The sequence below is a fragment of the Panthera pardus genome, unplaced genomic scaffold (assembly GCF_024362965.1).
Source record: "Panthera pardus isolate Hobbes unplaced genomic scaffold, ASM2436296v1 HiC_scaffold_27, whole genome shotgun sequence".
Classification (NCBI taxonomy): domain Eukaryota; kingdom Metazoa; phylum Chordata; class Mammalia; order Carnivora; family Felidae; genus Panthera; species Panthera pardus.
The window spans coordinates 29,501,787-29,557,114 of record NW_026526843.1 but is presented as its reverse complement, the minus strand read 5'-3'; the positions used below and the strand labels follow the sequence as shown (position 1 = coordinate 29,557,114).

The window sequence follows — 55,328 nt, the reverse complement described above, 5'->3', positions numbered from 1 at the left end:
ACTGAGCTACCCAGGAGCCCCACTGTTTTTGGTCTTTACATGAATTGTCTGATATGATCCCCATAAAAAACCTTACTCCATAGGCATTTTGTCGATGAGAAAACTAAGAAATGTTACGTCAATTGCTCCTGGGTCTATGCTGATAACCATTATGGCAGAAGCTCATCCTGGATTCATAAAGGGCATCTTTGAAAACAATCAAGCACACAAGGGAGGTCACCACCTCAGAATTTGGGTATAAAGAAGTAAGAAGGCACCCGGGTGGCTCAGTCGGTTAGGCGTCTGACTTCAGCTCAGGTCATGATTTCACAGTTCGTGGGTTCGAGCCCCACATCGGGCTCTGTGCTGACAGTGCGGCCCCTGCTTGGGATCCTCTCTCCCCCATTTCTCTGCCCCTCCCCCGCTCGCTCTCTCTCTCAAAATAAATACATAAAAGAAGACATAAGGAACTCAGTCAGTGTAGTCAGGCAGCACTGGGTTGAACCCTCTCTGTGCCTCAGTCTGTTCCCCTGTAATGAAAATATTAACACTTGCCTTATGGGTTGTTGAGAGAAATAAAAGACTTCACACATCCAGAGCCCCTTTGCACAGCAGCTGGCACATAAAAAGGACCCCTGTAGTTACCAGCCGTGAGGCTTATCGTCGCTGTTCCTCCTGGCACAGCCCCGTAAGAAGTACTGGGCACAGATTCTACTGTGTGGGCCTGCTCTGGAGGTCATGCTGTTGCGTGACCGACTGTCCCCCTCCTTCACTAACAGAAACAGCCAGAAATTGTTTCTCATTGGTGGAAACTAGTGTTGCCCTGGCAGCATTTGTAAACATTCTGCCCGGGAACCCAGGGGAAAAGCAGCTGGGAATCTCTTTCTGAGGCTTCCTTGGCCAGTACTGTTCCAAACAAGGATATGGTCACTCAGGTACCTGCTGTTGTTAAGGGTGGGAGGGCCTTGCAATGGGGCGTCCCCAGTCATCACCCAGACCCCAGACTTGACCACACCCTGGCCCTTTTCACCCACACTTGCGCATCTGGCCTCTCGTTAGGAAGGGAAGGGGGGAGAAAGAACGAGGACAGGCCAGTGGGAGGGATGCTTAAGAATGATTTGTGCCCAGGGGCTCCTGGGTGGCTCAGTCGGTTAAGTGTCCAACTTTCGGTCGTGGCTCAGATCATGACCTCGCGGTTTGGGAGTTCGAGCCCCACATCGGGCTCTGTGCTGACAGTGCACACCCTGCTCGGGATTCTGTCTCCCTGTCTCTCTCTCTCTCTCAAAAATAAATACATAAGCATTAACAGATTAAATTTACCGGTTTACCAAAAAACTCCGTTGTTGTCTTTAACTGCGGAGTTTATAGCAAATTGCTGTGGCCGCATTGGCACAGCCCTTAGGCTGGGGAGAGCCAGCTCTCCAGGGTTAAGGGCCTTCAGATCCCCTCGTCTGCCAGCCTCCAGTCTCTCCTCACTCTGGGACGGACAGCCTGGGGAGGCTCCGTTCCCCCAGCACACGGCCTTGTCCACCCGCTGGATGCAGCAACAGGGCACCGAGGCAGATGCAAACGGAGCTCCAAATGCTAATGTGAAGACTCAAATGCACACGAGTCAGCATTATTACTGAATGTTTAAAAGGCCGCTCAATCCATTCCTGGGCTGATGGCCACAGCAACCGGGCTGCCCCACGCAGCACCCGCCACACCCCGGAACCAACGATGACACTGAGAAAGGGAACAAAGAGTGACCCTTCTTGAAAGAGGCCCACAGAAAGCAACTGAGCCCATTTTGGACTTCAGATGGAAATGTGAGAACAGGGCCCCACAACCCTTTGTGAATCCTGGAGGGAGGAGAGCCCGGTGGCTAAGCGCTCTCGCTCTCACTCTCACTCTCTAGGACTGTGGAGCCAGATAGTCTGGGTGTGAACTTGGCCTTCTTCTTTTCTTGTGGTAACGAGAGTCTGTCTCTTTATGACTCAGGGTCCCAGCAGGGAACTTGGCGTACTAAAAGTAGGGCAGGTAGAGAAGGGTTAAGTAGAGGGAGTGTTTACAAAGGCGTGGGCAGAACTAGGGAGACAAGGGCAAGTGCAGCTCCCCGGGGCTAGAACGGCGGACCCACTGGGCTGGGGGGGGGGGGTGGTGGTGAGGATAAACTCCTTTCCGGGACTGAGAAGTGAGACAGCTACCCTGGGAATATATAACTTGCCCGCACTCTCCTCTCTCATCCTGGTCTCCACATTGTGCAGAATCTCCTGGAAGCCAGAGGACATGGGAGAGCCCACAGATGCAGTCCAGTGAGGTCAGCCTTCCAAGGCAGAGAGCAGGGTGCACGGGGAGGAGTGGATCTGAAAGGGGCAAATGAAAGGTGGCCAGTGCACAATGTCATGGGGCCGGGGGTGAGTTAAACGAAACGTACATTAAACACCCAAAATTGGGAGTTGCTATTTATAGAAAAATAAAGGGAGAGAGAGATCTACTTTTTTTAAATTAAAACAAATTTTTTAAAAATGTTTATATTTGAGAGAGAGAGAGAGTGAGCGAGTGAGAAGGAGAGGGGCAGAGAAAAAGGGACACAGAATCCGAAGCGGGCTCCAGGCTCTGAGCCCGTCAGCACAAAGCCTGACGCGGGGCTCGAACTCATGAACCGTGAAATCATGACCTGAGCCGAAGTCAGACACTTAACCGACTGAGCCACCCAGGGGCCCCTGGAGAGATCCACGTTTACGCAGCACCCCACCATGTAAGGACTGCCTGCAGGGATGTTTAACTGTGCTAGAACTGATTTCTCATAACTGGAGAGACTTAAGTGGTAGCCAGGGAAGACAGAAGAAAAGATGTGAAAAAGATGGAAAATGTGCAGAAGTTCCTAGCGCTGTGGGGAAGCCTTGTTCGCAGGCCTAATAACTATAACTTTCACAATCTCCACGGATGTTAAAGACATATGGAAAATTTTAGCGATCATCTATGGCAAACATTGTACAAAAACAGGAGCAAACATAATTTCTTGATGTGATAAATCTCCAGCCATAAACCAGCAACATACTTTGTGATGTAGCAGCAGAAAGCACGCCTTCTGAAGTCAGACGCAAAAGAAGGATGCACATTGTCTCTGCTTTCACTTAACATTTGTCTGGTAGTATTAACCAAAGCGAATACTTAGGAGAGGTATACGTGTCAGGAAAAAAAGATGGTAAAAAATGATAGTTCCTGATGGATGGTATAATTCATACACCTGGAAAATCCAAGAGAAAAAACTGAAAATCCACCCCTCCTAGGCTATATTGCCTCTAATGACTTTAATTCACTTCATTTTTTTAATGTTTATTTATTTTGACGGTGGGGGGCGGGCAGAGAGAGGGAGAGAGAGAACCTCAAGCAGGCTCCACACCCAGCTCAGAGTCTGACATGGGGCTCGATCTCACGATCAGGAGATCAGAAGCCGAGCAGAACTCAAGAGCCAGACGCTTAACCAACTGAGCCACCCAAGAGCCCCTAATTCACTTTAAAGAGCCACATGCCCTGAGTCACCTAAGTAGGGATTGAGACTCAACTAGAAATCAATATTGTTAGAACTCCAAAGAAGTTAGGACTCATTCTACTACATATATATATATATATATATATATATATATATATATATATAATTTTTTAAAGTTTATTTGTTTTGAGAGAGACAGAATGTGAGCGGGGGGCAGGGAGAGGGCAGAGACAGAGAGGGAGAGAGAGAATCCCAAGCAGGCTCCGCAGGGTCAGTGCAAAGCCCAACATGGGGCTCGAACTCAAGAAACCGTGAGATCATAACCTGAGCCGACATCAAGAGTCAGACGCTTAGTCGACTGAGCCACCCAGGAGCCCCTTTACTACGTCCTGATGAAGGTGTTCATGATTATGGGAATCTGAAAATCCTTGGTTTTCAGGAAAAAGAGATCTCTGAAGCCAGGCACAAAGGATAAACCACAATGCCTTATTCAGGGTCCTATCCTGAGCCTTAAGTCCCTGTTGCCCCCTAGAGGCAACAACCTTTTCCTATGTCTTGTTATTCTTCACGTGATGGTCCGTATTTAAAGGAGTGGGTTCATGCGCACATGCGTAAAAGGTATCTACTTGAGTTCCTTTTTTGCAGGCAAAAGAAAATGGTTGGGACTAAAAGAGTCACAATCCAGGAGAAAACGGATGTGACTGAAAGTTCCAGGCGCCAGAAGACGGACACAGAAGACAGCAGCAATGTGAATGAACTAGCTCTGGAGATAGTTAAGCGTGCCATTGCTGCTGCTATTAAGTTTGTGGAAGGTAGTAATCCTGTTTGGCTATTTGGAGGAATGTCTCATTCTACAATGGCACACTACCAGGCAACTGACAGACTCTCCCCTTTATTTCGCAGAAACTAAAAACCCCATCAAGAACATCCAGTGGCTCACCCATGGTGAATTCACAGCAGAGAAAGGCCATAGACAAATTGAGAAGTTTGTTTTGGTAAGTTAGTTGACCACTCCAGGTTGGCATACGAGGGCAAAGAACAAGGAAAAGGAGTGTTTGATGAAAAGTTTGAAATCCAGGACCCCTAGATGATCTCAAAGGTCGCTAAATACATAAGCACTGTCCCCATCTGGGTTCCAAAACCAACATGGGATAGTCTTTGAAGGTGAAAGGCACAATCGTATTGCCCTGTTTTTATCGTCCTAACCTTACATTTCCGACCAGGAAAGTCTGATACTCCCAGTTAAGCAATTTTCCCATGCTGGTGCTCTAAATGGGGGCCTAGTGACCTAAGGAGGGAGCTGCTCTTCCAAAACAGGAGTTCTCCGTCACCAACCTTAGAAATCGCCTCGTTAGCAAAGGGGCTGCCGATGGAACTTTTAGATTTAGTTTGGGAACATACTGCCCGCACGCTATGATGTACCTGCCTGTGAATTCCTTTTTCTTTTCCGCCTGTGCCTGGCTCTGAACCAGAGCCAGTTCGTGTGGCTTATCCTGGCAGCTTTGGAGAGAAGGCCCTGGGCTGCTTTGCCTAACTGGCAGGGTGGAATAAAAAATGGCTTGAAATCCCTACTCACTGTATTTTCTCAGAAGAGAGACAAGTCGAAATAGATGGAGGCAAGCTCCCCAGCCCTCGGAGGAGACTCCCCACTGTCTCTGTTCCTCTGGCCGGCTCCATCTAAGCCTACAGCCCCCAAGGGCAGTTTCCTAGGCCCCAGGAAGGCCTGGTCAGGTGGAAACGAGGTGGCTCCACACCCTCTTATGTCCCAGCAGGCACAACTCACCCTTCCAATGACAAGGGGTATTTAGAGCACAGTGATGATGTGTGGTGCAAAGTACTACTTACTCTTGGACCTTCTTGCTCTGGAGAACGTCTCCATTTGGAGTTGGGCAAAAGCCTCCACCTACTGCACCCGGGGTTTGTGAATCGGGCTGGAATGGGACACAGAACAGGCAGAAACACTTCCCCCCAAAATGCCACCGGTCACTCTGAGTAAAAGGCAAACACAGTCCTGACAATGGCCTAGAGAGCTTGATGGGATCTGAGTCCCCTTCTCCCTCCCAACTTATTGCTCAGACTCATCACCTATGACCTACTGTCCTTTCACCTTTCTCACTCCAGCCACACCCGTCTCCTTCCCGTTCAACTGCCACGCATGCTCCCACCCCAGGGCCTTTGCACTTGCAGTGCTCTCTGCCCGGAACCCTCTCCCCTGCGACTATTCTCATGGTTCATGCCTTACCTCTCTTCGCTCACTCTGAGAACGACCTGAGGACTAGTAGAAGAGCTCTTCCGCAGCTAAATATATAAAGAAAAAGCCATATGAAGAAGGGTAGCAGGGACAGAGGCAAAGTCGGGAACTAAACCCACAAATGGGAGGGACAGCACAGGCGTGCAGGTCCTCCCTGGCCTGGGGGGGGCTGGGGGGGGTTCAAGCCCCACATCGGGCACCACTATCCACCCTGGAGATCTGCACCAGGAAGATGAGGCCCCATAGCATCCGGCCCTGAAAATCAGCAGGGTTTAATCCCAGGAGCTTTGAAAATCAATGGGGCTGCTTAACTGTGGGAGAGCCAGAGTGTTGTAGGAAACCAAGACTCTGTTCTTAAAGGGCCCATACACAATCACCCTAAGACCAAGCACAGAGGCGGTGATTTGAGTGGTGCCTGGGCTATAGGTGAACCTTTATCGACTAATTCTAGGGTTATGTGCCAGAGGGGCGGGATCTGTAGGAACTTCCTCCGGGAATGAAAAGTATGGGCGGGTACGAGTTCTGCCACTCTCTATCTACCTTGCTAGCACTGCTGACCCCACCCTGGCATTGCCCTGCAGACAGACCCTGGCAGCCGCCCCTCTAAAGCGGCTCCTGCCCCACCACAAGTGGCAGGCAGCCTCACGCGGGACCAGCAGCCCCCCAAAGCAATTACCACCCTGCCATACCGGGTGGGGAGCACTGGCCAAGATCGGTGTCCCCTCCAAAGCAACTCGTGCCCCGGGGAGGGGGCGCCTAGCCCCATCCACTAGCACACTCACAATAGTCACTACCAGGCCTGGCAGCCAGCAGGGCCGAGGGCCAGCCCCGCTCACCAGCGCCTCCACAGCAGTCACAGCTGAGTCACAACAGGACCGTGCACACAGCCCACACGTGGGACACCCCCCTGGAGTGTCTGTCGTGGGACACCCCCCTGGAGTGTCTGTCGTTCTGGTGACGAGGGGCGATTACACTACTGGGCCCCACAGGGCCCTTCTACATAAGGCCACTACTTTCAAGAGCAGGAGACGGAGCTGACGTACCTGATACATAGAGACGAACACACGGAATCAGACAAAATGAGGAGACGGAGGAATATGTTCTAAACAAAAGAACAAGACGAAAGCACAGAAAAAGACCTCAAAGAAAACAGAGATAAGCAATTTACCTGATAAAGAGTTCACAGTAATGGTCATAAAGGTGCTCATAAGAGTTGGGAGAAGAATGAATGAACTCTGTGAGAACTTCAACGCAGAGATAGAAAATAGTTTTTAGAATTGAAGCTTAATGGGGCGCCTGGGTGGCTCAGTCAGTTAAGTGTCCCGCTCTTGATTTCGGCTCAGGTCATGATCTCACGGTTTGTGGGATCAAGCCCCGTGTCCGGCTCTGTGCGGACAGCACGGAGCCTGCTTGGAATTTTCTCTCTCTCTCTCTGCCCCTCCCCTGCTCATGCTCTCTCTCTCAATATAAACAAACTTAAAAAAAATCAGAGCTGAAGAATACAATAACTGAAATAAAAAATACACAAGATGGGATCAACAGCAGATTAGGAGACGCAGAAAAACAAATCAGTGATCTGGAAGCCAGGGTAGTGGAAATCATCCAAGCTGAACAGCAAAACCAAAAAGGAATTCTTAAGAAATGAGGGTAGGATAAGGTACCACTGGAACAACGTCAGGCATCCTAACATTTGCATTATAGGGGTCTCAGAAAAAAAAGGAGAGAAAGGGGCAGAAAACCTATTTGAAGACATAATTGCTAAAAGCTTCCCTAGCCTGGGGAAAGAAACAGACATCCAGGTCCAGGGGGCACAGAGACGGAGACCTCCAGATAAGAGGAACCGAAGGAGGTCTACATCAAGACACATAATAATTAAAATGGCAAAAATTAAAGATAAAGACAGAATCTTAAAAGCAGCAAGAGAATACAAATAGTTACGTATAAGAGAACCCCCAGAAGGCGATCGATCGGCTGCTTTTTCAGCAGTTTGCAGGCCAGAAGGGAGCGGCACAATACATTCAAAGTGCTGAAAGGAAAAACCTACAACCAAGAATACTCTACCCAGCAAGGTCATCATTCAGAATTGAAGGAGAGATAAAGAGCTCCTAGATAAAAGTTAAAAGAGTTCATCACCACTAAACCAGCCTCACAAAAAATGTTAGAGGGACTGGTTTAAGTAGAAAAGAAAAGGCTAGAACTAGAAGTGAGAAAATTAAGAAAGAAAAAATTTCACTGGTAAAAGCAAACATACAGTAAAGGTAGGAGACCAATCACTTATAAAGCTAGTATGAAGGTTAAAAGACAAAAGTAGTAAGATCAAGTATAGCTACAATAATTAGTTAAGGTGGTACACAAAAAGATGTAAAATATGATGTCTACATAAAATAGGAGGGAGTAAAAATGTAAGCGCTTTTAGAGTGTGTTCAAAATTAAGTGACCGTCAACTTAAAATATGCCGATATATATATATATGTATATATATGCATATATATATATATATGTTATATATACATACATATATACGTGTATATATGTGTATACATATATACGTGTATATATATATGTATATATATGTATATCATGTGTTGCATATAAACCTAATGGTAACCACAATCCAAGAACCTATGCTAGACACATGAAAGATCCAGGAATCCAAACTGAACGCTAAAGAAAGTCATCAAATCACAAGGGAAGAGAGCAAGAGAAGGAACAGGGAAGAACAACAAGAACAACCTGAAAACAATTAACAAAATAATAAGTAAGTACATGCCCAGCAGTACTTTCACTGTAAACAGACTAAATGTTTCAATCATAAGACACAGGGTGATCGAATGGATAAAAAACCAAAACCCACCTATATGCTGCCTATAAGAGACACACTTTCAGACCTCAAGACACATACAGGCTGAAAGGGAAGGAATGGGAAAAGAGATTCCAAACACATGGGGGAGGGGGAGGAAAACTGGGGTAGCAATACTTACGCCAGATAAAGTAGTCTTTAAAACACAGCCTATAACAAGAGACAAAGAAGGACATTACATAATGATAAAGGGATCGATCCAACAAGAAGATATAACACTTGTAAATATCTATGCACCCAACACAGAAACACCTAAACGTGTAAAGAAAATACTGACAAATATAAAGGGAGAAATTGACAGTAAGACACCACAGAAAATATGGAAACAGTGACTTTGAATGACGCATTAGACCAGATGGACTTAACAGAACATTCCATCCCAAAACAGAACACACATTCTTTTCAAATGGACATGGAACATTCTCCAGGACAGATCACATGTTAGGCCAGAAAACAAGTCTCAATAAACTTAAGAAGACTGAAATCATATCAAGCATCTTTTCTTACCACAATGGTATGAAAATAGAACCCAGTTACGAGAAGAAAACTAGAAAAAAACCACAAACACCTGGAGGCTAAACGTGATACTAAACAACCAGTGGGTGAACAAAGAACTCAAAAAGAGGAAATAAAAATATACCTTGAGACAGATAGAAATGGAAACACAACAGTAAAAAATTTATGCAATGCAGCAGAAGCAGTTCTAAGAGGGAGGTTTACAGTGATACAGGCCCAACTCAAGAGACAAGAAAATCTCAAATAAACAATTTAATCTTACACCTAAAGGAATGAGAAAAAGAACAAAGCCCAAAATTAGTAGAAGAAAGGAAATAATAAATATCGGAGAGAAAAATGAAACCGAAACTTAAAAGAAGACATTAGCAAAGGTCAATGAAACTAAGAGCTGGTTCTTTGAAAAGATAAAATTGGAAAACTTTTAGCAAGACTCATCAAGAAAAAACGAGAGAGGACTGGAATGAAGAATATGATCAATGAAAGTTACAAATGACACCACAGAAATACAAATGATTATAAGACACTACTGTGAAAAATTATTTCTTGCAAACATTTTAAACAACCTAGAAAAAATGGATAAATTCCTAGAAACAATCTTCCAAGACTGGAATCAAGAAGAAATGGGGGCGCCTGGGTGGCTCAGTCAGTTAAGCATCCAACCTCGGCTCAGGTCATGATCTCACGGTTCATGGATTTGAGCCCTGTGTCAGGCTCCGTGCTGACAGTGTGGGGCCTGCTTGGGATTCTCTCTCTCTCCCTCCCTCCCTCTCTGCCCTCCCTGACTCTTGCTTTCTCTCTCTCAAGATAAATTAATAAGTAAACTTAATTTTTTTTAAAGAAGAAGAAATGGAAAATCTGAAAAACAAATTGCTAATAATGAAATCGAATCAGTACTCAAAAAATTCCCAACAAACAAAAGTCTGGGACTAGATGGCTTCACATGTGAATTTCACCAAACATTTCAAAGAGTTGATACCTATCCTCCTCAAACTATTCCAAAACATTAAAGAAGGAAGGCTTCCAAATCACTAAGACCAGCATTACCCTTATACCAAAACCAGACAGACACTACACAAAAGAAAATTCCAGGTCAATATCCCTGATGAACATAGATGAAAACATCCTCAACGATATATTAATAAACTGAATTCAACAATACCTTAAAAGGATCATATACCATGATCAAGTAGGATTTATTCCAAGGATGCAGGGATAATTTAATATCCACAAATTAATCAATGTTATACACCGTGTTAAAAAAATAAAGGATAAAAATCATATGACCACCTCAGTAAATGCAGAAAAAGCATTTGACACAATTCAACATCCAAATATGATAAAAAAGCTCAACAAAGTGGGCACAGAGGAAACATACCAGCACATAAGAGAGGCCAGATATGACAAACCCAGAGCTAACATCATGCTCAAGAATGAAAGGCTGAAAGCTTTCCCTCTAAGATCAGGAACAAGACTAGAATGTCTACTCTTGCCACTTAAAAGAAATTTTTTTAACGTTTATTTGTTTTTTGAGAGAGAGTGTGAGTGAGGGAAGTGCAAAGCGAGAGGGACACACAGAATCTGAAGCAGGCTCCAGGCTCTGAGCTGTCAGCACGGAGCCCGACACAGGCCTTGAACTCATGAGCTGTGAGATCATGACCTGAGCCGATGTCAGCCGCTTAACCGACTGAGCCACCCAGGTGCCCCATCACTTTTTTTTTTAAATGCTCATTTTAAAATTTATTTTTGAGAGAAAAAGTGAGAGAGCAGGGGAGAGGCAGAGAGGGGGAGGGGGTGGAGAAAGAGAATCCCAAGCAGGCTCTGCGCTCACAGCACAGATGTGGGGCTCAAACTCATGAACCATGATATCATTACCTGAGCTGAAATCAAGAGTTGGATGCTTAATTGACTGGGCCACCCAGGCACCCCTTAAATGTTTACTTTTGAGAGAGAGAGAGAGCAACCAGGTAGGGGCAGAGAGAGAGAGAAGGGGACAGAGGATCCAAAGTGGGCTCTGTGCTGACAGCAGCAAGCCCAATGCGGGGCTCGAACTCGTGAACCACGAGATCGTGACCTAAGCAGAAGTCGGACACTTGACTGACTGAGCCACCCAGGTGCCCCTACTCTCGCCACTTTTATTCAACATATAGTGCAAGGCCTAGCTGCAGCAATGTTACAAGAAAAAGAAATAAAAGGCATCAAAATTAGTAAAGAAGAAGTAAAACTGTCATGATTTACAGGTGACATGACACTATATATAGAAAACCCTAAAAACTCCACCAAAAAACTATTAGAATTAATAAATGAATTCAGTGAAATTGCAGGATACAAAATATATAGCAATCTGTCTATACACTAAAACAAACTATCAGAAAGAGAAACTGAAAAAGCAATCCCACATATAATTGCATCAAAAGGAATAAAATAAATTTAACCAGGGGGTTGAAAGACATATACTCTGAAAACTAGAAGACAATGATGAAAGAAACTGAAGATGACAACTACATGGAAAAACATACCATGCTCATGGATTGGACGAATTAATATTGTTAAAATGTCCACCCTACTGGGGTGCCGGGGGTGGCTTAGTCGGTTACGCATCAGACTTCAGCTCAGGTCATGATCTCGTGGTTCATGGGTTCGAGCCTCGCATCGGGCTCTGCGCCGGTGGTGCAGAGCCTGCTTGGGGTTCTCTCTCTCTCTCCCCCTCTCTCTCTGCCTCTCCCACACTTACACACACACTCTCTCTAAATAAGTAAGTAAACTTAAAAAAAAAGTCCAAACTACCCAAAGCAATCTACAGAATTCAATACAATCCCAATAAAAATACCAATGGCATTTTTAATATTTTAGAACAAATAATCCTAACATTTATATGGAACAACATAAAACCCCGATTCGTTACAGTAATCTTGGGAAAGAAGACCAAAGCAGGAAGTATCATGCTCCCAGATTTCAAACTATACTACGAAGCTACAGTAGTCAAAACAGTATGGTACTGGCACAAAAACAGACACATAGATCAGGGGAACAGAACAGAGTCCAGAAATAAACCTACACTTAGATGGTCAATGAATCTACGCCAAAGGAGGCAAGAATGTCCGTCCAATGGGGAAAAGACAGTCTCTTTAATAAAAGGTGTTGAGAAAAGTGGACAGCGACCTGCAAAAGAAGGAAACTGGACCCCTTTCTAACACCAGACATGAAAATAAAGTCAAAATGGATTAAAGACCTAAATGTGAGACCTGAAGCCATAAAACCCCCAGAAGAAAGCACAGGAAATAAACTCTTGGACATCAGCCTCAGCAATATTTTTCCGGGTCTGTCTCAATACCAAAACGACAATCCACTTAAAAAACGGGCAGAGGGTTTGAATGGAAATTTTCCAAAGAAGACATACAGACGGCCAAGAGACACGTGAAAAGATGCTCAACATCACTGATCGGGGAAATGCGAATCATAACCACAGCGAGATGCCACCTCACGCCAGTCAGAGTGGCTGGTATCACAAAAACAAGAAATAACAAATGTTGGTGAGAATGAGGAGAAAGAAGAACCCCCGGGGCACTGTTGGCGGGCATGTAAGTTGGGGCAGCCATTATGGAAAACAGGACGGAGGTTCCTCAAACAATTTAAAATAGAAACACTGTATGATCCGGCAATTCCAGTTCTGCTTATGTATCCGAAGAGAACAAAAGCACGAACGTGGAAAGATACACGCACCCTCTGTTCATGGCAGCATTCTTTACCACAGCCGAGATGTGGACGCAACTTAAGTGCCCATCAATAGATGAGTGGATAACAAAGATGTGGTATGAATATACAATGGAATATTATTCAGCCATAAATAAAACTGAAATCTTGCCACCTGTGCCAACATGGATGGACTGAGAGCGTATTATGCTAAATGAAGTAAGTCAAAGGCAAATAACATAGGATTTCAGAGGGGAGAGGGGTATGATTTGGGTGAAACAGGTGAAAGGGATTAAGAGGGACAAGTTTCCAGTTATCAAATAAACTAGTCACGGGGAAGAAAAAAAGCATGGCAGAGAAAATTCAGTCATTGATATTGTAGTAACTTTGGATGGGGACAGACCCACCGTGATCATTTTATAATGTATATAAATGTTCAATTACCATGTTTTATGCCTGGAACTAATATAAGACTGAATGGCAACTATAGTTCGATTTAAAAAAGATGGCACCTGCTCACCGAGGCCTTTCCTGGCCATCTCATCTAAAATTACAACCCTTTCGGGGCGCCTGGGTGGCTCAGTCGGTTAAGCGGCCGACTTCAGCTCAGGTCACGATCTCGCGGTCCGTGAGTTCGAGCCCCGCGTCGGGCTCTGGGCTGATGGCTCAGAGCCTGGAGCCTGCTTCCGATTCTGTGTCTCCCTCTCTCTCTGCCCCTCCCCCGTTCATGCTCTGTCTTTCTCTGTCTCAAAAAACAAAAAAAAACAAAAAAAAACAAAAAAAAAACGTTAAAATTACAACCCTTTCTCCTTCTCTGATTTACTTTTCTACTTAGCATTCAGCTCTACCTAAGACACTAGATTTTACTTATTCACTCTTTGCTTTTCTTCTACCTCTGGATCATATGGTCCATGAAGGAGAGGCTTTTGTCCCTTTCTCTGCCCTCAGCCCCTAGAAAGGTCAGGTATGCAGAGATGTTGACTACATGAACAGATTTCTTCTCTCCATACCATTATTTGTTCACAGATGAAGAGCTTACCTACTTTGTAGGACTGTTATGAAGTTAAGACAATTAGAAAGTAGAAGGTGATGGGGCGCCTGGGTGGCCCAGTCGGTTGAACATCCGACTGGCTCAGGTCACGATCTCATGATTCGTGAGTTGGAGACCTGTGTCTCTGTCTCCCCCTCTCTCTGCCCCTCCCCTACTTGCACTCACTCTCAAAAATAAATAAACATTAGAAAATGCTTTTTAAATTAAAAAAGGAAAAGTAGAAGGTGACTAAAAAGCTGAAAGCCCTATATAGCTACTGACATAAAATCACCTTGTTCCCAACCCTGCTAATGAAATGAGTCCTACAAGTAGAGTCTCCCGTCTAAGTGTCAGATATTTCTTTTTTGTTAATGTTTATTTATTTTTGAGAGAGAGAGAGAGAGAGAGAGAGAGAGAGACAGACAGACCACGAGCAGAGAGGGGCCGAGAGACAGGGGTGGGGGACACAAAATCCGAAGCAGGCTCCAGGCTCTGAGCTGCCAGCACAGAACCCGACGCAGGGCTCGAACCCATGAACCGCGAGATCATGACCTCAGCTGAAGTTGGATGCTTAACCGACTGGAGCCACCCAGGCGCCCCTAAGTGTCAGCTATTTCTGATGAGGAGCTTTCTCAAGCTTACTGCAGATTTCCCAGAATCCACCAGACACCAGGGGATGGCAAACTAGTAGTTACCGTTTGCTGCGCGTTACCACATGCCAAGCACTGCTAAGCACGTCACGTGCACGATCTCATCTAATCCCCACAACAAATCTGTATGTAGGTACATCAACGTGCCCATTTTGCGGATGAGAAACCCTGAGGCTCAGACAGGTTGGACAATTTGCCCAAGGTTTTTCTGATTAAGCAGCAAACTAAAGTTTTGGATCACAGGTCTGGTACATTTTTGCTACCAGATAGTAAGAACAGTTCTTTTTGATGACAGAAATAATGCAGAGTTTTACTATGAGTGAAAAATGCAAATTCAAAGGATTTTAAGGTACTGCAACGTGAATAAGAATGGTTAAACCTGGTATCCGAAGTCTTGTGTGTTTTGGGGAGGGAACAGGTATACTCCTACATTGCCAATGAGCACAAGTAGCTTATTCTTTGAAGAAACACAATCTGGAAACAGGAATATTACAAATAAGTTCTTTCTAAGAGAAAAGTTGGAAAAAAATAAAAACCATTAAAAAAAAAAAACAAGAGTTGGAAAATCCCCAATGCCTAACGTACAGTTAAAAATTATTGTTATAATAGAAATAAGACGTCATTATAAAAAAGCCCCAGTGAGCAAAAGGACAGAGTAGAAAATGAAGGTTCCCCTTCCGCCCCCACAATACCCAGTTCTACTCCCTCAGAGGTCACTTACCGTTGATAACAGTTTTGTGCATATACTTCCGGGTGCCTGTTGATTTTGAGTGTCCAATAATATGTAATTGGCTAAGCCATCCATGGTAGAGTAGCACAACGAGATATTGTTCCCTGGAAGCGAGTATATGAAGCAACGTTATGTAAAAATTACAAAATACAAGGACAACACACACTCACGGGAGCTACACAAAATCAGCTGCCTGAACCCTGATAAAAATGGGAAGAGATTGGCCTGATGGAGATGGCTGAATTTAATGTGTCTAAGGCTGGGGCGCCTGGGAGGCTCAGTCGGTTGAGCATCCGACTTCGGCTCAGGTCATGACCTCACGGTTTGTGAGTTCGAGCCCCGCGTCGGGCTCTGTGCTGACAGCTCGGAGCCTGGAGCCTGCTTCGGATTCTGTCTGTCTGTCTGTCTGTCTCTCTCTCTCTCTCTGCCCCTCCCCTGCTCACTCTGTGTCTCTTTCTCTCAAAAAAAAATTAAAAAAAAATTTAATGCGTCTAAGGCTGCCTGAGTTCACAAAAGGAAAAAGAAAAGAAAACAAGACCAACCACTGCGACGCCACACGGAGGGGAAGAAAATCTTAGAATTGAGACGTCTGGTCGGGTGGTGAGAGCACTGGGCCGGCCGCTTGGGAGCCCCGGGTCCCAGTCCCAGCTGTTGTGGGCCGTCCCTTCCCGTTTCTAGGCCCCAATATGCTCATCTGCAAAGGGGCCTCCTTAAATGAGGTCTAGGGACCTTCCGATGGTACAAAGTCTTTGTGTGCCAGAGGAAACATTAGGGCTGAAGAAATAGAATAACATAGAATAACATAGAAAGGTTGGAAAGAAAGGCATTGCTCCAGTGGGGCCACAAAGGGTGACCTGTCGGGTCCCTTCATTAAGAGGAACGATAATCTGTGTAAAACACAGTCCCTGATCTCAAGGAGTCTAGTGCCTGGTGCTCTTGTCTGGCTGACTGAAACAATCGGCTGGGTCTAAGTCTGAAATAAAGTAAGCCAACCCCCCCCACCCAGCCTGCTTTTTTTTTTTTTAAAGGAGCGCCAGAAATCTTTTTGCCATCAGCCTCCTACTGTCCCTCCTCACATCACTGAGACTGTTAAACTATCTCACTCCCTTCCTTCTGTGGACCTTCATCTTAATTCAGGATCTTTTAAAAATTTTTTTTTATTTTGATTTGGAAGCTTCCTGTGCCCCAATAGCCAAGCCAAGGGGACTCAGTTGAATTGAACTTGTCGAATACCAACAGCATTCGAGGCCCCGTACAGCGAAGCAGGGCTGCGTTATGACTTCTGTGGGCCCGAGGCGCTAGTAAGATGCATGCTTGGGGACAGAAACATCTCCGAGAGGGTACATAGGGATCTGAGGGGTCGGATGATCCTCGTGCCTGACCCGTTCCTCTTCTGAACTCACTTTCTATACCACCGATGGCTGCCGTGAGGCGAGTCTGCTTTTCAGAAACAGCTTGTGAAATCAGCCTCATTACATTTTGTTTTTCTTTTTGAGAGACAGAGAGACTGAGAGCCGGGGAGGGGCCGAGGGAGAGGGAGAGAGAGAATCCTAAGAGACTCCATGCCTAGCGTGGAGCCTGATTCGGGGGTTCGATCTCACGACCGTAAGATCACGACCTGAGCCCAAATCAAGAGTCGGAGGCTTAACCGACTGAGCCACCCAGGCGCCTTGCGGCCTCATTACCCTCTAGTCATACCTTTACGCGGAGTGGGCAGAACACATGTTCAAACCGCTTTCTAATTATTCTCCAAGGAGCCAAACTTGCCTCCCAAGCCAGGGTCTGGACGGTCAGTGCCCACGCCGTGTGTGGCGGGCACGTACACCTACGCATCTGAGCGTGTGCCTCTCTGTGTTCCAGAGCCCGCTCTTAGGCGATGTCGCGTTATTGACTCATTTCGTGTCCGCTTCCCTGTTTCCCTCCTCCCGTGTGGAGTTGACTCCGGTGTGAGTCTTAACAGACAATGTTAAGAACGGATGACAGAAGCGGGGCTGTGACCCCCTACTGTTATGCGCGGCCTTTGCCTAGAGGACTTGCATAGAAGCGTGCTTTTCGTTCTGAGTGCTCTTTTTCCCGTGAAACAGACTTGGGAGTATCAAGAACACTGGGTGCGCCGCACACAGTTCATAGAGAGGAAAGACGTGGTTCACAGCTACTACTACCTCTACTGCGTAAGCTGGAGCATCCCGACCGCTGTGAGACCCATGCTACAAGTCTCCGCCTCTGCCTACTTCACCGTCAAGATCACCAAAAACAAACCTCCAGTAAGCTCTTCCTTTTCTGCCCTGTTCACGTCGATGAGACTCCAATGAGAACAGAGACCTCTCTTGTCAAGGTCATCGATGACCTCTTTTTTTTTTTTTCTTTTCGGTACAACTTAATGGTTTTACAAACTAGTTCTCAACGGTTCCTTCTGTCCTCATCTTGCTTGGCCAATCTGTAGCACTTGCCCCGGCTGCGTACTCCCTTCTTCAGGAAGTGTTCCATTTGGCTGCTAGAACACCATACTATCCTGGCCTTGCGCCCGCCTCACCGACCATTCCTTCTCAGTCTCTCCTGGCCTCGAGCCTCTCCTCTAGACTCATTTCCTTGGGGATCTTATGGTCTCCGGGCTCCAAATGCCACCTCTGGCTTACGATTCCCAAATTTGTATCTCCAGCCCAGACCTCTGCCACTGTTTAATACACATCTCACTTCTTGTATCCCAAACTGAACTTGCCATTTTCCCTTCCCAACCTGACCTACCTGCAGACATCTCATCTCGGTTCACGGCCCACATCCTTGGCATCACCTTTGACTTTCGCATCCCTGATGCAACACACTAGGAAGTCCTGTTGGCCCTATCATCAGAAACAGGTCCTGAATCCAACAATTTACCACTCCACTTTTACCACCTTGGTGCAAGACCCCATCGACTCTTACCAAGATTATTTCAATGGCCTTCTAACTGGTCTCTCTGCTTCCACCCTTGCCCTCGTCGTGTACCTTTTCAACCCAGCGGCCGCCAGAGTGAGCCTTGTGAAATGAATTTATGTCACTCCTCTGTTTACAATGTGTTTCTCAAACTTCCAAGCACATGCAAATTAATGGGGGATCTTGTCGAAAGAAGGTTCCGATTCAGCAGGTCTGGGGTAGGGCCAGAGATTACTAACAAGATCCTAGGCGGTGCTGATGCCACAGGTCCACAGAGCACAATTTGAGTATTGAGGGCCTACAAGGCCTTGCGTGACCTAGTCCCTTGTTATTTCTGCTTTTTTCCCTCTCCTCCTCCTCCTCCCTCAGTTACTCTCCTCTAGCTACTGTGATCTTGCTATTCTTTAACAATCCAGGTATAGTCCCACCTCTGCGCCTCTGCATTTGCTGTTCCCTCCTACTGGACCGCTCTCCCCTTGGTATGTGCATATCCTGCTCTCACCTCCTAGACCACACTTTGTAACACTTTATTACCTTCTGATAGTCTACGTAATTGCTTATCTTGTTATGGCCTGCTCCCCCTACCAGAATGTGAGTTCCACAAAGGCAGGAATGTTTGTCTTGCTGTAAAACGAGGCCTGGCAAACAGTAGGCACTCAGTAAATACTTGAAGGAATGACTGCCTGTAGCCACCATGTAGACGATGAATATGAAATATTGATAGCTAGTGTGAAAGGAGTTAAAATAACACCCATGAATCTAGGGCTCAGGTCATCAGAGGAGCAGGGCTGGTACCAAGCCTAATGCCCGGAACACAGCACACATAAAAATGTCATTTCTCCCCTTGTCTTCCATCCTTTCACAGAAGTTATCTGAGGCTTCGTCTGACCCTCGAGCTTTACATATGGCTACACAGTGAGCCAACTATGTCTTATGTTTATCCCAGCCTAGTACAAACTTACCTATTTGAACCTGCAGTAATGTAAAAAGGTAAAGTAGGTGGAGCTCTCCCTTCCCCTGGTCATATATCCTGCCATCAGCTGTCTTGCTAAGTGGCAAGGTTGGAGATTGGAAAGGAAGGCTGGTGGAGGTAAGTAAGACCATGATCAGTGCCCATGCACCGAGTGCTTAGGAGAAGGGCTCTTGATTAGAATTCCAAGTATAATTTTGGAAGGGAGAATGGGTGGGGGCCCCTGAGACAATTTTACACCCTACATTTTTATGTGGCTTTAAAAACGTTTTCAAACTTGTTTACCTATATTACTTCGTTCTTACTCCATTCCTAAGAGGGAAATACGGCCAACTGAGTAAAGTGGAACATGTAAAGAAGGTAAATGACTATTCATGAAGAACACAAGCCTGTCCTGACTTGTTTTCAATTTTTATGGAGATTCTTTAGGTTATTTGTTGCCAAAAAGATCTTTTGGGGAACAGAGATTTGAAGTGACAAAGAACCGATAAGGAGGGTAAATTCTAGAAACTTAAGAGTATACATATATGGACAAGGGTAGGGATGGAAGGAATTATGAGTTGGTATGATTGGTCTAGGCTAACAGTTGCCCTTTTCTCTCTTAGGATACGCCCATTGAGGTCTCTTACATCTTTGAGGGCCATTCGTTAGTTCACAGGTAACGAACAGTTGGAGGCTTTTTTTTTTTCTCATAATCTCTACCCCCAACGAGGCTAGAACTCAACATCTCGAGATCAAGAGTCGCATGCTCTACTGACTGAGCCACCTAGGTGCCCCTAGACACTTATTTTTAAAAAGGTGGTGGGAAAAGGTCATCACACCCCAGGAACTTAGCAGGCCCATAGCCACAGATAACTCATGTAATGGTTACTTTTCTTCTTTGAACCACCTACCCCATTACGATGGGCTAAAAGTAGGATTCTGCCCTTGTTCTAGAAAAACTTTTTTAGTGGCTTGGTTTTCAGTAATTAGAAACTTGAGGACTAGTTGCTGAAGTAGGGTGGGAACAAAGTGGGTCATGCCTGTTGTTTCTATGGGAAACTTCACAATCACATGGAAGTTAAGTCCTATATAATAATCTTTTATTTGTACAGGACCTCTTTTAAAGAATCTTTCCATATCAACTCAATGCTTTTATTGATTGGGTCTATGGAATAGAGACAACCTTCACTCCCACCCCCAAAAGACTTTTTGCTTACTAGGAATGTAACAGAATAAACAGGGAATCCCTGTCTCAATGTTTTGTTTTATTTTAAAAGGTTTTAGTATGTTTGTTTTTCTTCCTCTGCAGACCAGGAATGACTCACTTTCAAGAAAAATGGCTGAGGGACATTATTGAGGCCAAAAGTATTTTAATGGAGTCAATTGCCTTCTAATTCAATGGTGTCTAATTCCTATAGAATGTTTTAGGATTGGATTTCTAATCACAATGTATTAAAAATACGATACTGCACATCAAACCACAGAATGTTTATTGAATAATAAACTTTTGGCAAACAATCCAACTGTATTTTTTTTTTTTGCATTCATTCATTTTCCATTTGGCAACTTCCATCACATTAGCAGAGTAACCAGTAAGTTGTTTTCCATTTTCTAAATGGTTTTTCCCATCACTACCTGTATCACTTAGTCTTAACAGGTATAGAAGCCAAGTTTAGAGATTTGTAAAATTCACCTGTCAGACTAAACTGAGATGGACACTTGGCTGCTTGTTCCCCCATATGAGCCCAATTCTCTAGTGCACACATACCTCTTTATGGGCATAACTGGGGAAAAGAAAAGTGGTGGTAGTTCTACAGCTCATAATATTTCCCTACTCACAGACCCCTTCCTTCACTTACTGTGAGTAAGTTAAATAATACATTCGGAAACTCTGAAACCGGGCATGCCGCCTACCGCAATACAGCATCACAACCGTGACGGCAACAGGGTGGCCTGAGGACAGGAGGCAATAAAACAGGGAATGTTCGATAGCCACCCTTACTTTGTCTTCTTCCCAGCCTAACACCAGATCATCACTTGTTCTTACCATCCCTATGAGGCCGTCTTACCTGGCTGTAAAGTTTTAAAACACCAAAGACAAGATAGCATGACAGGTGATTACTTACAAGTACGTCAGAATACGTATTTACGTAGATAAGCACTGGAAGGGAACACAGAATACTAAAGGCAATTGATGTGGTAAGACTGTGGGTAATATTTTTCTTCTTTTTTTTAACTCTTACATTTGTGCAACAGATACAAAAGGAGGGAAGATCTGATCAGAACAACAGGCAAGGAGGTGGAAAACTAGGTAAGTCTCCCTGAAGAATAAAACATAAATTTCAAACACAACACCCCTCCTATTTGATTTATGGCTCAGATGACTAAGCACAGTTTGAAGCAGTAACTCTCATGAGCTCAAAATAAAATACTTTTAGCCCTTTTCTTCTTCCCTCCTCTTCCCCAAAGAACACGCTACTGAAGCTGTTCTTTGGTAGATCTTTCCTGAACAAACCCCTGGTGAAAGAAATGAAAAGTTCTGAAATACATTAGTATATTTTTTTCATTTAGTCAACAAGCATTTGTTGACTATCTAGTCTGTGGAGGAGACAGGAGAATCCAATAAAAATCCACAATAATCCTAGATCAGAGCTGTTGCATTTAAACTACCTTGCCTACTGAAAATAAGAGTGTCAACTCATTCAGTCTCTAGGAACCAGTAATAAAAAATAATGTTCTTAGAGAACAAAATTCTTGAGTAGGGATTATAAATTTCGGTTTTATTACACAGGAAGTAAATGGATTACAACTCATAAATTTGGAAACTTAGTTTCCTTTTGTCTTTTGGAAGGAAGAGATTTACTAGGTTAGGCAGCGGCAACAACGATAAACAGAAATCACTTCAGATTCAGGGGTCATAAATGTTGCTACACGCCAAATGGTTTAGCTGCGGGTTAAAGGTAGACACTTTCCTAGAATATATGTTAGATAGTAAAACTTTTTATCTATACTTTGAAATACGACTGCCTTATTTTAAAACTTTGGAAAAAAACACTTTCAACTATTACAAGGAGAAAGGGCATTTTATAAGCTCAGAGTTAGAACTTCCCCATCCCCCAGGTAATTTAGATTTATCCTAGACACGTAACAACACAGCTCAAAACAAACTTAACAAAAACAGCCAAAACTTCCCTTGTCCCCTTCCCCCTTCACTCTTGTGACCTAACAACTCAAACTGAACAAAATAACGGAAGAAAAAGATCATGAACTAGTCCCAGAATTTTCCATTTCTCCCAAACTTAAAAGTCAACAGTAGCCATAAAAAGTGATAAAGTGAGGAGTTCTATATACAAAGTTAAACTGAATGACAGATGTAAAAAATAAACTGAAAGGTTTAACAATGTTTAAAATAAAATATGCTTATTACACAAAGGACAGACTTAAAATACGTTTACTATCATTTTAGCTTCATCCTTACGAAACAACGATGTTAAAAACAATACTTCGTTAAATTTTTTCCTATGAAACTCCTAACTGCAGTGGACTCCCATTCATTTCCAGTATTCAAATAATGACCTAAGCACAACTTAGATGGAAATAATGTACTCACACTGGCACAACAGTAGACTTCCTAACATTTTATACTCGGAAGAACCATTTTTAAGTAAACCTTTAAGAATTTAAAACACTAATGTTCACGTCTTCAACTCAGTACGTCTGTGGGTTAGTTTGCTTTTTGGCTTGTTTATTGGATTTGGGGATAGAGAGGTAGGGACTGAAAACAAAATACATTATTTCCAGGGCGGACTATGTATTATACAGGTCAATTTTCGAATTCCAGGTTTCCTCTTTTCAGCAATGCCTTCATCTTATTAACACAAGTGGCCTCCCGTATGTTTCTATCAAGACCATTTATAACACATTCAACAGAGAGAAATGATTAATTTCCCACAAGTTCAGTTGGAGTGGGGGTAGGGGTAAGGGTGGAGGGTGGGCACGATATAGAGCTAAGAGTAGCACTGGCCCATGGTGTGAGAGTTAAGTTTCTTGTCTTATTGACACTTCCTCTCAATGCCACCTCCCCGAATACAGTATGATCTCATTCGTAATTTGGATTTTTAAATCAGAAAGTTATTACGGTCAATCCAAAAATAACCCAAAGATCTTGCTAAAATTATATCAATAAGCAGCTTTTTATTGAAGGACTAAAAGAATTAAATAGAAGGCACAGTAGCACTGTAAAGCTTTTTCATTTTTCAGATCATAATAATCTTTTTGTATGTATATGTGGAACCCAGACTTTTTTTTGTTGTTAAAAATGTCTGCTGAACAATCAGAAAATCCTTATTTGTCATCTTTCCCTTTAGTTTTTCGGTATACCATCTCTCGAAAACTGGCCAGAATCTTGTTTTCTCTCTTTCGCCTCTCTTCTTGGTTAAAGGACGCCAGGGCTCTCTTCTCATCAGCACTATAGATCTGGTTCTCTTTCCGCAGTCGCACGGCCTCCATTCGGCGATGCCTGGAGATAATTTTATTTTTGGCTTAATTTCTCAGTAATTATTCTTATAGTACTTCCCCACTAATCCTGTCTCAATACAGAGAGGCCTAGTTAAAAAACTGACCGACAGAAATTGTTTTGGTCATGGGTCGGATATTCAAAAGATCATTCATTTTATCTGCCGATGTGTCCTTTGATTCATTTGTAGTATTCAAATAATGATCTGATGCTCTGTCAACATCACGAAGGTTATCAACTTCAAATACTAAGGGCGTAAAAACAACCAAGACTAGCAAACTATTAAACTTCCTATGTGATATGTGGAATTTACCTTTGGGGAACTGACAGTAAGACAGAAGAAAGATTTAACTTGTCATCGATCAGGTGGAACTTCCTCAGGGTTCTAATTTATCACACAATCAAAAGAACCAGGTCTAATACTACAATAGAATTTGAGGAATTTCGCGAGTGGATTTAATAACTTCCTTAGAATCCAGTAGCAGCTCAAAGAAAAGAAGGGATTTAGCACAAGGGCCAAATAAGGAACATGGGGGGCCGGGGCTGAGGGAAACTATTGTATCGTCTTCAAAAGGTCTCCTTGCTTAGAGAGAAAACTTCAAGAAACTCTTTTATGTATATGTAAACCAACCCTACACAATCGGTTTGCGATCAGGCTTGAGCTATGTCTAGAAAAGTAGAGAAAACTGAGTAAGGAAAAGGGGAGAACCATTTCAGGTTAGTGTGAAGGTGGGGGAGCAGCAGGATGGAAAGACAAGGAGATGACAATGTATTCAAGGTCACTCAGGGTACGGTGAGTTTATTTGGAACACAAAGTGCTATGTGAACAATGCTATAAAACATCTATGTACCCGTCTCCTAGTACATGGGAAAGATGTTCTCTTGGGTATCTAGGAATAGAGTTGTCAGGTCATAAAGTATATGAATGTTCAACTTCCCAAGATGATAGGAGACTTTTCCAAAGTGGTGGTACCAATTTATATTACCACTAGCAATATTTAAGAGATCCTGTAGATCCACATCTTCTCCAGTGCTTGGTATTGTTAGAACTTTGAACTTTCGTCTATCAAATAGATGTAAAATGGTATTTCGGTATGTTCTTGATGTCTGTTTCCAATGATAACGAACATCTTTTTATGTATGTGTAAGCCATATATTTTTCTTCTTCTAACAAATGCTTGTTTGTGTCATTTTCCCATTTTTCTTTTGGGTTGTTTATAGGTATTTAAATAGTCTCAATACTATCAGTTCTAAGATCTTCTCCCAGCTTGAAACTTGTCTTTTTCCTTAAGTGGTGTCTTTTGATGAACAGAAGTTGTTACTTTTAACCTAGGCAAATTTATCACTATTTTATTTTATGTTTAAGAAGCACTTTCCCACCCCAAGATCTATTAGATATCTACTCCTATTTTATACTAAGTGTTAAGTTGTTTTGACATTTAAGTCCTTTATCTAGCTGCACTTTTTTTAAAGTTTATTTATTTATTTTTGAGAGAGAGAGAGAGACATAGGGAGGGAGGGTAAGAGGTAGAACCCCAAGCATGCTCCATGCTGTCAGCACAAAGCTGACACGGGGCTACATCCCGCAAACTGTGAGATCATGACCTGAGCTGAAAGCAAGAGTCGGACGCTCAGCAAACTGAGCCACCCAGGCGCCCCTGCACTGATTTTTAAATATGGTGATGCAGGGTTCTACTTTCATCTTTTTCCAAATGGATAACCATTTTTCTCCTGCTCCATTTACTGACAGTTCTTTCTTTCCCCAATGATTTGACATACCATCTCTCTCATATAACTTAAGTTCCACACATGTATGGCTCTGCCTCTGGGCTCTGTATTTTATTCCACTGAACAATTCATTTGTTCCCCTGTGCTTTCTAAAGTTCTGTAAATTTCTTAAGTCCTCATATCTGGGATGGCACATCTTATCTTCCTGTTCTGCTTCTTCAAAGGTGACTGGGCTATTCTCAGCCCTCTAGTCTAACTTATAAAACATTAAGTTTCACATAAAACTCTGTTGTGATTTTGACTAGAACTGTACTGAATCTACAGATCAGTTTGGGAAGAACTGGCAACTTTATATAATGCCTTCCTCTTTAATGTCTCTTAATAATGTTTTATAGTTTTCTCTATAGATGTCTTAGACATCTTTTGTTAACATTTATTCCTAAATCCTTAATGTTCTCTGATACTATTATAATGTTGGTTTCTTTTTATTTAATTACATTCTCTAATTGTTTCCTGGTACATAGGAATGCAATTCATTTTTATGTATTAACCTTACATTGAACCATTTATTAAACCCTCCTATTATTTAGAATCATCTGGATTCTTAAGGATTTTCTATGGAAAAAAAGTCATATCATTCACAAAAAATGACAGTTATATCCTCCTTTCCAATGCTTATGACTCATTTCTTTCTGTCTTACTGTGCTAGTCCTCAGAATTCCAAGATTCTGGAGTAGCTTCAGGTGTTCTGCAAATATTTGCCTCCAACTTTATTTTAAAATATTTAACTATTTTTAAAAGTTTATAAAGTTTTTAAAAATCCGAAATTCAGGTTGATCTTGGTACTGATGCCCTGTTAGTTCACTCGAATCATTCTTCTTCGTACTTTGCTTTTTCTTCCATGATTTTATTTTCATTTCCCTATGCTGAACCTGATGTCTGTCATAATCGTTTTCTGCTCTTCATTCTCAGAGTCCACAGAGAATTAGAGACTCCACATCCTCTGACTCTACAGAGAACTAGAGGCAAACTCAGAAAACAGGAAACACTGTCTCACGAAAATGATTTCCTCCTACCAGAATGCCACATTCTTCATGGAGCAGTGTTAAGTGACTGAATTAACTATATCCTCTAGAAAACAAAACTATCTGTACCAAAATACAGACTAGGAAAGGACACTGGAAAGACTGATTCTTTGAAGTTGGAGAGATAGCTGATTTTGAGGCTGAGTTGCACACATAGTTGCAACTTTAGACAACCATGTTTATACCAATAAACCAGTAAAACCAGTATTATATAAACCAAATAAAACCAGTATTAAACCAAAATGGTTTATGTAAACCAAATAAAACCAGTATTAAACCAAAATGTATACTCTACTTTTCATTAGGAATGATCACTTAATGAAAATCAATTACCAAAATACAATTATGATAGTGAGAAAGGAAAAGATCTAATCATGGAAACTGACCTCGATGCCAATAACTTACCTGCTACCACTCATTACATAACCCGAGCATTCAAATGATGCAATTTCTTCACTTGTCAAGCCAATTTCACCTCTTCTTGGGATACGTTTCCCAGCTTTTACGTATTCAGCCATAGCTGCACCCTCACCAGGCAACAGTGCATGGCCATAGCTACAAAGTGATTCAGAATTCAGAAAAGTTCATTATAAAAAACTCATCATCTAAAGAGAGCACAAAAACATCTCTCAGAAAACAGCACAAAAATAACAGTTGCTGGGCAGCAGCAGGCTGGGAAGCCCAATGTGAATTACTTTAATTAGTGAACTTTGCCCTCTGACCTACATAACTAACCCAGAAATAAAGACATGCTTTGGAAGAACAAAAGAACTGAAATGAATGAGTACAGATTCATGGTTTACAATTATGGATCAATTTATGTCTATAAGCACTGCCTTTACAGCTTCTGCCCCCAGCTAATTCCTTTCCCCTTCTTTCCCTTTAAAGAAAAAAAAGAGAAATATCTCAAATTAACATACTTTTTAGGCTTATAACCAGTAATAATGCTATCCAGTAACTATTATCTATTAACTTTTATTTGAGGGGACTTTAAAAACTACCATCCCGGAGAGAGCCAAATCATAAGAGACTCTTAAAAACTGAGAACAAACTGAGGGTTGATGGGGGGTGGGAGGGAGGGGAGGGTGGGTGATGGGTATTGAAGAGGGCATCTTTTGGGATGAGCACTGGGTGTTGTATGCAAAGCAGTTTGACAATAAATTTGGTATATTAAAAAAATAATAATTAAACTCAAAGCTTAGAATACAAAAATAATTTCTGTTCTTGTGGAATTTACATCCCAACAAGGACATAACTGCAATACAAGGTAGAACACATAAAACAACACACAAAAGAAACAGAAAATACTTTGAGGACGAAAGGGTTAAAGAAGGGTAGGAATCATATCTACTTGTGGAGGGAAGGTACTGGGAATCAGCACATGATCCCTCCTTTTGAAAGGGGTTTTAAAAGATGGTAAGGATTTTGACAGGAAGAAATTGGAAGTAGTAAAGAAACTAGGGCTGGGAAAAAAAGGGAAGGCATGTTGGGGGAAGCATAAGGTAAACAAGGCATGATGTGGAAAAGTGCACAGCAAATGCAGGAAGTTTTAGTTCCGCTCACTTGGAACCTGGGGTGTAAATAAAGGAGTAGAGGGTGATAGGGTTGGAAAGGTAAGTTAGGGCCATACTTTGATGAAGGGACTTTAGTTATTTTAAATACACACTTACTTCAAAGGTTTATCATCCTGAGAGGCAAGTGTTTTTGGAGCCTCTGGGCCAATTAAGTCTGAGGGTTCTTCAGGCTCTGCAGGAAAGATGTTCAGAAACAGATTCACATTTTGACTAATCAGTTAATTTAATGTGTTTTTTGTTTTTTGTTTTTTTTGGAGAGAGAGAGAACGCATGCGTGCATGAGCAGGGAAGGGGTAGAAAGACAGGGAGAGCATCTTAATCATGTTGGGCATGGAGCAGCCCAACACAGGGCTCGATCTCACGACCGACTGACATGGGGTTCGATCTCACAAATGTGAGATCACGACTGAGCCATCCAGGCACCCCATGTTAATTTAATGTTTTTTATCTGTTCTGAGTCAAAGTCTACCAGAAGAACCTACTTGATCGATCCTTCCAGGGATTCTCCAGAAACTCTTCTTGGGAATCTTTAGAGCTTGAATCACTGGAATCTTTTCTATTTTTCTTAGACTTCTTTTTCTTGTATTTCTTCCTGTAATGATTATAATTTTATACAAATACAATTAATAGCCCCACATTAAAGGGAATCTCATTTTTTAAGGCAATGAAAGACTGATGAAAATATTTAAATTTTCAGCTCATTAAAATTTTTAGAGAATTTTAATTAAAAAATCTTAACTTATTTAACCAAATCATGTTTCACCATAAAAAAGATCCCTCAAGGGAACAATGAAATACAGTTCTCATGTTGTAGAAAGATAACAAATAAAGCGGTTTAAAAACCAGCTCTTACCAATTTGAGCATCAATAATTTGAAGTGTAATGGATTAAAATACGTCAGATATGTCTGAATCCTTGGGTTCATAATGATACTAAAAAAGTCCAAATCATTATTTTGAAAATTCATAAAACAAAAGAAGTTTTTTAAAAAAGTAATTATCTTGCCTTTACTATACAAACTGTACTTCAGGGCAACCAAATAGTTGATGAGGGTTGATTTCTCTTATAAAATTATTCTACCTAAGAAAGCCAGAATTACACTATCACCACTTTGCAATCCCTAATGAAATAAGGGATCTACGCAATGACCATCCATGGCTATTAATAGGACAAAAAGAGACAATCAGACATTATCTGCCTCCTGATGAAGTATGCACCACCTATGAAGTATGTGTGCCAAAGACTCAAATCTGAACCTTATCAAGTCTCTAGACCTTACTATCAAAATATATGAAATATAGAGGACAGAGAACATGTTACAAAGCACACAATTAAAAATATAATCAGGGGTGTCTGGCTGGCTCAGTCAATGGAGCATGTGACTCGATCTCAGGGTTGTGAGTTTGAGCCCCACACTGGCTATAGAAATTAGTTAAAAATAAAGTCTTTAAAAATAAGAATTTTAAAAAACAGAATCAGGGGCACCTGGGTGGCTCAGTTGGTCAAGTGTCCAACTCTTGATCTCGGCTCAAGTCATGATCTCATGGTTTGTGAGATCAAGCCCCATGTCAGGCTCCATCCAAACTGAGCTTGGAGCCTGCTTGGGATTCTCTTGCTCCCTCCCAGGCTTCTGTTTGTGCTCTCTCTCTCAAAATAAATACTTAAAAGTACAATCAGCAAAACCCACACTACAGGAAACTCTACAGGTAAATGATTTGGTTTTTAAAAAAGTAAACAGAAAGAACAAAAATGGAAGAGGAATCAATTGATTTAAAGAGGTGTAAGAGACATATCGATAATCACAATTTATGGGCATCATGTATTTATTTATTTATTTATTTTCTATTTTTTTATTTTATATTTGAGAGAAAGAGAGAGAGAGAGAGAGAGTGCACGAGCAGGGGAGCAGCAGAGAGACAGAGACAGAATCTGAAGCAGGCTCCAGGCTCTGAGCTGTCAGCACAGAGCCCGACACGGGGCTTACCCCACCAGCTATGAGATCATGACCTGAGCCAAAGGTGGATGCTTAACCGACTGAGCCACCCGGGTGCCCCTATGGGCATTATTTAGACCCAGATATGAATACACTGTAATAAAAATCTGCTGAGAATTGAGGAATTATTGCTAAATTTCTTAGGCATGATAACAGCTCTGTAGTTATGATTTTCTCTATCTTTTAGAGAAACATGCTAGATTATGGACAAAATGACATCTGGGATTGGTTCTGAAATAATGGGGGGTGGGCAGTGGAGACTGCCAAAGAGTTAAGGCTAGGTGATGATTATACAGGGTATCATTATACTATTTTATTTATCATTATTTACTTATAACTTTATGTAATTTTATATATATTTTAACTTTTCCATGATAAAAATTGAAGAGAAAAACTGACGATCTGTGTTTCTTCTTCTTTTCCTTTTTCTTGGCTTTCTTTCCTCTTCTTTTTGTATCTTCATCTGCAAATTAAAGCATATTTTAATTAAAAACAAAAACTTAACTCTAAAACCCTAGTAATTTTGATTAAATATCCTATTGCTGCCCTATTTGCTGTTACAGAGAAATTTATCAATTCAAAAATTTATTGCTACTCATCAAAATATGTGCTAGGCACCAGGGACACAGGAATTAAAGTCATACTAAGCCTTCAGTGATAGAGGTGTTATTATTAACTTCACTGTGTGAGATAATAGTATGGTGATAAGTAGGAAAATGTCATTTTTTAGAGATGTACACAGAAATTTTTAGGGTGGCAGTATGATATTTCTACTTTACTTTGAATATCTCAACAAAAAAGATGATATTTAAAGCAAATGTCAAAATACTAATCCCACGAACCGTGAGATAATGACTTGAGCCGAAGTCAGAAGCTTAACCGACTGAGCCACCCGGGTGTCCCACTAGTTTTTTTTTTTTTAACGTTTATTTATTTTTTGAGAGAGAAAAAGTGCAAGCAGAGGAGGGGCAGAGAGAGGAGGACAGAGGATCCAAAGCAGGCTCCGTACTGACAGCAGAGAGCCCAATGTGGGGCTCAAACTCACAAACTGCGAGATCATGACCTGAGCCAAAGTCGGACACTCAACCGACTGAGCCTCCCAGATGCCCCAGGCTAGTTCTTTTTAAAGTCAGTTTTATTACAAAAGCACTGCATGCCCGCTGTTGAAGTGAGGAAGGCACGCCGCACGCAGGGAGAGACTGGCATCACAGGCAGATGGACTTCTGTACCAAGTAACAGAAGCGAGAGAAAGAACACGGACTACTGAGGAGACGGAAAGCACGTCTCAGGCTACAGAGGACGCTGCAAGAGTGACAGGGCACGTGTGATTAGACAGGGAGCCAGCAGGGTCCAAACTTTACCCTGAAGGCCACAGAGAGCCACTGAAGGATTGTAAGTAGGGGACAGACACGCTCACACTTGTGCTCTAAGGAAGTTCGCTCTTCCAGCAGTGAGGAAGAAAAGTGACAACGGGGGCCAGGAAACCCAGGTGACATCAGAGGAAAAGACACCTTCATGTCATGTGTCCCCAGAGGTGGCACCCTCTGGTCAATCATCAGCCAGGAGAGGGCACAAAAAGGTGGCTTTTTGAGAGGCACCACCCCACAGGGGGTGTCTTCCATAAACCAGCTGCTGGCCCGAAAGGGTCCTTTATGATGTGCCTTTTTATTTATTTTTTTTAATTTTTTTTAATGTTTATTTATTTTTGAGAGACAGAGAGAGAGAGAGATGGAGTGTGAGCGGAGGAGGGGCAGAGAGAGAAGGAGACACGGAATCTGAAGCAGGCTCCGGGCTCCGAGCTATTAGCGCAGAGCCCAACGCGGGGCTTGAACTCATGAACCACGAGATCATGACCTGAGCCGAACTCAGATGCTTAACTGACTGAGCCACTCAGGCGCCCCTATGATGTGCTTTTTTGTTTTTTTTTTTAAATATATATTTTTTAATGTTTATTTATTTTTGAGATAATGCGAGAGACAGAGTGCAAGCAGTGGAGGGGCAGACAGAGGGAGACACAGAATCTAAAGCGGGCTCCAGGCTCTGAGCTGTCAGCCCAGAGCCCGATGCGGGGCTCAAACTCACGAACCGTGAGATCATGACCTGGGCCGAAGTCAGACGCTTAACCGACTGAGCCCCCCAGGCGCCCCTATGATGTGCCTTTTTGACAACGGCACCGAGGTGCCCACCGAGCGTGAGGATGACACACAAGGGCCGCTCCTCGGGGCCGACGCGGCCCTATGGCTTGCTCGCTGCCACACGTCTCCCAGCCCAACCTCGCCCCGGTTCTCTGCCACACGCCTTGTGCAGCCACACACAGCCAGTCGGGAGCCACGCTGCTCAGGCTTGAATCCCAGCTGTGCGACCCTGAGTGCCGCGCTTACCAGCTGCTCTGTGCCCCACGTCCCCAGCTCTAGGACACATTCTACAGTTACCGCGTGGGGCAAGCAGCGACAACGAACACCGAGCGCTTGGCAGGGTGCCTGGCATGGAGGCAGCGAGCGTTCCACAACTCTTGGCTGCCGTTATCGCGTTTAAGAACCTTCTTCGGAAATAAGTTCTAAGTAGAATGAGTCGTGAAGCCAGGCTTGCAGAGCGATGCCGGCCTTCTTACCACTGGAGTCCGTTTCAGAGTCAGAGTCACTGTCGCTGTCAGAATACTTCTTGCGTTTTCTTTTAGATGATTTTTTCTTTCTCTTTTTCTTGGACCTTTCTTTTGAATGACTAGACTTCCTCTTCTTCTTCTTCTTCTTTTCTTCTATATAAAACACGGACATAAAATTAACGTCTAAATATTATGATTATCAATTTTATTGTATTTGAAATACTGATAAAGAACAAATGATAGGCAATTTGAGTAAAAGCGAAGTACATTCAGCTATTTATAAACACTTTTTTCAACTTCTCAATTAAAAAGCTCTGTATTTTAAAAATACCTTCTGAAGTAGAAGCTGAAGTAGTGCTTTTCTTTGGCTCATCATCCTCTACTGGTGTGTGTTCATCAGAGCTGAATTTAAAGAACACGGTTATAAGAATCAGAAAAGTGATAAAATGAGGAATATAAAAATATGGAATTAAAAATTTTGGGGGTGCCTGGGTGGCTCAGTCCATTAAGTGTCTGACTCTTGGTTTCGGTTCAGGTCATGATCTCACAGTTCATGAGTTTGAGTCCGCATCGGGCTCTGTGCTAACAACAGGGAGCCTGTTTGAGATTCTCTCTCTCTCCCTCTCTGCCCCTATCCTGCTCACTCTCTATCTCTCTCTCTGTCAAAATAAGAGATAAAAAAAATTTTTCAGTGATGACACTGATTGTCCAAGAACCATTAAAAGCAAACACTGAAATAACTTGGTAAGGGTATAGTTTGAGGGTCTATCACATTCAAAATAATATAATAATCACTTACATTTGCATAATGCTTTAGAGTTTACAAAACACTATTCAAACTGAAAGCAATATGTACGATTTATATTTTCAGAAGAAATCACAGGGCAAATGTATGGAACCATAAGGAAAGATGGAAAAAACTAGAGACAGGAAGGCTAAAGGAAGACTTCATGATTTTAATCTCAGTGCATAAAGGACATATGGTAGAACAGCAACCGTTCTGTCTCCCCAGAGCAATTAGAACCTAACACACTACAAGATACAGAGATTTAATTCTATTGTAGATAATTCTGAAAATGAATATATTAAAATTCTATAATAGTTTAGAAGAGAAGTTTTCATAGCATATAATCTTTTTAAAAAAGTTTTATTTGGGGCGCCTGGGTGGCTTAGTCAGTTAAGCGTCCGAGTTCAGCTCAGGTCATGATCTCACACTCCATGAGTTTGAGCCCCGCATCAGGCTCTGTGCTGACAGCTCAGAGCCTGGAGCCTGCTTCAGATTCTGTGTCTCCCTCTCTCTCTGCCCCTCCCTTGCTCATGCTCTGTCTCTCTCTGTCTCAAAAATAAATAAAAAACATTAAAAAAATTTTTTTTAAAGTTTATTTATTTTGAGAGAGTGACAGACATATAGAGAGCATGAGAGCATGGGAGGGGGAGAGAGAGAGAGAGAGAGAGAGAGAGAGGATCCCAAGCAGGCTCCACACTGTCAGTGCAGAGCCTGACTTGGGGCTCAATCCCACGAACTGTGAGATCATGACCTGAGCCAAACTCAAGAGTCATATGCTTAACCAAATGAGCTACCCAGGTGCCCCTATCATATAATCTTTTAATCTGAAGATCACATCTGGAATAATTTAGGTATTGCCTGGAAAATTATTTTTAGGGTTCTTTCCAACTCATTCTTTCAGTTCAGATTCTTTGACCATTTTCCAAGGTATCTATAAGAACAAGTTTCAGATAATAATGCTACCACTGTCACAGAATACAAGTTTACCTGTCAAGCACATTGTTTCAACTCAAAGTAGACACAGATAGAGGAGAGGGAAGAAGAACCTCATGAACAGCACCAAAGGGGACAAAAATAAGGAAAAAAATAATTAGGCCTTCAGATATTGTATTTTTTAATTTTAATTTTATTTTTGAGAGAGAGAGAGAGTACACACATGCAAGCAGGGGAGGGGCAGAGAGAGGGGAACAGAGGATCTGAAGCGGACTCTGCGCTGACAGCAGCGAGCCCAACAAGGGGGTTGAACTCACGAACTGTGAGATCATGATCTGAGCCGAAGTCAGACACTCGAGCAACGGAGCCACCTAGGTGCTCCCAGGTACTATTTAATACAAGAAAACTAACTAGGGGCACCTGGCTGGCTCGGCTGGTTGAGCATGAGAGTTTTGATCTCGCCATTGTAAGTTTGAGCCCCATGCTGGGTGTAAACATTTCTTTTTTCTTTTCTTTTTTTAATTTTTTAAACACTTATTCATTTTTGAGAGACACAGAGACAAAGCGTGAGTGGGGGAGGGGCAGAGTGAGAGGGAGAAACAGAATCTGAAACAGGCTCCAGGCTCTGAGCTGTCAGCACAGAGCCTGACGTGGGGCTTGAACTCATGAACCACGAGATCATGACCTGAGCCGAAGTCAGATGCTTAACCGACTGAGCCACCCAGGTGCCCCTGGGTGTATACATTTCTTAAAAATAAAATATTGGGGGGAGCCTAGGTGGCTTAGTCAGTTAAGCGTCTGAATTTGGCTTGGGTCACGATCACACGGTTCACGAGTTCAAGCCCTACATCGGGCTGTCTGCTGTCAGCATAGAGCCTGCTTTGTTGGATCCTCTGTCCCCTCTCTCTCTGTCCCTCTTCCTCCTCAAAAATAAACATTAAACAAAAACCTTGGGGGGCACTTGGGTAGCTTAGTCAGTTGGGTGTCTGATTCTTGACCTCGGCTCAGGTCACAATCTCACGATTTATGGGTCTGAGCCCTACATCAGGTTCCTTGCTGGTAGCGTGGAGTCTGCTTGGGTTTCTGTATCTCCCTCTCTCTGCCCCTCTCCTGCTCTTTCTCTCTCTCTATCAAAATAAATAAACTTCATTTTTTTAAAGTTTATTTACTTGTTTGAGAGAGATAGACACAGCATAAGCGGGGAGGGGCAGAAGGGGGAGAGAGAGAATCTCAAGCAGACTCTGTGCTGTCAGTGCAGAGCCTGATGCGGGGCTTGAACTCATGAACCATGAGATCATGACTTGAGCCGAAACCCAGAGTCTGACACTTCACCGACTGAGCTACCCAGGCGCCCCACGCCTATTGATATCAGCTCAGGTCCTGATTTCACAGTTGTGAGATCAAGCCCCCTGTCAGGCTCTGCACTGGCAGCACGGAGCCTGCTTGGGATTCTCTCTCTCTCTCTCTCTCTCTCTCTCTCTCTCTCTCTCTGCCACCCCTCAAAATAAATAAACATTAAAAAAAAAAAAAGAGGGATGCCTGGGTGGCTCAGTTGGTTAAGTGTCCAACTCTTGATTTTGGCTCAGGCCATGATCTCATGGTTTGTGGGTTCAAGCCCTGCATCAGGCTCTGTGCTGAGGGCATGGAGCCTGCTTGGGATTTTCTCTCTCTGCCCCTCTGCCCCCCTCTCTCTCAAAATAAATAAACATTAAAAAATGTTAATACATTAAAAAAAAGAAAAGATGAATCCAAAGAGACTTACACCAAGACACGTTATAGTCAGTGTCAACAGTTCGAGATAAAGAGAGAATCTTAAAAGTAGCAAAAGGAAAACAACCAGTTATATACCAAAGAACCATAAGAACCGTAAGCCCATAAGCTGGTTTCAGTAGAAACTTTATAGATCAGAAGAGAATGGCATGATATATTCAAAGTGCTGAAAGGGGGGCGCCTGGGTGGCGCAGTCGGTTAAGCGTCTGACTGCAGCTCAGGTCACGATCTCACGGTCCGTGAGTTCGAGCCCCGCGTCGGGCTCTGGGCTGATGGCTCAGAGCCTGGAGCCTGCTTCCAATTCTGTGTCTCCTTCTCTCTCTGCCCCTCCCCCCTTCATGCTCTGTCTCTCTCTGTCTCAAAAATAAATAAAAACGTCAAAGTGCTGAAAGGAAAAAACTTACAGCCAAGATTACTCTACTCAGCAAGGTTCTTGCTCAGAAGTGAAGGAAAAATAAGGAGTTTCCCAGACAAGCAAAAGCTAAAGGAGTTCATCAATACCAAACCAGCCTTACAAGAAATGTTAATGGGACTTCTTTAAGTAGAACAGAAAATCATAACTAGAAGTAAGAACATTATGAAAGGAAAAATCTCATTGGTAAAGGTAAACATATATTAAAGGTAGTGGATCAACCACCTATATAGCTAGTATGAAGGTTAAAAGACAAAAGTAGTAAAATCAGCTAGACCTACAATAATTAGTCAATGGAAACAAAATAATGAGATGTAAAATATGGTATCAAAACATAAAAATTTGCGGGGGGGATGTAGTTCTTTTAGAATGCATTTGAACTTAAGTGGGCATCAACTTAAAATAGATTACTATATACCTAAGACATTATATATGAACCTCATGGTAACCACCGACCAAATACCTAAAACAGATACACAACCAATGAAAGAATACAAACATAACACTAAGGAAAGTCACTAAATCTCAAGGGAAGAGATCAAGAGAAAAAGAAAGGAAGAGAGCAAGAGAAGAAAGGAACAGAGAAGAGCTACAAAAATAATCAGGAAAAAGTCAACAAAATGGCAATAAGTCCATACCTATCAATAATTACATTAAATGTAAATTTATTAAATGCTCCAATTAAAACACATAGGGTGGCTGAATAGATTTAAAAAAACAGGAGATGCTGCCTACAAGAGACTCACTTCAGAGACATACAGACTGAAAGTGGAGGGATGGAAAAAGATATTCCACACAAATGGCAACAACAACAAGCTGGGGTAGCAATAGTTGTATCAGACAAAATAGACTGGAAAACAAATTCTATAAAAAGAGACAAAGAAGGACATTACATAATGATAAAGGGATCGATCCGACAAGAAGACATAAAACTTGTAAATATCCATGTACCCAACATAGAAGCACCCAAATACATAAACCAAGTATTAATGGACGTGAAGGGAGAGACTGACAGTAACAGAATAATAGCAGGGGACCTTGACACCCCGCTTACATCACTGGATAAATCATTCAGACAGAAAACCAATAAGGAAACAGTGGGCTTGAATAACACATTAGACTACATGGACTTAACATATATATACAGAATATCCTATCCAAAAACAGCAGAAAACAGATTCTTTTCAAGTACACATGGAACAGTCTCCAGGATTGATCCCATGTTAGGCCACAAGACAAATCTTGATAATTTTAAAAAGACTGAAATCATATCAAGCATCTTTTCGGACCACAACAGTATGAAATTAGAAATCAATTATAAGAAGAAAGCCGGAGGGGTACCAGGGTGGCTCCGTCGGTGAAATGTCCGACTTCAGCTCAGATCATGATCTTGCAGTTCATGAGTTTGAGCCCCACATCGGGCAATCTGTTGTCAGCGCAGAGCCTGTTTCAGATCCTCTGTTCCCCTCTGTCTGCCCCTCCCCTTGCTTGCGCACTCTCTCTCTCTCTCAAAAATAAATACACTTTAAAAAAAAGGCTGGAAATACACAAACACATAAAGGCAAAACAACTTGGAATTAAACAACCAATGGATCAATGAAGAAATCAAAGAGGAAATTAAAAATGGAAACTCAACAGTACAAAACCTATGGGATGCAGCAAAAGGAGTTCTAAGAGAGAAGGTTATAGTGATACAGGCCCAACTCAAGAACCAAGAAAAATATCAAATAAACAATCTAATCTTACACCTAAAGGAACTAGAAAAAGAACAAAGCCCAAGGTTAGTAGAAGGAAGGAAATAATAAAGGTCAGTCGGTTAAACATCCGACCCTTGATTTTGGCTCAGGTCATGATCTCATGATTCAGGATATTGAGCCCTGTCACAGAGCCTGCTTGGGATTCTCTCTCTCTGCCTCTCCCCCAAGTGAAAGCACACACGTATGTGCACATGCTCTCTCTCTCTCTCAAAATAAATAAATAAGCATTTTTTAAAAAAAGATCAGAGTAAAAATAAATGAAACACAGACCCCCCCGCCAAAAAACAATAGAAAATACCACTGAAACTAAGAGTTGGTTCTTTGAAAAGATAAAATTGATAAAACCTTTAGCCAGACTCAGGATGAAGAAAAGGGAGTGCCCATATAAATAAAATAAGAAATGAAAGAGGATAAGTTACAACCAATACTACAGAAATACAAAAATAATCATGACATTACTAAGAACAATTACATGCCAACAAATGGAACAAACTAGAAGAAACAGATAAATTTCTAGAAATATAACAATTGTCCAAATGAGGAAGATTACAATACAGACTGATTACTACTAATGAAATTGAATCATTAATAAAAAAACTTTCAACAAAAGAAACTCCAGGACCAAATGGCTTCACAGGTAAATTCTACCAGTTATTTAATGAGATAATACCTATCCTTCTTAATTCTAAAAAACTGAAGAACAAACTCACTCACTCACTGACTTACTACAAGGCCAGCATTACCTGATACCAAAGCCAAAGACACCACAGACAAAAAAAATTAGAAGCCAATATCACTGATGCATGTATATATAGATGCAAAAGTCTGCAACAAAATATCAGGAAACCAAACTTTATACTACATTAAAAAGATCATACACCACACTCAAGTAGGAATTATTCCAGAATTGCGAGGATAATTCAATATCCAGAAATCAATGTGGATATACCACATTAACAAAATAAAGGATAAAAATCATATGATCATTTCAATAGATGCTGAAACACCATCTGACAAAATTCAACATCCAAATAAGATACAAACTCTCAGCAAAGTGGATATAGAGAAAAATATACCTCAAATTAAGAAAGGCCAGATACGACAAACCCACAGCGAACATCATACTCGACAGTGAAAAAGCTGAAAGCTTCACCCTAAGATCAAGAGCAAGACAAGGATGCCTACTCTCACCACTTTTATTCAACATAATACTGGAAGTCCTAGCCAGAAGACAAGAAAAAGAAATAAAAGGCATCCAAACTGGTAAAGAAGTAAAACTGTCACTATTTGCAAAAGACATATTATATACAGAAAACTCTAAAGACTCCACCATCCATGTTGTTTGTCAATTGTACCTCAAAAAAAATTTCTTTGTGGGCACTTGGCTGGCTCAGTGGGTTAAGCATCCAATTCTTGATTTTGGCTCAGGTCCTGGACTCACAGTTAAAGGAGTTTGAGCCCCATGGTGGGCTCTGCACTGACAGCACAGAGTCTGCTTGGGATTCTCTCTCTCTCTCTCTCTCTCTCTCTCTGCCCCCCCCCAATAAATAAACATTAAAAAAAATCCCTTTTAGGGCACCTGGGTGACTCAGTAAGTTTAGTGTACAACTCTTGATTTCGGCTCAGGTCATGAGCTCCTGGTTGGTGAGTTCGAGCCCCACATCAGGCTCTGCGCAGCCAGTGCAGAGCCTGCCTGGGGTTCTTTCTCTCCCTCTCTCTGCCCATCCGCTGCTCACTCTCTCTCTAAAAAAATAAATAAATACACTGAGGGAGAAGCAGGGGGACCGGGATTTTCTTCATCCTTCAAACACAGCTGTATCGAGGCCAGATCACTTGGCACACCCAGGAAATCAATCTGTGGAGTGGCAGAAGGCTCTCCACGGGTGGAGAGAGACAGCTTGGCAGGATCAAGGTGCGTGTATGTGAATTGGGGGAGACGAAATGGCACAGGCATGGAGGGGAGGGAACCCCTTCTGTGGAGAGACAAAGGGGAGAGAAAGAGAGAGGGGCTGTGAAACCTCTCCGGACCATGGACTCGGGAATGAGAAATAGGCGAGTGCCAGTTTCTATTTTGCAAACAGGCTTAGGAGCTGAAACTCAGAGGTTTCAAAGGTGCCCGACTTTTTCCAGAGTGAAGCCGGAGCCGTGTACACGCACCTGGAGGGGAAGGAGCCGGCCCCGAAGCGCTGTAGCCATCCCAGGGGCGCACCGGGAGAGAACAGTCCCCTTCCTCGAGTACCGTGAGAAGAGGGTTTATTGCCTCCCTGAGAGCAAAAGACCCGGCAGGCGCCAGCCAAAGGCGTTTTACTGGCAGGGCTGAGTGGCACTACACCAGAACGGGGACCGTGCGGCGCGGGATTCTTCAAGACATCGGGTTTTGAATCGCAGCCGAGCGCCTAGGAGGAGCGGGAGACTGTGGAGCAGGACAAGCTGACCGCCCGCGCTGCTCTGTGAGGGCTGCCTGAACAGCGTGGTTCGAGACGCCGGGTCTGGGGAGGAGAGACTGGGGTGTCACCATTTTTCTCCCCAACACCAACACGCTGGGGCTTCAGGGAGCAGCACAACGGCCCCCAGGGGAGGCGAGACCCGCTTACACCAAACCCCACCCCTCTGTGTCTGGTGACTGCTTATCTACTGGAGGAACACTGACACTGGGTGAACCAGAGGGCCTCTCTTCCAGGCCATCATAGCCACTGGTCCCAGGCACCAACAAGACGACTGTTTTTTTGTTTGTTTTTGTCTGTTTGTTCTTTTCTTCTCTTTTTTTCCTTCTACCCTCTCCTTTTTTTCTTTTGGAATCAGGCTCATAGTTTCTGATTTGTTTTTGGTCAATTCTTATTTTATACACACACACACACACTTTTTTGTTTTGTTTGTTTAATCCGGCATTTTTACTCTATTCTTTCTACACCTTTTCTATCTCTTCTTTAGTTTCCTTTCTCTTTCTCAGGATTTAGCCTTATAGTTTTTTTCCTTTGCTTAGTTTTTTTCCCTTTTCATTCTTCTTTTTGAATGGGATCAGGCTTCCCCCTCTTTCCTTTTTTGTCAGGGTTACTTCAATGAACAAATGAAAACACACCTGGTGGAAGGTCCAAACATTCCACCACTACAAGCAAGGAGGAGCTTTGCAGAGGACTGACCAGTGGGACAGAGCAGCGAAATACACAACAGAGTGCACACAACACACTCCATAACACTTCGTGAAATGCCAGGCCCTGGACAGTGTATGACCCCCTTTTTAATATAGTAGTTCTTGCACATAACGAGCTATTAAAAACATGCAAAAGACAGAAACTTAGCCAAAATGGCAAAACAGAAGAATCCTCCTCAAAAGAAAATTCAGGAAGAAATCACAGCCAGAGAATTGCCCAAAACATATATAAAAAATACATGTGAACAAGAATTTAGAATCACAGTCTTAAGACTATAGCTGGGCTTGAAAAAACACAGACGACAGCAGAGAATCTCTTGCTGCAGAGATCAAAGACCTAACAAATAGTTACAATGAATTAAGAAATGCTATACATGAGATGCAAAAGAAGCCAGATACAGTGACATGGAGGATGGAAGGAGCAGAGGAGAATATAGGTGAAAAAGAAGATAAAATTACAGAAAATGATGAAGCTAAAAATAGAGGGAAAGGAAATTACTAGATCATGAAGGGGAGAATTAGAGAGCTAAATGATTCCATAAAACAAAACAGTATCCTTGTCATAGGAGTTCCAGAAGAAAAAGAGTGAGAGAAAGGGGCAGAAGGTTTATTGAACAAATTACAACTGAGAACTTCCCTAATCTGGGGAAGGGAACAGGCATCCAAGTCCAAGAGGCACAGAGAACTCCCTTCAAAATCAACAAAAACAGGTAAACACCATGACGTATCATAGACAATCTGGCAAAATACAAAGTTAGAGAATTCTGAAAGCAGTTAGGGACAAACAGGCCTTAACTTACAAGGGTAGACACATAAGGGTAGTAGCCGACCTGTCCATGGAGATTTGGCAGGTCGTAAGGGAGTTGCAGGAAATATTCAATGTGATGAACGGGAAAAATATGCGCCAAGAATCCTTCATCCAGCAAGGCTGTCATTCAGAAGAGAAGGACAGATAAACAACAAAGCAGAAAAGAGTATCCAACTGGAAAAAGACAGTCTCTTCAGTAAATGGTGCCGGGAGAACTGGACAGCAACATGCAGAAGAATGAAACTGGACCACTTTTCTTTTTATTTTTTATTTTTATTTTTTAATATATGAAATTTACTGTCAAATTGGTTTCCATACAACACCCAGTGCTCATCCCAAAAGGTGCCCTCCTCAATACCCATCACCCACCCTGCCCTCCCTCCCACCCTGCCCTCCCTCCCACCCCCCATCAACCCTCAGTTTGTTCTCAGTTTTTAACATGGACCACTTTTCTTACACCATACACCAAAATAAATTCAAAACGGATGAAAGACCTAGATGTGAGACAGGAAACCATCAAAATCCTACAGGAGAAAACAGGCAGCACCTCTTTGACCTCAGCCACAGCAACTTCTTACTTGACATGTCACAGAAGGCAAGGGAAATAAAAGCAAAAATGAAATACTGGGACCACATCAAGATAAAAAACTTCTGCTCGGCAAAGGACAATCAACTAAACTAAAAGGCAATCTGATGGACTAGGAGAAGATATTTGCAAATGACATATTGGATAAAGGGTAGTATCTAAAATCTATAAAGAACTTATCAAACTCAACACCCGAAAAATAAATAATCCAGTGAAGAAACGGGCAGAAGACATGAACAGACATTTTTCCAAAGAAGACATCCAGATGGCAAACAGACAAATGAAAAGATGCTCAACATCACTCATCATCAGGGAAATACAAATCAAAACCACAGGGAGATATCACCTCACACCTGTCAGAATGGCTAAAAGTAACAACTCAGGAAACAACAGATGCTGGTGAGGATGTGATGAAAGGGGAACCCTCTTGCACTGCTGGTGGGAATGCAGACTGGTGTGCAGCCACTTTCAAAAACAGTGTGGAGGTTCTTTAAAAAATTACAAATAGAGGGGGGCCTGCGTGGCTCAGCAGGTTAAGCATCCGACTTCAGCTCAGGTCATGATCTCATGATTCGTGGGTTCAAGCCCCATGTCGGGCTCTGTGCTGACAGCTCAGAGCCTGGAGCCTGCTTCAGATTCTGTGTCTCCCTCTCTCTCTGTCCGCCCCCCCCCCCCCACTCACACTCTGTCTCTCTCTCAAAAATAAATGTTCAAAAGATTTTTTTAATTATAAATAGAACTACCCTACAACCCAGCAATAGCACTACTAGGAATTTATCTAATGGACACAGGAGTGCTGAATCGAAGGGGCACTTGCACCCCAATGTTTATAGCAGCACTTTCAACAGTAGCCAAATTATGGAAAGAGCCCAAATGTCCCATCAACTGATGAATGGATTAAGATGTGGTATTTATATAATGGACTACTACTTAGCAATGGAAAAGAATGAAATCTTGCCATTTGCAACAACGTGGATGGAACTAGAAGGTATTATGTTACACGAAATAAGTCAGTTAGAAAGAGATATCACATGATTTCACTCATAAGTGGAATTTGAGAAGCTTAACAGATAATCATAGGGGAAGGGAAAGAAAAGTAAGATAAAAACAGAGAGGGAGGAAAATCATAAGAGGCTCTTAAATGAAGAGAATAAACTGAGGGTTGATGGGGGTGGGGTAAATGGGTGATGGGCACTGAGGAGGGCACTTGTTGGGATGAGCACTGGGTGTCATATGTAAGTGATGAATCACTGGGTTCTACTCCTGAAACCAAGACTACACAGTATGCTAACTAACTTGAAAATAAATAAATAAATACACAAATAGATTAAAAAACAAATTTTTAAAGCCCTTTGTAAGGCTAACATGTGACATGCAATCTGCTGTTAGGCTGAGAAAAAATAATTCAAAATAATATAAACACATTTGTTTTAATACTGAGCCCTTCTGTGAATAGGAAATTAGCACCCCCATGAATTACAATTTAAAAAGAACAATTAATAAGTTAAGATCCACTAACAACATATTTTAATCATTAGGTAGGTTCAATGTTTTCAAATGTTAAGGGGTAGAATAGCATAAATCACAAGATGAAAAATGTGAGCTATACTTCAAGTTCTTCACTTAACAAAAATTTTTACAATAGTCTCTGGATTTAAACAAATGTTACAGTTTAAAAGTATATTTGCAAGTCACTTACTCTGGTTCTGGATTCTTTGGAGAAAGTCCCCATACTTCAGGAGCTCCCAATTCTCCAATCCTCTCTCTCTCACTTAATCTCCTAGAAGATACAGGCATACAAATTATTAACTCCGTGGCCAAACTGTCTCCTAAATCGATAATCAATTCAAAGGGGTCCAGTTAAGTTCTATTTTCCCTTTACGTTTTAAAATTTAAATTAATAAATTAAGGGGCGCCTGGGTGGCGCAGTCGGTTAAGCGTCCGACTTCAGCCAGGTCACGATCTCGCGGTCCGTGAGTTCGAGCCCCGCATCAGGCTCTGGGCTGATGGCTCGGAGCCTGGAGCCTGTTTCCGATTCTGTGTCTCCCTCTCTCTCTGCCCCTCCCCCGTTCATGCTCTGTCTCTCTCTGTCCCAAAAAAAAAAAAAAAAAAAAAAAAAAAGTTGAAAAAAAAAAAATTAATAAATTAAGTGTAAACTCAACATTTATGATCTCATGTTCTCGACAGTACTATTAAATGGTACAGACTATAGAGAGCCTGAGAGTCCAGGCCAGATAGCCTAAAAGACTGTCAAGTGCATCTGGTCTACCTCATGTATGACACAGCTCCTAACTGCTCATTTCATCTTCTGCAATAGTGGCACAAACAGTTTTCTATTTGGAAATAACTTCTTTGTTTATACACATTTATGAGAGTAAAGAGCAGTCTCTACTTTTGATTTAATCAAACCCATGTTCAGAAACTCAGGAATTAATAAAGAAAATAAAAATGAAGCATTAGAAGTAGAAAATAAAGAGAGCTCTGAAAGTGAAAGAAAAGTTTTACTTGACTAAAACCGTCCTCAATGCGATACGGGGTTTGTTTTCTCTATTTTCCCTTTAGTTCCTTTTTGGAAAAGGGATATATCCTCCATCTACTCTTGGAGGACATGAAAAAAATTTTTATGTTGTGGTTCCTTTTAGTTTTGCTCATAAACAAACAAACCCAAAAAACTAAGGCTCAATTCCTCAAAGTTTAGCTGCTTGTGACTCCATTTGTTAAAAAAGACAAAAAACACACTTTTACAAAATAAATTGATTTGATTGCTTGAATATATTAGTTTTTACATCTTTATTCAGGGGAAAAGGTATTATAATCATGCAGAATTAGACTCAGGTTTCCCTTTTGAAGAAACAGCCTAAAAGGGTCATACTTAGGGGCGCATGGGTGGCTCAGTCGGTTGGGCATCCAACTTCAGCTCAGTCATGATCTCACGGTCAGTGAGTTTGAACCCCGCACCGGGCTCTGTGCTGACAGCTCAGAGCCTGGGGCCTACTTCGGATTCTGTGTCTCCCTCTCTCTCTGCTCCTCCTCTGCTCACTCTGTCTCTCAGAAATGAATAAACGTTAAAAAAAAAATTAAAAGGGTCATATATAAACCAACTTGGAATATACGCATACAGGGGGAAGAATGACACGCTGTAGGAACAGTCAAGTTCTCATCCCCACTGCCACCAGCTTCATCTGTACTCTTAAGATAAATTATTCATCTCCTAAGTGTACAAATGCAAATTTCATCCAAGAAGTTCTGACATCTTTTGGTGAGGGTTGTCCGGTAAGAAGCTGGTTGCTTTCTGACTAACACAGCCAGGAGATAACTTGCCGACAAATTTAATTTGGAGAGGTAGGTCTCCAACCTAAGTCAGTACTGTTTTTATCGTTTCTGCCTCCATGCAGGAAACTCTAAGACCTAACACTCAACGACTATTTATTAGGTTCCAGGCACTAAATCATTACAACAACTCTAAAAGCCTTGGCACTAATTTTATCCTTTTTTAAATGGTTAAGAAATAAAGCTCAGGGAAGTTAAGAAACGTGCTCAAGGTCACACAACTATTAAGCAGCAAAACGGGGCTTCAATAATAATTCAAAAAAAAAAACCCCAAAATGTGTGTGGATAAAAGGGCACACCGCTTATAAAGATAATCAAAGTTAATAATAATAATAATAATAATAATAATAAAGCAGAGCTTCAAACTCAGGCAGACTGATCCTGGAGCCTGTCCTCTTCATCAATGCTTTATTACTTCCCATTCTTGGAAGAAAAAGATTTATGGAGACCTCTCCCCGCGGTCGGAACCTTAACCTCCTCCTCAATGCCTGTGAAACTTTTCAATTTCCTTTCCAACACAGTACAGGTAAAGCACTTAATATAGTGCCTGGCATAACTTAACAGTCAATAAGCATCAGCTATGAAGACTTACACAGCAATAATTATAACCTTTTTTCCTTTCTCTTTCTCAAACGATTCACTTTCCCTCTCCAATACTCACTCTCCTGAGAGGACACTTGATTTCGCCCTGACCCCGTTTTTCATGGCCAAACTAGAAACCATTTAACAAGACCCTTTTCAGTGCAGCCTAATCAACAGTTCCGCCGATCACTTTCCCTACATGCAATCGTCTCAGTCTCAGAGGTTTTTCTCCTCTCCGAGATAAACTCTTTGACCTCAAAGCTTTCCCACCTCTCCGCCAAACGTTTCCGCTTCCACATCCCGTTATCACCTCCAACCCGTCCCATCATTCAACGAGCAATGGTTCTGCGCCTACAAAGTGCTAGGCACTCTGCTAACTTTGTGATCAACAAAACGGGGCCGTTCTATTCCATGAGCTCAACCCAGTGCCAAATGAAAGCCCGCTCCACGGGGGCACCTGGATGGCTCAGTCCGTTAAGGCTTCGGCTCCGCTCGCGAGTTCGAGCCCCACGCATCCCACCGCCTGCCGTCAGCCCGCACGGAGCCCCGTTCAGGTCCTCTTTCTCCCAGTCTCTTCTGCCCCTCCCTCCACTCGCGCGCGCGCGCGCTCTCTCTCTTTCTCTCTGGCTCAGAAGTAAACATTTACAAAAGAAAAAAAAAAAAAGCATGCTTTACACGTAATAATGACAAAACCGAGTAAATACTGTGATCCCGTTAGGTCTGAGGCTCTGCACAGCAGCGCTGCACGCCAGGAGCCAGAGGTAGGAGACACCAGGGCGCTGAATGAAGGGGCCGCGGGGAGGGGTGAAAACCGAAGGGAAGAAAAGGGCGAAAACAGGCGTCGTGGTGGGTGGACAGAAGGGACGGAAACGGGCGCCAGGCAGGCAGAGAGCGAACTGCGGACAGTCAGAAGGGGGCGGGGGGGGTGGCGAAGCGAAAGTCCGACTCCGGAGGCAGGTGGGCTCCCGCAAGAGAAGGCGTGCCAGTGTCACTCACTTTTGCCGCAGGCTCTCCTCCCTCTCCTTGTCCAGAAGGCTAGGCCACGGCTTGTCGCTCCCGTAGGGGCGTGAGTAGCCGCCATAATACGCGGTCGATGAGGCCGAAGTGAAGAGGCTGCCCCGCGGCGCCGAGGGCCGCTCTCGGGAGCGTGACCGCGAGCGGGATCGGTAAGACTGGTTTCGGGACCCTTGGCTGAAGCCACCTAGCTGATGGCTGACACCATTCCGGTCCCCAGACCGAGAGCAAGAGTGCGAGCGAGAGCTCGAGCGGGAGCGGCGGCCCCGCGGGGAGCGGGCGGATTTGCTGGGCTTAGGGCTCTTGGACAAACTGCGACGCTTCCCCCCAAAGCCCGAGGCCTCCCCGTCCGGGCTGCGCGAACGCGACACCGGAGCCATCGCCGCCGCCGGGTTCCCCGAGCCGCCGGGTCCCCTCAGCCGCTAGAGAAGGGAGCGCTCTCCCGAGCTAAGGGAGATCTCGGTTGCTTCGGATCCCAGAGCCCGCCGTCGCGCCACCACCGAATGTGAGGAAACCTTGGAAACAGTTCCGGGTACGTCGGCAAATCCCTTCCCCCGACCTAGGTGGTTCTGCCGTCGGGACAGGATGTGTGTATAGGTATAATGAAGCCGGTGGGGCAACCGGATCCACCTATCCTTCCGGTCCCGGGCGAAGCGGCTCAAATCTAAACCGGACTAGAGACCTTGTCCTTTCTTCAGCCTCAAATCGAAATACTTGAAGGGAAGGGCGAGAGGCCCCAGGAGACAGTCCACTGAGCAGCCGTATGAATAACAAACCCAGTATGACTTTATATGTATATGTTTGTGTTTATGTACATGCATGTAGGAGTATACTCACCCCCACACGCGTTTTTTTCTTTCTAATCTCACACAAAGTAAGGAGTGTTTATCAAAATTGGTGGTAAGCTATGATGTCAGCCCCATTTTGCCCAGTTAGCTTAGAGGGCACAAATTCTGTGTTAATAACTTGAGCATGGGGGTGCCCGGGTGGTTCAGTGGGTTGAGCCACCTACTCGTGATTTCGGTTCGGGTCCTGAGTTGGGATTCTCTCTCTCTCTCTCCCTCTGCCCCTCCCACACCCATTCTCTCTCTCTGTCTAAATAGATAAACAAACAAACAAACAAACAAACATTTTTTAAAAAAAATTACTTGAGCCTGATACACTATAGTTAAGTTTGTAGCCTGGAGAAAACTGCATATTTCGTCCCCAGAAATTCATCTCCTCTAATGTGCTCCAGCAAAAGGAATTTGTAACCCATTTCTTGTCAGGCCCCATAAACTAGTCCCATCATATGCTAGCTCAGCAATACATGGTTAATGGTCATTTTTTCGATTCATTTTATACTGTTTTTTTTTTAATGCTTATTTATTTATTTTGAGAGAGAGAGGGAGAGGGGAAGGGCAGAGAGAGGGAGACAGAATCCCAAGCAGCCTCTGTGCTATCAGTGCAGACCCCAACTCAGGACTCGCTCGCACAATCTTGAGATCATGACCTGAGCTGAAATCAAGAGTCGAATGCTTAATGGACTGAGCCTTCCAGGCGCCCCTTTTATACTGTTTTTAAATGAAAGTCCACTAGGTTGTGGAAATGGGCATTAAGGTAGTGGGAGTCAGGGGGACTCTTTTATACCAATAATTGTTAAAGAAGGTGCACTATGGGGTGCCCGGCTGGCTCAGTCGGAAGAACATATGACCCTTGATCTCGGGGTCGTGAGTTCTAGTCCCACGTTGGGTGTAGATATTACTTAAACTTACGTAAGCTGAAAAAGAAAAAAAAGTTGCAAGACTGAAACAAAGTTTTGGGTTTTTAAAAATTTCTTAATGTTTATTTTTGAGAGAGAGAGAGAGAGAGCGCGCGAGCGAGCATGGGGGAGGGGCAGAGAGAGGGAGACAGAGGATCTGAAGCAGGCTCCAGGCAGAGAGCCTGGTGCCGCCGGAACTCATGAGCCAGGGGATCATGACCTGAGCTGAAATCAGACGATTAACCAACTGAGCCATCCAGATGCCCCCAAAACAAAGTTTTTAATCTCCGATCTGTTTTTGAACGGAGTTATGAGCTCAAAACCTGAACTAAATACTTGTTTTGTTTGTTGTATAGATTTATTTTCAAAGGATAGAACAGATAATTTAAATACAAGTCTATAGGCACATGGGTGGCTCAGTTTGTTAAGCATCTGACTTCGGCTCGGGTCATGATCTCACAGTCCGCGAGTTCAAGCCTCTCGTTGGGCTCTGTGTTGACAGCTGGGAGCCTGGAGCCTGCTTCAGATTCTGTGTCTCCCTCTCTCTCTGCCCCTCCCCCGCTCAAGCTCTGTCTGTCTGTCTCTCTCTCTCTCAAAAATAAAATAAACATTAAAAAAATTAAAAATAAGGGGCACCTAGGTGGCTCGGTCAGTTAAGTGTGGGACTTCAGCTCACGTCATGATCTTAGAGTTCATGAGTTTGAGCCCCACATCGGGCTCTCTGCTGTCAGCACAGAGAGCGCTTCGGATCCTCTGTCTCCCTCTCTCTCTTCCCCTCCCTCACTCACAATTTCCATTTCTCTCTCAAAAGTAAACATTAAAAAAAAAAAAAAGAGAATTACTCTGTCAAAGGCAGCGATCATGCCAAAACATGTTCTCACTTACAGACACTCGCCAGCATCTTTTGAGTCTTTGAGAGCTCTCAGTGAAAAAAAGGGGTCTAGTATTTTATTCATATACATCCTTCTTCTCTGCGATGTAATCTACAGTTTCTTGTGGACACATTAACTTCTCCGCATCTGTATCAGGAATTTCAAACCCAAATTCATCCTCCCTGACCATGATAATCTCCACTTGTCCAAACTGTCTAAGCCCAGGTCTTTCATAAAGTGGGAATTTACCAAGAGCTTTTCTGGGTCAATCTTGCCATAGAGTTTCAAGACGTAAAGAACACGGTCCTTGATTTCCTCCCACGTCAAAGTGCATCACTGTGCGGGTGGCACACTTGTGTAACTGGGACCTGCGGGAGCACTGAGGTGGGCTGCAGAGCCCCAGGCCTCCTCCAGGTCCCTGTGCCGCACAGGGTGATGCTGAGGGACAAGGCCACTGCCAGCGTGAGAGCCCCCAGGCAGCGGTGTCAAGGCTGAGGACAGTTGATAGACACAAGTGGAGAGGACGTGAGCCACCATGGTTACGCCAACCCCAGATTTGAACTAAATACTTTCACAAAATAATTTTCTTCCCAAATACTTCTTGTTCCTGGTTCAAACAGACTTGTGATCTCTAGTGCTGGCTTTGCCAGTCCCTCAAACTCGTGGCTCACTAGGGTTTCTCCTTTGATGATGAATTGGTGCTCCATTTATGGGAAGGGGTTTGATGATATTAGACCTCTAGACGTATGGAAAATTTCTCCAACTCTTGGATCAGCCCATAGGAATTTCACATTGGAAAGACTGAGCCACCAATGGACAAGTATTTCTAATTTAACCTCACTGAGAGGAGCTGTGTCTGCCAACAGGTAGAAATGTGGCCAGAGCTTGTGGGAGTGTTCTGATGACTGAAAATAACACAGGATGAAACGGAATGATATGACCATTCCGGCGTATATTTGAGGTGAAGATTCTGCTGGGGTGTGTGTGCGCGCGCCCACGCGGGCCCAAGACAGGGAGAAGGAAGAGTGAATGACGCCCTGCCCAGTGTGAGACTTGGATGGAGAATTTGAGTGCTTTGCTGCCCATTAGGTCCCTATGGGACTACGATGTTGGCCAACTATGCCAGTGGCTGATGCTGAGTGTAATGAAGCTCGCGGTCAATATCTGAGAGGGGTGGAGAGTAAGGAAGTTCCAGAACTTGGCAAATAACCCAGATCCCGAAGCGCAGCCAGTGCCCGTGGTGTCACAGATTCCAAAGAAAATCGAACAGCTGTCGATTCACACCTATGTATGAAAGAGGAGGAAAGGGAAAGAAGGTTTAATACAGAGATAAAGATAATACAGCCCTCTGCTCCTGCGTTGCTTTCCTCCAGTTCACTGACGTTCTTTATTTGTGGCATTTAAAGTACAAAACTTTTGTTGTGATGATATTAAGAGAGAAACGTGCTGCACATGTGCTATTTCTTTAAGAGAGAATGTTAAGTGTGGAACTGTGGCATTTGATTTCCTCAGGCTGCCACCTTCTTCTTCTCTTCCTCTTCGTTCTCTTTCTCCAGTTCCCCAGGTCTTCCTTCTTCCTTCCTTTGCTTTAGAAATGAAAAAACAAGGGTGGCTGGGTGGCTCAGTCAGTTAAGTGTCCAACTTCGGCTCAGGTCATGATCTCACTGTTCGTGGGTTCAAGCCCCGCGTCGGGCTCTGTGCTGACAGCTCAGAGCCTAGAGCCTGCCTGGGGTTCTGTGTCTCCCTCTCTCTTTCTCTGCCCCTTCCCCGCTAACGCTCTGTCTCTCTTTTTCTCAAAAATAAATAAACACCGAATTAAAAAAACAAACAAAGAACAGGAGTGCCTGAGAACACAGTTTTGCACAATTTAACCAACACTACATGAAGTACTTCTTTATTATCAGATAAACCAGACCAATAAACCAAAAACCTAGAATGGGCATATCTTGAAAACATTGGCTTCATATGAATGGAGATGTTAGCAGCATTCATGTTTTGATCTTGTCTTGCTTTTTTTAAAAAAAAATTAATAGGCTTTATTTTTTAGGGCAGTTTTAGGTTTACAAAGAAACTGAGCAGAAAGTACAGAGAGTTCCTGTTATATTTTGCATTGGGTGTGGTACCTTTGCTACAATTGATAAACCAGCATCGGTACATTTTAATTAAAGTCTATTGTTTACATTAGGGTTCACTCTTTGTGTAGGGTTTTCTATCAATTTTGTCAAGTGCTTAATGTCCTGTATCTACCACTACTGTATATACAGAATAGTTTCATTTCCCTAAAAATCCCCTGTGCTCCACCTACTCATCCTTCCTTTCCTGCTCTCTTCCCCTCCTCCTAAAAAAAAAAAAAGGTTTCCCCTTCCTGGGAAACCACGGATCTTTCCACTTTCCTACCGCTGTACCTTTTCCAGAATGTCACATAGTTGGAATCAGACTGGCTTCTTCCGCTTAGCAATATGTACTTAAGTTTCCTTTGTGTCTTTTCCTCGGTTGACAGCTCATTTCTTTTTATTGCTGAATAATATTCTGTTGTACCAATGTATCACACTTTACCTATTCACCTGTTGAAGGATATCTTGGTTGCTTCTAGGTGTCGATGATTATAAATAAAGCTACTATAAACATTCACATGCAAGTTTCGTGTAGATATATACTGTCAAGCTACTTGGGTGAATGCCTAGGGATGGAATTATTGGATCATATGATAAGAGTATGTTTAGTTTCATAAGAAACTGCCAAATTGTCTTTCAATGTGGCTGAACCATTTTTGCATTCCCACCAGCATGGAATGAGGGTTCCTGGTGCTCCACATCCTTGTCAGCATTTGCTGTTGTCAGTGTTTTGGATTTTAGCCATTCTAATAGGTGGGTAGTGTATCTTGTTGTTGTAGCTTTTAGTTTATTTAATTTGAGAGAGAGCGTGAGCAGGAGGGGGCAGAGAGAGAGGGAGAGAGAATCGCAAGCAGGCTCCGTGCTGTCAGTGCAGAGCCCACAGTGGGGCTTAATCTCACTAACTGTGGGATCATGACCGGAGCCGAAATCAAGAGTCAGACATTTAACTGACTGAGCCACCCAGGCGCCCCAGTATCTTGTTGTTTCCAAATTACACATAACGTTAGGCATCTTTGCATATGCTTATTTAGCAACTTTACATCTTCTTTGGTGAAGTTTCTGTTCAAACCTTTTGCCTACTTTTTAATTGGATTGTTTGTTTTCTTATTGTTGAGTTTTAAGAGCTCTTTCTATATTGTGGGCACAAGTCTTTTATCAGATAAGTGTTTTGCACACATTTTCTTCCCAGTCTGTGGTTTGTCTTTTCATTCTTTAACAGTATCTTTTACAGGGCACACATTTTTTTTCCCCATCAACATAAGTAAATATTTTTTAAAGTACAGTTGACATACAAGATTATATATATTTTTAATGTTTATTTATTTTTTGAGAGAGAGAACGAGCAGGGGAGGGGCAGAGAGAGAGGGAGACACAGAATCGGAAGCAGGCTCCTGGCTCTGAGCTGTCAGCCCAGAGCCCGACGCGGGGCTCGAACTCACAGACCGTGAGATCATGACCTGAGCCGAAGTTGGACACTTAACCAACTGAGCCACCCAGGCTCCCCAACATGCAATATTATATTAGTTTCAGGTGTACCACATAGTAATTACACATTTATATACATTACAAAATGAACATCATGAGAAGTCAAATTACTGGGGTGCGTGGGTGGCTAAGTTGATTAAGCCTCTGGCTAGGGTCATGATCTCACGGCTCCATGAGTTCGAGCCCCACATAGGGCTCTCTGCTGTCAATGTGAAGCCTGCTTCTGAACTTCTGTCTCCTTCTCTCTGCCCTTCCCCCTGCTCATGCGTGGGCTCTCTCTCTCTCGAAAATAAATATTAAAAAAAATTTGGGGTGCCTGGGTGGCTCAGTTGGTTGAGTGTCTGACTTCGGCTCAGGTCATGCTCTCACAGTTTATGAGTTTGAGCCCCACGTCAGGCTCTGTGCTAACATCTCGGAAGTTGGAGCCTGCTTCAGATTCTTTGTCTCCCTCTCTCTGCACCTTCCCCACTCTCACTCTGTCTCTCAAAAATAAATAAACATTAAAAAATTTAAAAAAAAATTAAAGGGGTGCCTGGGTGACTCAGTCGGTTAAGCATCTGACTTCAGCTCAGGCCATGATTTTGCAGTTCGTGAGTTGCAGCTCTGCATCAGGCTCTGTACTGAAGGCTCAGAGCCTGGAGCCTGCTTCGAATTCTGTGTCTCCCTTTCTCTCTCTCTCTCTCTCTCTCTCTCTCTCTCTCTCTCTCTCTCTCTCCCCTGCTTGCACCCTGTTGGTCTGTCTCTCTGTCTCTCTCTCTCAAAAATAAACATTAAAAGAATAAGAAAAAATTTAAAAAGAAGTCTAGTTACCGCCTGTCACCATACAAAGTTATTACAATATTATTGACTGTATTCCCTATGTTGTACTTTTCATCCTGTGACTTGTTTATTTTATAACTGGAAGTTTGTACCTCTTAATCCCCTTCATCTATTTTACCCGTTCTCCCATCCCCCTCCCCTCTGGAAACTACCAGTTTGTCCTCTGTATTTATGTCTATTTCTATTTTGTTTTGTTTCTTCATTTGTTGGGGTTTTTAAAAGAGTCTACATATAAGTGAAATCATATGCTATTTGTCATTCTTTTTAAAAAATGTTTATTTATTTATTTTTGAGAGAGAGAGAGAGAGCACACGAGCACAGCAGGAGGGGCAGAGAGAGAGGGAGACACAGAATCTGAAGCAGGCTCCAGGCTCTGAGCTGTCAGCATAGAGTCTGACGCAGGGCTTGAACTCACCAACTGGGAGATCATGACCTGAGCCAAAGTCATATGCTTAACCAACTGAACCATCCAGGTGCCCCTAATATTTGTCTTTCTATGGATAACTTATTTAACTTACAATGATACTCTCTAGGTCCATCCATTTTGTCGGGAATGAATGGTAAGATACCATTCTTTTTTGTGGATGATATATCACATATTTTTTCCAAGATTTTATTAT

General features: G+C 43.0%; 2 protein-coding genes and 1 pseudogene across 3 annotated transcripts; 1 reads left to right on the top strand and 2 right to left on the bottom strand.

Annotated features, from left to right (window-relative positions):
* Nucleotides 1-1,713: 1,713 nt before the first annotated feature.
* AKAP14 (A-kinase anchoring protein 14) lies at nucleotides 1,714-20,568 on the top strand. Of its 2 annotated transcripts, XM_053892103.1 has the most exons (6): nucleotides 1,714-1,787; nucleotides 4,103-4,269; nucleotides 4,361-4,452; nucleotides 17,269-17,448; nucleotides 19,673-19,725; nucleotides 20,359-20,568. In XM_053892103.1, exons 1-6 carry the CDS (start codon nucleotides 1,780-1,782, stop codon nucleotides 20,441-20,443), a joined length of 585 nt encoding a protein of 194 aa, XP_053748078.1. In that variant the 5' UTR covers nucleotides 1,714-1,779; the 3' UTR covers nucleotides 20,444-20,568. The 2 variants fall into 2 exon arrangements, with proteins under 2 accessions (XP_053748078.1, XP_053748077.1); XM_053892102.1 differs by lacking the exon at nucleotides 1,714-1,787 and having other exon boundaries at nucleotides 3,805-4,269.
* NKAP (NFKB activating protein) lies at nucleotides 20,523-48,220 on the bottom strand. Its single transcript, XM_019421855.2, has 9 exons — nucleotides 47,660-48,220; nucleotides 44,451-44,531; nucleotides 32,879-32,949; nucleotides 32,557-32,700; nucleotides 30,345-30,408; nucleotides 28,435-28,544; nucleotides 28,049-28,124; nucleotides 26,784-26,933; nucleotides 20,523-23,568 (listed from the first exon to the last, which is right to left on the bottom strand). The coding sequence occupies exons 1-9, from the start codon at nucleotides 48,055-48,057 to the stop codon at nucleotides 23,394-23,396; spliced, it is 1,269 nt and encodes a 422-aa protein (XP_019277400.1). The 5' UTR covers nucleotides 48,058-48,220; the 3' UTR covers nucleotides 20,523-23,393.
* A 2,124-nt stretch (nucleotides 48,221-50,344) lies between these two features.
* On the bottom strand, nucleotides 50,345-50,827 carry LOC128773892 (acyl carrier protein, mitochondrial-like; annotated as a pseudogene).
* Between the last annotated feature and the right edge of the window lie 4,501 nt (nucleotides 50,828-55,328).

What these genes read in the sequence shown, in the direction of transcription:
- AKAP14 (XM_053892102.1), top strand. Translation starts at nt 4,008, where the DNA reads ATGTCTTGTTATTCTTCACGTGATGGTCCGTATTTAAAGGAGTGGGTT. An exon ending in AAATTGAGAAGTTTGTTTTG is followed by an intron (nt 4,453 to 17,268) that starts GTAAGTTAGTTG and finishes CCCGTGAAACAG; the next exon opens with ACTTGGGAGTATCAAGAACA. An exon ending in TCACCAAAAACAAACCTCCA is followed by an intron (nt 17,449 to 19,672) that starts GTAAGCTCTTCC and finishes TTTCTCTCTTAG; the next exon opens with GATACGCCCATTGAGGTCTC.
- NKAP (XM_019421855.2), bottom strand. Translation starts at nt 48,057, where the DNA reads ATGGCTCCGGTGTCGCGTTCGCGCAGCCCGGACGGGGAGGCCTCGGGC. An exon ending in TTCAGCTTCTACTTCAGAAG is followed by an intron (nt 32,701 to 32,878) that starts GTATTTTTAAAA and finishes TGTTTTATATAG; the next exon opens with AAGAAAAGAAGAAGAAGAAG. An exon ending in TCCCTGGAAGGATCGATCAA is followed by an intron (nt 28,125 to 28,434) that starts GTAGGTTCTTCT and finishes TCTTTCCTGCAG; the next exon opens with AGCCTGAAGAACCCTCAGAC.